This window comes from Camellia sinensis, chromosome 11, assembly GCF_055761805.1.
Source record: "Camellia sinensis isolate YWXY chromosome 11, ASM5576180v1, whole genome shotgun sequence".
NCBI classification, from domain to species: domain Eukaryota; kingdom Viridiplantae; phylum Streptophyta; class Magnoliopsida; order Ericales; family Theaceae; genus Camellia; species Camellia sinensis.
In genome coordinates this window covers 39,196,233-39,268,321 of record NC_138971.1, presented here as the reverse complement: position 1 = coordinate 39,268,321, position 72,089 = coordinate 39,196,233, and the positions used below count along the sequence as shown (strand labels likewise).

The 72,089-nt window shown below is 38.2% G+C and overlaps 2 protein-coding genes across 7 annotated transcripts; both read right to left on the bottom strand.

Annotated features, from left to right (window-relative positions):
- Positions 1 to 30,999: 30,999 nt before the first annotated feature.
- LOC145802279 (uncharacterized) lies at positions 31,000 to 31,611 on the bottom strand. The gene is made up of 2 exons (XM_082894964.1): positions 31,381 to 31,611; positions 31,000 to 31,266 (listed from the first exon to the last, which is right to left on the bottom strand). Exons 1-2 carry the CDS (start codon positions 31,609 to 31,611, stop codon positions 31,000 to 31,002), a joined length of 498 nt encoding a protein of 165 aa, XP_082751090.1.
- Positions 31,612 to 60,306: 28,695 nt separating this feature from the next.
- LOC114256139 (histidine kinase CRE1) lies at positions 60,307 to 70,756 on the bottom strand. Of its 6 annotated transcripts, none has more exons than XM_028195740.2 (12): positions 70,213 to 70,756; positions 69,150 to 69,531; positions 68,465 to 68,698; positions 68,166 to 68,335; positions 66,291 to 66,509; positions 65,946 to 66,132; positions 65,778 to 65,829; positions 65,460 to 65,689; positions 65,204 to 65,302; positions 63,983 to 64,662; positions 62,103 to 62,606; positions 60,307 to 60,979 (listed from the first exon to the last, which is right to left on the bottom strand). In XM_028195740.2, the coding sequence occupies exons 2-12, from the start codon at positions 69,477 to 69,479 to the stop codon at positions 60,718 to 60,720; spliced, it is 2,967 nt and encodes a 988-aa protein (XP_028051541.2). In that variant the 5' UTR covers positions 69,480 to 69,531; positions 70,213 to 70,756; the 3' UTR covers positions 60,307 to 60,717. The 6 variants fall into 6 exon arrangements, with proteins under 6 accessions (XP_028051541.2, XP_028051543.2, XP_028051540.2 ...); XM_028195742.2 differs by having other exon boundaries at positions 70,329 to 70,648; XM_028195739.2 differs by having other exon boundaries at positions 69,150 to 69,536; positions 70,213 to 70,646.
- Between the last annotated feature and the right edge of the window lie 1,333 nt (positions 70,757 to 72,089).

The window sequence follows — 72,089 nt, the reverse complement described above, 5'->3', positions numbered from 1 at the left end:
GGACACAAGACTTTGCCCTCTTTTATGGAAATGGAAACCAGTCAACTGTTGAACACATTGCCAGGTTTACAGGACAATGTGGTGAATTTACTATGGGAGCCGAATTAACTTGGATCAATAGAGACGAATGGACCAGTCCGGTCCAGAACATAAGCTCTATTCAGCATTGATCCTAATCAATTAAAGAGCCGAATAAAATGGCCAGCATTCCAACTAGTAGAACAAAGGCTGAGTAGAAGTACATGTAAAGGATCAGGGGTGGGCCAGGCCTTAAGGCCCAAAGATAATACTATAAATACAAGATCTTCAGTCAGAGAAAGGTATGTGAGAACCGTTACGCTTAACGTAAAATACAAGTAATTCAGAGAGTAGAGACTGACTTGCCCGTCGGAGTGCTAATTCTGGCACCCCCAACTGGAGTGTTTATTCTTTTTCAGGTGACTAGCTAAAGATCACAAGCGTCCCCCAGGATCAGAAGAGTATTACCAAACCACTTCCCCACAATTGGCGCCGTTTGTGAGAATACTCAAGCACATCCATGGCGGGCGTGACAGAACTCCAGCAGTCACTATCGACCGTACACCGCAAGATGAAACCACTCCAAGCAATATGCTTGGGCCAGAGAATATTACCACAAGAAGGGCCTTGAACTTCGGTTCACCCTCGACATCAGCACAAGAGGCAATGCAAGCGATTATGGAGCAAGCAAAGCAAAACGAACAGAGGTTGGAGAACATGATCGCTGAGAACGAACGTCTCTGTCAGGATTTGGCCTTGGAAGTAGCGAAGTCCAAACAAGCTATACGCCAAGATCCGGAACAACCTCTGAGGGCGGGTGGTCGACAACCTCGAGCCCGACAACAGGACACTGACAGTGACTCTGACTCATTATTCCCGGAGCCCAAAAAGAAGGGTCGACTCGAAGCTACCAGTTCTTCTGAAGAGAGTGTACGTATAAGGCATAAGCGAAGAAGAAATAGTTTAGACGAAGAAAACCAACATGATCCCTTTGTACGACGGATCACCATGGCAGTCCTGCCCAAAAAGTTCAAAGCTTCGTCGTTCACTCTCTATGATGGAAAATCAGACCCCACCGATCACATCCGTCACTACAAGCAAGCCATGACATTGCATGCAGACAACGAGGCCCTCATGTGCTGAATATTTCTCAGCAGTTTAGGACTATTGGTTGTCAGGTGGTATTATAAACTGGAGCCGACTTCAATCAAGAGCTTCCATCAATTACAGAAATCCTTCAGGGCCAGATTCATCACCAACGAGGTCCAGTTGAAACAGGCCGACTCTTTCTAGGCAATGCAGATCCAGCCAGAAGAAACACTAAGAGCATATTCGGCACGCTACTGGGAGTGCTTTAATCTTGTTGATGACGCTTGCAACGACTCCATGGCCATCACTGCCTTCAAAATGGGTTTGCACCCTGACAGTGCTCTCCGCAGCTCCTTGACTAGAAGACCCCCCAAAACAGTATGGTCGTTGATGAAGAAAGTTGGGGAATACTGCAAAGTGGAGGATGACGTCTTACGAGTTAACGCCGAAAACGTGGCCAACAAGACGGCCCCATCTGAAATTGCTCAGTCGATAAGTTCCGTACCACCTCAGAGCCTCGAACCGCGGCATCAGGCTAAACGGGACAAAAGACGGGATTCTCGCCGATCAAGCGACCAATGCCCCCACCGAGCAAATGAACAACTGCAAGTTGATGGTAGGCACACAAGGCGCACCGACAAGAAATACACAGAGTTGTCAGAGCCGATCAGTGCGGTTATGTCCAAAGTACAACACCTTCCGTTCTTCAAATGGCCGTCCAAAATGGTGGGACCTCCCGAAACGAAAAGACGAGATAGGCGGTGCGAGTATCACAAGGATCACGACCATGATACTGAGAGTTGTTACGCATTGAAGGATCACCTGGAGGAATTGGTACAAGATGGTCGGCTACAACAATACATCTGAAAAGGCAACTCAACCAAAGCAATAGCCTTAAGACAAGATTCCCTGCCACTCAGCGTGATCCACATGATATACAGCCTGCTAATGTCATCTGTAGTGCATACGATTCAGTCGAATCTCGACCCTCAAAGTCAACTCACTCCGGCTAAACGGCCCCATGAAGCTGCGAGCATTACTTTTGATGATTCAAATTTGGCCGAAGTGACACTTTCCCACAGCGATCCCTTGGTGATCGAGTTACGCGTAAACCGATTCACTATTCGACTTCTCTGGATAAGGAGCTGAGTTACGCGTACTCATTGATCCGGGGAGCACATCGGAAGTTATGTATTACAAGACATTCACCAAACTCGGCTTCTCTGAATCAAATCTGTCTTCAGCTCCTTATCCACTATTCGACTTCAACGCCAATCCAAAATACCCGTTGGGGAAAATCACACTACCCGTCCGAGCGGGCTCCCGAACAGTGGATATGGAGTTCTTGGTCGTCAAGCTGCCATCGCCGTATAATCTTGTCATGGGTCGAACTTGGTTACATACTATGCAGGCCGTGCCAAGCACCTATCATCAGCTGCTACGCTTCCCGACAGAGCGCGGCATTGAGCAAATTCGTGGCTCTCAAAAAGCGGCACAAGCATGTTATCTCCTTGCTGAAAAGATGCCAAAAGAGTTGCAAGTGAATTCAATTGAAGTGCCCGATTGAGAGAGCCTTGACGATGTTGGGCAGCTCCCAAGTGAAAAGGCCACGAAAGCCCTAGATCGAGTTGAGATTGATGGCAACCCAGACAGGTTCTTCATGGTCGGCGCCTCCCTAAATCAAGCCGACAGGCAGTAGCTATTTTTTTTCCTTCTCGGCAACCTTGATGTATTTGCGTGGACACCATATGAGATGCCGGGTGTAGATCCGTCAGTTTCGCAACACCGTTTGAATGTTGACCCTAAATGCAAGCCGATCATTCAGAAAAGCCAGCGGTCAGTCGCAGAGCACACTGCCGCCGTTGTTGAAGAGGTTGACAGGTTGCTTGAGGCCGGGGCAATTAGGGAAGTAACCTACCCTACATGGCTCTCTAATACTGTGGTGGTGAAGAATAAAAACGGGTCCTGGTGAGTGTGCGTTGATTTCACGGACCCAAACAAAGCCTGCCCCAAGGATTGTTTTCCTCTACCCAGAATTGACCAACCTGTAGATGCGACGGCACGCCATCAGCGTATAAGCTTCCTCGATGTTTACAGAGGCTACCATCAAACCGCCATGCATCCAGAGGACCAAGACAAAACTGCATTCCTTACCCCAAGAGGAACCTACTGCTATAAGGTTATGCCTTTTGGGCTGAAGAATGCAGGGGCAACTTATCAAAGACTAGTCACTTCCATGTTCAAGGAGTAACTCGGCCACACTATGGAAGTATACATTGATGACATGGTGGTCAAGTCCAAGGAAAAGCAGAATCATATAGCCGATCTGGAAGAGACATTCGGCATTCTACGTAAATATAGAATGAAGCTGAACACTTCCAAATGTGCATTTGGGATTGGCTTTGGCAAATTCTTGGGTTACATTGTCAACCACCGAGGAATCGAAGCCAACCCAAGAAAAATCACATCAATCCTAGAACTCGGCTCCCCTCGATCAGTCAAGGAAGTTCAAAAGTTAATGGGGATGACTGTCGTACTCAACAGGTTCATCAGTTGTTCCACGGACCGCTGCTGACAATTCTTTCATACACTACGGCAGGGCAAGGCTTTTGAATGGTTCGCCAAGTGCGAAGCTACTTTCAACGGCCTCAAGACCTACCTCCGATCAGTTCCACTCTTGACAACACCTTTGGCCGATAATCCGTTCATTTTGTATCTGGCAGTTTCCGACCGGGCCGTCAGTGCCGTACTGATAAAGGAAGAACTAGGGGAGCAGCGGCCAGTGTATTATGTGAGCAAGGCAATGGTTGACATCGAAACACGCTACCTTCCATTGGAAAAACTCATTCTGGCCCTTGTCATGGCAGCAAGAAAACTGATGCATTACTTCCAGGGACATAACATCGGGGTGCTAACAAATTACCCCCTCCGATCAGTACTACGAAGTGCAGAAGCATCAGGACGCATTTCAAAGTAGCTCTTGAACTCGGCCAGTATGATATTCAGTTTCTACCTAGAACCTCAATCAAGGGACAAGTGCTTGCCGACTTTGTTGCCGAATTCACAGGGGGTTTTACCGACTTCAAGACTGATGAAATTCGACCTAAGTCGAACTGGAGAATTTATGTTGGGCACATTTGGCAGTTGTACTGTGATGGATTATCCAATTAATGGGGTAATGGAGCCGGAGTAGTAATCATGGCTCCCGATGGCGCAATAATTGAGCAAGGCGTCATGCTCGGCTTCGAAGCATCAAATAACGAAACCGAATACGAAGCCCTTCTAACCGGTTTGCGTAATGCACATCTTCTAGGTGCTTGGCGTTTGCTTATATTTTGCGATTCAAAACTGGTGATCAATCAACTAAAGAGGGAGTACGCGGCAAGAAATGACCGTATGGCGGCTTACATGAAAACCGCTAACTCCTTGCTGGTAAAATTTGACCATCATGAATTGAATCAGATAACACGTGATCAGAACACACATGCAGATGCCCTAGCTTGCTTAGCATCCGCCATTAACTTAGAAATTAAACAGACCATCGAAGTAGGTTTCATCCCGGAGCCGAGCATTGACCCTTCAGAGAAAGTCCAGGTCAATGTTATAGAGTTTGGACCGAGTTGGATGGATCTCATTGCTACATTCCTGTCTTTCGAACAGCTCCCAGAGGACAGGAAAGAAGCGCACAAGCTATGAAACAAAGCCCTGCGATACTACTTGGATCAGCAAGGAAAGCTTTACAAAAAATTCCTTTCTGGTCCATACTTGGAATGCGCGCATCCGGACAAAGTCGAAGAGCTTCTGACTGAAATACATGAAGGCAGTTGTGGCGCCTATTCTGGTGGGCGCTCTTTGGCTCATCGAGCCGTGACACAGGGGTATTACTGGCCGGCAATGAGAGCCGATGCCGAATGTTACGTAAAAAATTGTGAACAGTGCCAGAAGTTCTCTCCTTTGACCCACCTGTCTGCTGAAGAGTTAAGCTCCATAACCAGTCCTTGGCCGTTCGCCCAATGGGGACTTGACATCGTCGGACCACTGCCTCATGCCCCGGGAAACAAGTGATTTTTGATTGTCGCAACAGATTATTTTACAAAATAGGTAGAAGTGAAAGCACTGACGCACATCCAAGATACCGACGTGAAGCGTTTCATTTGGAGAAATATCATAACACGATTCGGCATTCCAAGAGCACTCATTTCAGACAACGGCACCCAGTTTGATTATGGCGTCTACCGAGAGTTGTGCAGCAAGTATGGTATCCGGCCTTACTTTTCCACGATGGCTTATCCACAAAGCAATGGTCAAGCTGAGCCTTTAACAAATCCATCTTAGACGGCATCAAGAAAAGGCTAGAGAAAGCAAAAGGCAAATAGATCGAAGAATTGCCGAATGTGTTGTGGGCTCATCGAACTACGCCGAGGCGATCTACTGGGGAAACGCCGTTTGCTCTATGCTTTGGAACCCAGGCAATCATACCCTTGGAGATCGGCCTCCCAACCTTGAAATCAAAAGTTTTTTATATGGGCCAAAACGACATGATGCTGGCCTTGGATTTGATTCTGATTGAAGAACGAAGAGACCATGCCCTTGCATCCATGGCGCGGTATTAGCAGCAGCTTGCTAAGTCATATAATCAACGTGTTCAGCTGCGCCGCTACACACCAGGAGAGTTGGTTCTGAAGAAAGTACTCCCAGCTGCCAGGAAATTGGCTGATAGAAAATTGGGTCCTAACTGGGACGGCCCCTATCAGGTCGATTCGATCACGGGAGTAGGGGCATACTAGCTCAAAGACATGTCTGCAAGGAGTCTGCCACGGCCTTGGAATTCAACGCACTTGTGTAAATTCTATCATTAAACCCGACCTGTAGGGAATGATACTAGTTTTGAATGGCTCACCATGTACACATTCCAGTTTTGTAATGTAAAGATTCCTGTTTACTCACTATGAATTCCAATTCAAAAGTGTTCCGATTAAAGACTCCGGATTCGGAGCGCCCTTCGTGGATATCACGATTGGCCAAATGAAGTCTCCGGATTCGGAGCCCCATTGGCGCATGACGCCTTTGGGCCGATAAAGCCTCCGGATTCGGAGCACCCTTCGTGGATATCACGATTGGCCAGATGAAGTCTTCAGATTCGGAGACCCGTCAGCGCATGACGCCTTTGGGGCTATAAAGCCTTCGGATTCGGAGCGCCCTTCGTGGATATCACAATTGGTCATATGAAGTCTCCGGATTTGAAGCCCTATCGGCGCATGACGCCTTTGGGCCGATAAAGCCTCCAGATTCGAAACGCCTTTCGTGGATATCACGATTGGCCAGATGAAGCCTCCGGATTCGAAGCCCCATCGGCGCATGACGCCTTTGGGCCGATAAAGCCTCTGGATTCGGAGCACCCTTCGTAGATACCATGATTGGTCAGATGAAGTCACTGGATTCGGAGCCCCATCGGTGCATGACGCCTTTAGGCCGATAAAGCCTCCGGGGGCCGATTAAGCCTCCAGATTCGGAGCGCCCTTCGTGGGGCACCCTTCGATAAAGCCGAATAAGACTCCGAATTCTGAGCACCATCGAGCATGACGCCTTTCGGCCGGTTAAGCCTCCGGATTCGGAGCCCCATCGGTGCATGACACTCATGGGCCAAATAATATTCCGAATTCAGAGCGCCCTTCACGACGAAGGTTAAAACATACACAACAAAACATTTACACATCAAAGTGGGACGCTCCGTTAAGTTGAGCTGGCGAAAACCACTTACATATCAAAGCATATAAACATTCAAAATGAAATGCTAAGTTAACTTGGGCTGGTCCAAATGCATGAACAAAACAAAACATGACAACATTCAAAATGAGATGCCTAATTAAACATGTAAAAATTCAGAATGAAATACAAACATTTAAAATAAAACATTTTATTCAATTAGACAATAATTACATAATCTTGCACGCAATCTGTGTTTGAGCATTACAATGTCTATTTTTGTCTGGCGTCTCCCTCGTCGTCACTCTTCTCGACTTCGAAGGCGGAAAAGGGGAAGTGATCACGTTGGTATAACGGCAACGCCGAATCAACGCCTGCTACTCGGAGAGCTTCCTCAGCTTGAAGTGCCTTGATCCAACCATGCTTAAATCCATAATTTTCACATCGGCAAACTTCCTCAGCGAGCTTTTCCCTGGTCTTCTGTATCCCTACTTTTCGACCTTCATGGAAGCCTTTTTCATAGGCCCTTCCCTTCGCGGACTCTATTGCAAACATGTTCGCTGTATCACGATCGACAAGTGCAGTACTGATAAGCCGCTGGGTCACCCTTTCTTCCACGATTGGGTTAGCCTATCCGGCTGGTTATGTCTGAGCCACCTTGACCTTCTTTAGCTCGCGCTCAGCCGCTTCCACGCGAGCTTTCAAGCTTCGAAGGCATTCATCCTTCTTCTCTATTTCTCGGTGCACAGCACGAAGGCGCATACCGATTTAATAGGCAGTGTACAGCCCTTTTACCGCCCCGTGAACGCCCTCTCGAAACACCTCGAAGTCAGGTCGACCAACCATCGACTGCTGTACTTCTAGCAAAAAATCTGTTGTGCAAATTCGACCGGCACGTTCAGGTCCCAGATGATGGAATCCGCCTTTGTCGTCGGTTTGTTCCTAACGAAAATAGAAAAGCTCAATGGACATGGTGGTCCACTGGCCTCAATTCGCGAACGAGGGGAGCTCCCCCGCTGGCGCTTCTCCTTCCTTGGTGACCTGCTTCGTCAACGCGGAGAGTGGCACCTCTCGTGCTCTGCAAATGCCCTACCGCTCGTATAGAAAGGCTTGTCACCTCGATTCATTGATGAGTCCAACTCCATCAAAGTCCTGCCTTCCCCCTTACTATTAAAGAAAAGTCTGGTTGACATTTACACTTTTTTAGCCATGCAAGACGAGCAGAATCGAGTCGCTTTATAAACCAGATGGAATCTCTCAACCCCTTTTTAATCACTCAAAAGTACACCCCACTCCCGAGGCGACATCATCAATGCGCGCACTCCAGCAACTACCAATATTCAACATTATTGATTCATTCCGATCTAGAAGTGCTATTCGGCTTTTAAAGTTCATACATTGGCTGGGGCAAGGGCAGATTTATTAATCTGATCGGCCAAATACGTAAGCCCCATGAACTAACGATATTCGGTTTTTGGAGTTCATACATTGGCTGGGGCAAGGGCAGATTTATTAATCTGATCGGCCAAATATCTAAGCCTGATGCCGACCGATTTGTGCTGCAGCCTCTCCATGAACTAACGATATTCGGCTTTTGGAGTTCATACATCGGCTGGAGCAAGGGCAGATTTATTAATCTGATCGGCCAAATACCTAAGCCTAATGCTGACCGATTTATGCCATAGCCACTCCATGAACTAACAATATTCAAGTTTTGGAGTTCATACATTGGCTGGGGTAAGGGCAGATTTATTAATCTGATCGGCCAAATACCTAAGCCTAATGCCAACCGATTTGTGCCGCAGCCACTCCATAAACTAACGATATTCGGCTTTTGGAGTTCATACACTGGCTAGGGCAAGGGCAAATTTATTAATCTGATCGGCCAAATACCTAAGCCTAATGCCGACCGATTTGTGCTGCAGCCACTCCATGAACTAACGATATTCGTCTTTTGGAGTTCATATATTGGCTGGGGCAAGGGCAGATTTATTAATCTGATCGGCCAAATATCTAAGCCCAGATTTATTAATCTGATCGGTAAAATACGTAAGCCCCATGAACTAACAATGTTCGGCATTTGGAGTTTATACATTGGCTGGGACAAGGGCAGATTTATTAATCTGATCGGCCAAATACCTAAGCCTAATGCCGACCGATTTGTGCCGCAGCCGCACCATGAACTAACGATATTCGGTTTTTGGAGTTCATACATTGGCTGGGGCAAGAGCAGATTTATTAATCTGATCGGCCAAATACCTAAGCCTAATGCTGACCGATTTGTGCTACAGCCACTCCATGAACTAACGATATTCGGCTTTTGGAGTTCATACATTGGCTGGGGCAAAGGCAGATTTATTAATCTGATCAGCCAAATACCTAAGCCTAATGCCGACCGATTTGTGCCGCAGCCACTCCATGAACTAATGATATTCGGCTTTTGGAGTTCATACATTGGCTGGGGCAATGGCAGATTTATTAATCTGATCGGCCAAATACCTAAGCCTAATGCCGACCGATTTGTGCCGCAGCCACTCCATGAACTAATGATATTTGGCTTTTGGAGTTCATACATGGCTGGGACAAAGGCAAATTCATTAATCTGATCGCATTTATTAACCCTTAGTTATCTAATCGGCAAGTGAATACGAACGTTTGTCTACCGCGCGACAAATAGCAATAGTTTTACCCAAAATACCAAAAACAAAACAGTAATCTTCATTGATAACCACAATTAAATACAGGAAATAATGCAAGGTAAGGGAAATATTCATTCATAAATTGAATACAGCATAGTCATCATTTTATACATGAAGATTACCCCAAGCAAATAGCTGTCTACTAAGAAACTAAGAAAACAAAACATGTTTACAAAAACATACATTGAAATTTAAAACACCTAACAAAAGTAAAATATCTCCCAAATCAAGCCTCGAGATCAGACTCGAGTGGCTCAACTTCCACTTGCTCGTATGGAATTGGCATGGCCAATGTAACTCCAGCGGCAGCAAAGGCTTTGAGCCAGCCGTGTTTGAATCCCCGATTCTCGAATTTGAGGACTTCTTCCACATAGTCTTCAAGGGCGGTGCTCTTCCCAGCCTCGAACGCCACGGAAGCCTCGGAGTCGGCTTTTTCCTTAGCCTTCTTCAACTCTTCCAATTTGGCCTCCTGCTTGGCAAGCGCCTCTTTGGCTAACTTGAGCGATTCCTCGCTCGCGTTTGCCCTCTCCTCGGCGTCAGATCTGAGCTGGTCAGCAGTCCAAGCCCTCTCCTTTTTAGCTTTGGCTCATGCACTTTCCATTGTAGCTCTCACCACCTCAAACTCGGCCTTGCTCCTTTCACCTTCGACTTCTAACTTCAAGCGGCCAATTCTTTCAATGGCATGATGCTGGCGGCGGCCTAGTTTGGCTATCCTTCCAACCGTCTGCAAAACAAGTTTGGTTCGTCACATACCAAGAAATGCCATATGCAAACCAAACCAAATAAGGAGTTAAGATTAAGTCACATACCAAAAGGGCCGACTGGGCAACTAATGCTATTGCTACCAAATCCAGCTCGACACGAAAGGTTGCCTTGTCAGCCGGTAAGGAGACCAAGGCAGCCAAGCTCAGCGCACAGCTGGATTTTTCAAAACTGATGCTTCAGAGGAGATCAGCATGTTTTTTATCTCTGGTTCAACAACAAAATGAGCAACCACACCCGACTCCTCTAAGCGTAGCCGTTTATCAACAGGGCCCTCCTCGGAGCCGACCTCGCTCTCGGCGCTACGTTTTTCTCCCCGATCTTCTGAAATCGGCCGTTCTTCGGTAATCGGACGCTTGGCATCATTCTCCGTCTCGGCCACATGAACTTGAGCCGTTTCTCCTACAATAATGGGTTCGAAAGATTCACTCGGGGCAGGTCCAGAACGGGTGGCCTCGGCTTTCCGTCGAACGGCCATTCGTTCGGTATTTTTCATTCGCACCAACTGCGTAAGACTTTTCCCAGCCATACCCTCAGAATCAGTGTCGGGAAGGTCTCCCAAATTTGTAAAAATATCTTCGAAGGCGTCCCCTCGGCCTGATGTGGGCGGAGGGTTAGACGAGCTCAGTCCGACTTCCTCAAAGGCCGAGTTAATAGCTTCGTCAACTTCCGCTGCTAGCTGGTCCGAGTCCTCGGCGATTGGTTCAGCCGCTTGTTCTTCTACGTGTTCAGAATCGGATGTTTCTAAACCAATCGGTCTCAAGTTTTTGAAGCTGGAGAAGATGAGGGCTGTAAGATGGTTGTGACCTCGCGCGATCGGAATGTTGTCTGCCGCCGAGAATGTCGTGTAAGTCGACTCGTACCAGAGGAGAATGTGGGTCGTCCTCCCTTATTTTTGAAGGTTTGGACGGCCGATGAACTGTAGCGCGGTTTTAATTTCTGCAATAACAACGTCGTCGTCTGAAACTAACACTCTCTTCAAGTCGTTGCCTGCATAAACAAAACGATTAGATGTATATAGTGCCGAATACAAATATGGAAATAACAGAAACAAAAGTGATCTAATCGGCCACCTGGTTCGCCTTTTCACCTTGGCACAAGGTCTAGGCGATCTTCACCCTCGCCGAATTCCCAATTACCGCGAACAACAACCATCACATCATCGACACGCTTGCCAAAGCTGGCAAGCACAGTCACTAAGTGATGATCAGTATCCTTGGCTCTAAGAAAGTAGCGTCCTAGCCGGCCAGTAGATTTGGCTAGGACATAATAGTGCCGAGTGGCGGGTATTCCTAAATTAGTCCTAAGATGCCGATTTAGCTCTACAATTCCCATTATGATGTGAAAGAAATTCACGTTGGGCTGGGAAGGGATTAGACCCCAGTTTCGAAGAACGGCCCTCAAAAATGGGTGAAGGGGAAAACAGACTCCGCCCCCAGCAATTGATACGAGAGGAAAGACGATTGTGCTCTCATCATCCCTCTCTATATCAGTGGTGCTGTCTGCCAAAAGTGATAGATAGACGTCATTGGGGATGGAGAAATGACGTCGAAAGCCGGAGATTCGATCCGCTGAAAGGAGCTCCTTTAGATGTTTTTCTATTTTGGCCAACCCAAGGATTATGGAAAACTAAAAGCAAACAAGGAAGCAGGATCAAAAATGAAGGAGAAGAAAACTTACAGGAGACGAAGGAAAAAACGAGAAACAAGGAGTTGCAGAGGCCGCGAAGTGAAGGAGTTGCACTAGAAAGTGAACCAGATATCTTTGGGTATTCAGAACATACATTCGAAGAGTTTTCAAACCACATTAAATGGAGACAATGTACGAAGAGGCGGGAAATCGTTACAATGACCAAAAAGCGTATACACGTTCTGACACGCATTGAAAAGAGGATTAACCGTCGAATTTTTTACTTCTTAGGCTAGAAGCCAAACACGCCGACTAACTGATACTAGTGGGGTGTTTAGGGGGCAATTGTGGGAGCCGAATTAACTTGGATCAATAGAGATGAATAGACCAGTCCGATCCAGAACATCATCTCTATTCGACATTGATCCTAGTCAATTGAAGAGCCGAATAAAATGGCCGGCATTTCGACCAGTAGAACAAAGGCCGAGTAGAAGTACATGTAAAGGATCAGGGGTGGGCCAGGCCTTAAGGCCCAAAGATAATACTATAAATACAGGATCTTCAGTCAGAGAAAGGTATGTGAGAACCATTACGCTTAACTTAAAATACAAGTAATTCAGAGAGTAGAGACTGACTTACCCGTCGAAGTGCTAATTACGGCCCCCCGGACCGGAGTGTTTATTCCTTTTCAGGTGACTTGCTGAAGATCACGAGCGTCCCCCAGGATCAGAAGAGTATTTCCAAACCACTTCCCCACATTTACCAACAATGATTACATGAAATTAATACTCTTTCCAAACTCTTTAACTGGGGCAGCTTTCGTGTAGTATACAAACCTTACACCTAGTTTTATCCAGACTGGCAACAAATGAAAGAAGTGTTTCATTCCCAGTTTTTCCAAACAAAGCCTGAAGTGTCTATGATAGACTTGGCAAGGTAGAGCCACAGGTCGTACTACCTGAACCTGAATTTGTAAGATTGGCCCAAAATGGGCTAGAGTTTAGGCTTCGAAAGAAGTTTGACTCAACAGAGTTTCGAGACCTAGTAGAATTGACTTATAAAGTTACAAGATATGAGACTCTCCTTGAAGAAGAACAGAATTGAAGTAATGCATCTTATAGGACCTATTATAGGGACCCTAATTTTGAATTTGATGCAGCAAGGTTATAGGATAAGAACCTATGATCTGTGAAGCATTAATTTAGCAAGGTTATAGGATAAGAACTTATGATCTGTGAAGCATTAATTTAGAAGGATACCATTATCGATCAACAGTTTAAAAAGAAAGATCTTCACAGAAAATATTCTTTCGATATATCAAAAGCATATGGCATATTTGATCATTTGTTAACAACACATTTTTTAAAATTGCCTATAAGAGTTAAGATCCCAACTTCAGAAGAAATAAAAAGCAAAATGTACTGTAAATGGCATAATTCTTGGTCTCATTCAACTAAAAACTATATTGTTTTTCGAGACAGGATTCAAGAGCAGATTCAGAATGGAAGATTGAAATTCCCAGCCAAGACAAAGAAGGTAATGGGAATTGATATTGACCCTTTTCCAGAAATCAAAAAAGCTGCAGCCAATGTTGGCACACCAGACTTCTTTGTCCAAAAAGTGGAAAAGAACCTTTCTTTGAAGGAATTGGATAAGGTCAATATGCAGATGCATATGGTTGGCCAAAATGCCTTTAAAAAGAATGCACAGTTATCACCAGCAAGTGGACAGAGTTTTGTAGGCCAAAAGGATGATCCCAGTGAAGAACTTATAGATGATGACTCACTCGAAGCAGCTGTTATGCAACGGATGTGTCCCAAATGCAAGTTGAGTTACAAATAGCTGAAGGGGTTTCCAATTGATGGGAAGCAGTATCACAAACATGTGCAGAAAGATCGTAGGCAAATCAATACCCACAACAAGAGGACATATCCAAGGGGTCTTAACCAGCAACCACCCTTAGATGGGCCACTAGATGCCAGGAATCTGTCGAAAGACAAGAGACCTTTGTATGAAACCAGGCCATCGAACTACTATAGAATGGCTAGTAAGCTTGTCAATAAGCCTGAGCTTGGCTCAAAACAGGGAACCAAGGCCAATGAATGGCCTTCGAAGACAAAAGCAGCAAGCCCAACGGCTAGCACAGTGGGTTCATGGGTGCCAGGAGTACTAGATTGGTTTGTCATGAAGAATAAACCAAAAATGATGCCAACCCAGGGAAAGGCCTTCATGGGCAAAGGCAGAATGATAAAACCACCTTTGGTGGCCTCCAATAATTGGGTCCTACTTAAAAATCCAAAGACAAAGGAACTAGACATAGTTCCTGTGATCTCTAGATCTCATAGGAGAAAAATCCAGTGAAGGTTTTCTCAATATCAGAGAGATCTTAAAAGGGTTTGTAAGGGCACCTCTTTGTTGGAATCAAGAGGTCAAGTGGGAGAAGGTGAAAATTCGAAGCCTAGTCCCAAGATTAATAGAAGTGCTAGCAAAAAGGAGTTGGCCAAGGTCCATATTGAACTAAAAACCAAATAGAAATCAATTTTGGTAGGCCTAGAAAAGGCCTTAATGGAAAGTGATGATGACAATGAAACTGACGAGGAAACTGAACCAGGCCAGGAACAGGTATTGATCAAAGAAGATATATTTGAAGCCTTCGTGGCTGAACAGTTAATGTCTGTGTCCACGATAGATCAAAAATAGACTGTTGTTAAGGAGCCTACTAACTCAGAAGTTCCAGAATATAGTATGGAAGATGCACCCCAGACATCTAGCCAGGCCAACATTGAAGGGGAGCAGATACAGTTAGTGGTGTAGTTTGGTTCATTCCTCCCAATGCCAATCAATATGGTGTATGTACTGCCTTAGGAATTTCAAACAGAAGTAGAAAATCAGAAGGGGCAAGAGGATGAGCCCATTGAAGTTTCCAGCAAAGACTCACAAGCCAGCATAGTTTAGGATGAGTTTGAAGTAGACAAGTTTATGAAGATTGATGAAGAAATGGAAGAGGTAAGCATAGTTAACCTAGCATACCCCTTTCATATCCCACATCATCAATGACTCAATATGTTAAATCTTTGTACATTAAGGCATACTTTGATGGAATAGAAATGAACATGGTACAAGTGGATAATGGGGTAGCAGTAAATCTGCTTCCTCATTTCTTTGAAAAAGTTAGGCAAAAGGAACCCAGATTGATCCCAACAAGCATGACCATTGCTGGTTTTACTGGGGACAAACAGATGGCCCAAGGCATATTGCCCATTAATTTGAGTGTCGAAACAAGGAATTGTATAATTGCTTTCTTTGTCATAGACAGCAATGCCAAGTATAATGCTTTGCTTGGTAGAGATTGGATCCACACCAACAAATGTGTACCCTTCTCTTTACATCAAAAGCTGATGATAGCTTTGAGCAATGGGGAGACAGAGGAGACAGAGGAGATAAATGCAAACCCACAGCCCTTCATTGCTTGTATAAATTTTACAGAAGCAAAGTTGTATACTGAAGGAGTGGTTCCGCTAAGCATACTAAGGAAGCCTGATGGAACAGCCGAAGTAACAACTAATGAGGAGTTAGCACACCTGAAACATTTGGTACACTAGAGTGCTGATGATGAATATGACTACACTATCACAGATACCAACAATGCTTGGTTGTAGGCAGGAGGATCAAGAAGCCAAACCTTTGGCTTTGGTAAAGTTCTTCACACTAGACATCAAAGCAATGCTCCAGAAGGAAGAAAGAGAAGCCATGATGATTGGCTGCAAACATGAGCAACAAGAGGCCAAACCATTGGCTCTAAGCAAGTTTTGTGCATTGGACATTGAGACTAAAGTCCAAGAAATACAAGAAAAAAATGCTCTATAGACAAATTTTGTCTATAAAGAAGAGAACAAAGAGGCTGAACCAGAAAAGGTCATGATAGATCAGGATGAGAAGTTTGTTTCGAAGCCAAGAGAAGCTGAAAAGGGGGCATTAGTAAGCACTCAGATGCAAGATCCTTTAGGGGAGATCAATTTAAGGAATGCATCAGTCAACAACCTACATATATTAGTGTCTGGTTGGATCCTATAGCCATGAACCAGTTATTAGCCCTTCTGAAAGAATATAAAGATTGTTTTGCTTGGTCCTATAATGATCTACCTGGATTAGAGAGGTCATTAGTGGAACATAGACTTCCAGTAAATCCAAATTTTAAGCCATACAAGCAAAAGCCTAGACGAATGAGTCATGAGGTGATTCAAAAGGTGCAGGAGGAGATTGTTAGGCTTTGCAGGGCAAGTTTTATTAGAACAGCCAGGTATGTTGAATGGCTATCCAACATCATTCCTGTGATTAAGAAGAATGGCAAATTGAGGATATGTATTGACTTTAGAAATCTGAACTTGGCAACTCTAAAAGATGAGTACCCCATGCCTGTAGTAGATCTGCTGGTGGATAGTTCAGCAAGGCACGGGATCTTGTCAATAATGGATGAGCATTCTGGTTACAACCAAATAGGCATAACAAAGGAGGATGTTCACAAGACAGCTTTCAGGTGTCCTAAGAACATTGGGACCTTCGAATGGGTTAAGATGTCATTTGGATTGAAGAATGCTAGAGCAACATATCAAAGAGCAATGAACACCATCTTCCATGATCTCATTAGAGGATACTTGGAGTGTTACATTGATGATATTGTGGTAAAATCTCAATCTATAGAAGAGCATCTCGTCCACTTGACAGCAGCCTTTGAAAGAATGAGGAAATTCAAGTTAAAACTCAATCCACTCAAATGTGCTTTTGGTATGTCAGCTAGAAACTTCTTAGGGTATATAGTACATAAGAGTAGAATACAGATTGATCAGAACAAAGCCAAAGCCATCATTGAGGCCAAGCCTCCATCAAGTAAGAAAGACTTGCAAAAATTCCTTAGTCAAGTTAATTTTCTTCGAAGGTTTATTTATAACACTGCTTGGAAAACTAAGGTTTTTTCTTCTCTTTTGAAGTTAAAAAACTGAAGAAGACTTTAGGTGGACAACAAAGCATCAACCTGCTTTCGAGGGAATAAAAGTCAATTTGGCCAAACCTCTAGTGCTGATGCCACCAAGAAATGACAGACCTTTGAAGTTATACATTATTGTAGCTGAAGAATCTTTAGGAGTCTTTCTGGCTCAGGACAATGAAGAAGGCAAAGAGTAAGCAGTATATTACCTTAGTAGGTTTTTGAACTCTTGTGAATGTAAATACTCAGCTATTAAAAAGCTGTGTTTAGCCTTGTACTTTGCAGCAATAAAATTAAGATATTATCTTTTGTCGACTGTTGTCTTGGTAATTGTAACCAGAGATTTGGTTAAACACATGTTATCTAGACCTATATTAAGAGGAAGAATAGGCAAATGAATTTTGGCCTTGTCAAAGTTCCATTTGGAATATGTTCCTCAAAAGGCAGTGAAAGGACAGGTATTGGCCAATTTCTTAGCTAATCATCCATGCCAATCAGAGTGTCAAGAAACAATAAAACTTGATACAACAGATTTGGAGCCATGGCAGATGTGGTTTGATGGATCAAAGGCTAATGGTCTTGTGAGAATTGGTGTTGTGATTAAATCACCCCGAGGAGCAGAAACCACACATGGTTTCAAAATTGAAGAAATTACTTGTTCCAATAATTAAGCTGAATACGAGGCCTTGATTATAGGACTTGAGATACGTATTGGTTTACAGGCTCATGCAGTTGATATATTTGGAGATTCTCAATTGGTAGTCAATCAAGTAAAAGGGATCTTTAAATGTCAAAGTGCAAGCATGTTATCATACTATGTTGCTACTATACATTTGTTTTCCCATTTTCAAGTGGCAGATGTAACTTATATCCCAAGATTCATGAATCATAAGGCTAATAATGTGGCCCAGAGAGCTTCGAATTTAGAAGAAATGATAATAATATGCAAATAGGTATGGGCCAAGCAACATATCAGAAGGTTATACTACCTTTAGCCAAATGGGGTTTATTGGTAGAAGCCAATCAGAATAACTTGGAAGAGCAGGATTAGAGACATCTAATCATTCAGTATTTGACTAGTCCATCGTCGAAGGCCAGCAGAAAGCTTAAGCTACAATCCATGCAATTTATAGTGTACGGGAATGCTCTTTACAAAAGAGGGACAGATGGTCTCTTATTAGAGTGTTTGGGACCAAAGAAAGCATTAACTGTCATGGCTGATATGCATAAAGGCATTTGTGGTGCTCACTAGCTTAGAGTTAAGATGAGATGGCTACTTCAAAGGCACTCTTATTATTTGCCAACCATCCTTAAGGATTGCATAGAGTATGCAAAAAGTTGCCAGCCATGCCAAAAACATGGTATGATAAGACATGTTCCAATAGCTAATCTACATGCAGTGGTGAAGCCTTGGCCATTTAGAGGATGGACAATGGATATGATAGGGAAAATTTACCCACCTTCTTCAAAACAGCACTATTTCATTCTAGTAGTGACAGACTACTTTGCTAAGTGGGTTGAAGCTAAGCCATATAAAACTGTTGATCAAACAAAAGTAATTGATTTCATCAAGGAATTGATCCACAAGTTTGGTACTCCATAGACCATAACTATGGATAATGGGACTGTGTTTGATGGAAAGCTAGTAAAGGCTTTCATAGTAGAATTTGGAATTAGTCTTATTAATTCCACCCCCTATTATGCACAAGCAAATGGCCAAGCAGAGTCATCGAACAAATCCTTGAAAAAAAGAATACAGAGGGTTGTTGAGGACAATACTAGAGATTGGCATAACTTACTATTAGATGTGTTATGGGCTTATAAGACTTCCCAAAGATCAAGCACAGGAACTACCCCTTACGCCTTGGTAAATGGGCATGATGCAGTATTACCTATTGAGATCAATATAAAGTCTTTAAGGGTCAAATGCCAAGATCACCTAAGTACTGATCAGCATCATCAAAGCATGCATTTGGAGTTAGAAGATGTGGATGAGGCTAGAATTTTGGCACTAAACAACATCCTTATACAAAAGAGAAAAGCAACCAAAAGCTATAATAAAAGGGTCCAGCACATTAGCTTTGATGAAGGAGACTTGGTTTGGAAAACAATACTTCCAGTAGGAATTAAAAGTCACAAGTTTGGCAAGTGGTCACCTAATTGAGAGGGGCCATACCAAGTCCATGGGGTCCTGCCTGGGGGGCCTACCATTTGAAAAATCTAAATGGATATGTGCATCCCAGAAAAATTAATGGTAGATATATGAAGCATTATTATCCAACTGTGTGGGAAACACAAAGAGCATAAGATCATCATGAGAAATATCAATAAGAATTAAGAAACATTTGTGTAAATAAAAGTGTTTCATTTCATAATAAATCAAGTACATTTTGCCACAATTTGGCCTAAAATTCATTATAATGTCTCAATTGTTTCCTTACAATGAGTTCTCTACTTCTAAGGGCTGGGAACAGTTGAATGGTAGTGTTTATCTCCTATCTGCGGTTTGATAACCCCTGATGAGAAGATGTAGCTTCTTGGCATTCTGTTCCAAGGCCAGCTTAACTGCTGCTAGTTCCTTTTCTAATTCTGCCTTCCTATGTAGCAATTGAGCTTGAAGCTGTGTGGCAGAGGAGTATTGTCCTTTCAGCATTGAAACTTCAGAGTGGCTATAAGAGACAAACTCCCTGTATGCCTAAATCCACTTGAGGAAGAGGAATTGTGGATTCAGCAGCAAAAGAGCCTCCAATTATCTCCAAAAAAAATCAACTAAATTCAAGGGCTCAGCCTCACTGCCAGATGGAAGTACTGGTGTAGGTATGCCAAATAAGGAGGAATCGCAGTGGAGTCGTCGAATTCAACAAATTTGTGATAAATTTGCTCCCTTGTTTGGGATTGGGTTGGTGTTGGCCAAGCATTCCAACCAGTAGTTCTAGTAAAGGAGAAGGCAACTTTATCCCACGCAGAGGGTTTTGGAGTAGATGAAGAACTTCCAAGATCCATTTGGGCAAGTTTTTGGTCTAAAGGCTCATATTCTACGAAAGCCTCCATAACTTGTATAAATGGAGGAGAATAAATATGGCTAATAAATGCATAGAAGTTCTTTCGAGATTGATTATCATTGTCCAAAACCTTTTCGTATGCTTAATCAATGAAAGAGAGGGTTTGATTAGCCATTAGAGATGTATCAGTCTTTTCGTTTACACAGATAGTAGAGGTAGGGTTCAAGCACAATAGAGAATTTAATGAAGTTCAGTGTTTTAAACATTGCTTAGAGACAATTACACTTCTAGGATAGATAAATTCCATGCACGTCCAAGAATGTGGGCAAAACGCATTGATCCACTAATATTACCAAGTATTGGTTATATTAGTGCGGGGGGTAATGTTGGCTATATATTTTGTATAGACCTATCGCAGCTTGACACGTGGATCATAAGAGCAATCTGGAGAATAAGTAACGGTCTCCAATCATCAACAGACACGTGGCAACTTATAGTAGTGGCAATGGATCCGCGACACATGGGAATAGTCAGGATACCCAGAGTGACGTGGCCAAACGATTGCTTACAGTTTAAATTCAAATTCAAGAGGAAAGCACAACTATGAGAGTAGAATAGTGGAAGCAAACTGTTTAGGGCCCCACTCAGTGATCATGGAGATCATTTCGACAGTTATCACCTAATTCGTTGGTTACAGTCACTTCGGTGGTTATCTTTAGAGCCTATAAATAAAGAAGAGTGCTGATAATGCAAGGACCTAGAACTAGATCTAGAAACCAATTTATTTACTTTATATTTTCCAGTCTTTACATTCCTATACTGCACTTCAAATTCCTAGGAGTAGTTCTAAAGTAGTTCGTTGATGTAATCACCTTCAAAGATGTGGAAATGTGAATGTACTTTTGTAAAATCTGGTTCACTTAATAAAATTTGATTTCTGTCACTGTATTTCCTCTTTCTTTTACTTTGATTAAATCTTCTTAATTTTCTCCTAAAAACTAAGCCACCAGTAAAGTCCTCTTCATTGAGACTAAAAGAATTTCGAAACAATCATCTGACTAATTGGTTGATATTTATTAATTTTTGTAAGAACTTATTGATCCTTACTAGCACGCTCAAATTACATTTCAAACCTTTGATAACCAAAAAAAAACCAACAAATTTAAAATTAAAATAAAACAAAGTAATTTTGGGGCGTAAAGTTTTGAAATAATTTGTTGCCATTTTGTTTTGGTTTTATAATTTGAGCCGCTAGATTAAACTATTTCCCAACATATCTTCGTATAGTAAAAGCCATGACTGGTGAGATTTTTGGCGCCGAGCACACACTAAATTATTTTTTTTTCCTTTAATTTATTGTATATAATTTTATTTTTTTTTTTGTCATATGTGTAGAAAATTATATTGAAAGAGATCTGGATGACTCTTCTAGCTATACATCTTTAGGCCAAAGTCAAAAAATGACCGACCATAAAAAAGGTGAAGTGTAATTTACCTAAATTTTGTGTTATGCTTCTATTACCCCTATTAAATTTGGTATCAGACTAAAGGTGAGTCTTGGATACTATGCAAACCCCTAGAATTTTTTAAGTCTCCAAAAATTTCCTGTGATCCGAAATTGAAGATAAAATTTGGTAGCTAACAAGTGCAAGCCAAGGTTTGAAGAAGCAAAAGAGGGAAAGGCAAAAAAACAAATCAAGAGGAAAGCTAGGCCACCAAAAAAAAAAACTAAAAAAATAAAAAGAATTGAGGCGAGTATTTGCCATGCAAAAGTAAAAGAGTAAAGGAGTAAAAGTAAAAGAAAAGCATTTATCCGTCATGAAAAAATGATTGGTCATTATCAAAAGATGACAATAGCTGCATGAAATGATCGGTCATCACTAAAATTTGACAGAAGTTCACTGAAAAAGTTATCAAAACAAGTATATATATATATATATATATATATTATCAATAAATGTTAATTATTAGTTGTTAGATTAGTATCTGTAGGAAAAAAAATTTCTTAATCTTGAGAATTGAACTCGTGACCTTCCTAAAACTAAGCTTTAAGGAAGGTATGGTGACCAATTAAGTTAAGTCTTGTTGGTGATCAAATAGGTATATAAGATACCCGAAAAAGGATTGGTTAACCCCAAAAAGATGATCGAAGTAGAAAATTCAACAACAACTGGAAAATGTAAGTGAATTTGTCAAACAACACCTGACAGTTGAAACAAAGAATAAGACTAACCATCCATCGAATGAATAGAGAAGCAAACCTTCAGAAGAAATTTAGAACATGCAAATAGAGGCACACAAGTTTCGAAAAATGGAAGCTAGCCTAATTGCGACAATGAAGAAGTATGGATGAATTGCTCAAAGAAAAGCTTGGAAAGCTCGGAAAGCTTGGAAATTGACCGCAACAAATAGAATAAAAATAAAAATTTTGGGCATGTTTTAAAAAGGAGTGTTGAAAATAGTAATTCACAATTTTTTAGGTTATATTTATGTTGGGGGTACATTTATTTATAAGAAAATACATTAATATATTTAGTAGATTTACATACAAATATGAAATAGTTATCTACAAGTGTGTGATACATGTAACCAAAATTTTCTAAATATTCTTTTATGAAACACATAGTAAGGTGATTTACATAACCCAACCAAAAAAGAAGAAAATTATAAATACACTGGCATATTTGAGTGAAATTGTATAGATCATATTGTTGGAAAAACTATTCAGTGTGTTTGGTTTGAGTTTTTTGAATTAAGTTTTTGAAAATTGAGTTTTTTTGTTTTCATGTTCTTTTGTTTTTAGTGAATATTTTTAAAATTTTAAATTTTTTTTTTACTTTTTTAAATTCACCTTACTTAGATGTATCTAAAAAGTAAAAAATTTATGAAAAAATATTTTAAAAAATTAATAAATACATAAAAATATAAAAAATATACTGAATTCTCGTATTTTTTTTTATATTTTTGATATTTAGTGAATTTTTAAAATATTTTTTTCACAAATTTTTTACTTTTTAGATATATTTATATTAGATATGTCTAAAAAGTAAAAAAAAAAATTGCTAAAAATTTTTTAAAAATTCAGTAAAAATAAAAAAGTACGAAAAATAAGAAAATAAAATTTTCTGAAAAGTACTTTTTAAAAACAGGAACCAAATAAAGTGATTATTTTCCAACACATGTTAAAGGAGTTATACGGCACCATACATAGACACACCCATTAGTACAACTTCTGCTTATGCTGCCTCTGATAATAATGTCATGGCAAGCAAATTATGACGAAAACCCTTTTACTCATAAAATGAGTCCAGCTTAGATCTCTCATGCAAAATGGATGAATGTAAAACAATTTTCATTGTTTCATATATGGTATGTAGCTACAAGAAAATAAAAGAATTGAAAGAAATGTTACAAGAAAATAAAAAATACTAACAAAATAAAATAATATATAGTTTTTTCCCTTACTATCCAATTTTTAGTAACACCCAGCATGGAGAAATGTTAATATTACCAAATAATAAAACTGACCCAAGGTTCAATTTTAAAATTTTGTATAGCCAATAAACAAAATAATTTTTTTATAAAGTCATCGTTTGGCATAATGGGTTGGGGTGGGTTGGGGCTAAAATAATCATAAAAAGACAAAATATATTGTTTAACACAATAAGATAAAATGTCATATTCAAATCATAATCATTTCATTTTTTCTCTCACAAAAATTTAAAAAAAAAAAATCAAAGAATCCATCTCAAATAAGACTTTTTAGTTCCAAGCTAAAAAAACTAAAAAATCAACCCACATCCCAAACCAACCTAAAATATATAAATCACAAGATCCAAGTTTAATATGATGTGTGTGGGGGCCGGCCCAACCTTGACCTCTGGCCTAAATTGGCTTGTCTAAGCTTGCGTTCAAGTTTATCTCAAAGAATTTATACTAGACTCAAGTTGCTGAAATTCAACATAAAATATTTAGATTTAGTTGTTCTAGATTAATGTATTATAAATTTAAAAAAATGTTTGAAGTGTGTACCAAGTGTAGAATTTTAATAGAATCTTCTTTTTTTTTTTTTTAGTCAGGCCTCATATGGCAACAGGCCGGTTTAGTTAAAAAGTCAAAAAATTACTAAAAAAGTCAAAAAGTCAACAACCCATACCAAAAAGTCAAAGGTTCTTTTTTCTCTCTACTTTTTGCACATCTTTTCATAAAAAACTAAAAAGTCATCATAAACATACTAATTTTTTTTTAATTCATATTTTAACTAAATAATTAAAAAATTACTAAATTAACCTATTTTCACTCGAGGCCTCAATATTTTAATAGAAGTTCAAGTCCAAAGATTTCAACTCACATCATAAGAAGAAAACAATAATAAATGGATCCGTCCTTGACGTCATTGATAGAGATAATTCATGCAGACCTTTTGGTCCTTGACGTCACTGTTATTTCCTCTTATACATCAATGGGAAACGTTTGAGATGAAAGTTAAGATTTGGAGTAGGAACCTTAACCATATATGTATTATATATATATATATATATGTTCATCATAAATAAATAAAATTACAAATGGATTTATAATTGATTTATACATATAATTTAGCCCCTACTTACTTTAGTGTACATAGTTTGACCAAAATATGTACTCTCATGGAGACATGCTGTAACGCTCAGAAATAAATATAATAAACTACTTATAACGATAAGTAAATAACAATATAAATCAAAGTATAATATCCTTCCATTACATAAGACTCACTTGTACAAAAAGGTGACACATGCGAATATACATTCATAATTCCTAACCCTGAATCTATAGCATGTGTCAACAACAAAGATATGAAATAAAAGTTAAATAGATAATTGAAATGTCCTAAAGGCTACAACTTTCTTAGACTGTACTTGATTATATCAAAATGGATTTAAATTCAATACAGATAAGCCCTAGACTTACAAAAAATAATTACAACAGGTAAACAAAATGAAGCTCTTTCCTAATCTTCCCAAGCTACTGCCTTGACGGAGGCATCTCACCAACACCTAGAAATTGTTTTTTTCATATAGGTTGAGTCAAAACCCAATAGAAATAATCTAACACAATATATGAATCTTAACAAAAATACAATGCTCATGACCAAAACATCTCATTTCTCTTTCCAAAACCATGCAAAGTCCGGTTTATATCACAGTTCATCATTCATTTCCTTTACATTAGAAAATAGGGCCATGAACCATAACTTTGAAAATCTCAAAGTACAACATTTCACGGATATTTTGTCTCCAGAAAACCATAAGCGACACCCATGTAAACATAGGTTATACAAATAATACTATTACCATTTTATGGATATTTTGTCCGCGGGAATTGGCACCCATGTGTACGTGCGATTTTCGGCCCTGGACACATAGGCCAACTTAATTTAATGGAATACATCCCCTTTCCAAATTCGTCCATTTTTCTCAAAGACGTAATACATGTACAATATATCAAGATGTAACAATGTTCAATGCAAATAGATAAGAAATTAGTTTGAATTTACATAATCCTCATGCAATTTCTACAACAATCATGGCTATCCTCCACCGATAGCCCAAAACAGATATTTCTAAACAGATATAAAATCTCCAACACAGATAAACTTTTCAAATATCAAGATGTGAGTGATAATACATATTCAACTCTACCATCCATACCAATGTCTATCCAATTTCACATTTCTAACGCCGATTCCATTTATTTATACAAAATGGACATCTGAGATATTTAGGGCAAAACCCGTTTTTCATCCAAAATCTATTCCAATTATCAAAATCAATAATTTTATCGCAAACCAACCTCATTTTCACTCCTACAACCATTTTCAATACATCCATTTGAAAACCCCTCTTATGATTTCAAATCAAAACCGTTGGTTTGTTCAAAATCCTCCAAAATCACAAGATTGTTTTATAAAAACAAATAGCTAAGTTAAAAATCATAAAAGAGTGTAGAGGATCCCTACCTCAAAGCTAGAAGATGAGATAAACAAGGATAAAACTCGGATGAAGTCAAAACCCAACTCTATTCGGATGAAAACGGAGCTCTAGATGAGCTCTACCTTTTTAACAAATGGAGTAGAGTAGAGAAATCAATGGATCTAAATGATTTAGAAAAGAGAAGGTGAGTTTTAGAGAGAGAGGATCTCAACTTAGGGTTTTGAAATGTTTTAGAGAGAGAGAGAGATGAAAAAGTGATGTAAAAAGTGATATTTATGAACTAATATACAAGCAGTTCGCTCGAGCGCAAGAAGTTGACGCTCAAGCATGAAACACAAACTCATAGAAGACCAATGCTCGAGCACAATAAGGGCCACTCGAGCCAAGACCGCTCGAGTGCAAGAAGCTCCGCTTGAGCGTAGAATACCACTCCCCAACACTTTTGCAGACCTACAAAAGTACTAAGAGTTCACAAAACTCGCTCGAGCACAAGAAGTGACGCTTGAGCACAAGACGCAAATAATACGATCACTCGAGCTCAATAAGTGATGCTTGAGCGTTAGAGCAAATTTCTGGGCAACAAAATTTTGAAAACCAAGCTACCAGCCTATTCCAAACGCAACCAATACAACTCAATAGCCAAACTCAAAGAGGTATAAAGGAAATAAGACATAAATAACTATATAAGGCAATGAAACCCATATCCAAAATATCAAATGGTTCGGGTCTAAACCAGAATCGCTATAATCTCTCCCTTTAAAGAATTTTTTCCCCGAAATTATAAATCAAACTTTAAAATTATGATTAAACCAATTACAACAATGATAATCAACCAATTCCAATACCATGACCTATTCATCGGTCATTCATTCTCATCAATATGATAAACAAGTTCTCAATACCGAATATACCATTCTCATTTCCAAAACATATACAATGTTTTTATTAAATCATAACAAAAGTTTCAATACATGCTCAAACATAAACAAATAGGTCCGGATACTTCTCATTGACTTCTAACTCACGTTCCCAAGTTGGTTTCTCAACTCCGTGATGTCGTCACAATACTTTAACCAAGGGAATTGTCTTGACTCGCAAGACTTGGTCTTGAGTATCTAAAACTCTTACCGGTCTCTCCTTATACGAGGCATCCTTATCTACCTCTAAGCCGATCTAATCCAACACATCGTGAACTCCGAAAAACTGTAGCGGCAAGACCAAACAATAAGTTACCTCTCCAATACGCTCAAAGATCTCAAAAGGCCCAATAAATCTAGAAGACAACTTTCCACTCTTCCCAAACCTCATTAAACCCAGCCTAGGTGATATCTTCAAGAAGACATGATCTCTTGCATCAAAAGACAAAGGTCTCCTCCTACGGTCGGCATAGCTTTTCTGGTGACTCTGGGCAGTAGTGTTCCTCTTATGAATAAGAACGACTTTCTCAATCATTTTCTGAACCAACTCAAGGCCTATCAAGGGTGCATCACCTACCTCGGCTCAGCACATAAAAGATCTACACGGTCGGCCACATAAGGCATCAAACGGTGTCATGCCAATACTCGACTGAAGCTATTATTATAAGCAAACTCCACTAAGGGCAAGTGTCCCTCCCACGATCCTTTAAAGTCAAAAACATAACCTCGAAGATATCCTCTAAAATCTGAATGGTGTGCTCTGACTGCTTGTCAGTCTAAGGATGATGGACGATACTAAAAGTCAACCTAGTGCCCAAGGCATTCTGTAGGCTCTACCACAACCGGACCGTAAAATGCAGATCTCTATCCGAAACGATAGTCACAGGGACACCATAAAGTCAAACAGTGTCCCTAATGTAAAGATATGCTAGAAAATCTACTGAGTCATTCATGCGCATAGGTACAAAGTGCGCTGACTTGGTCAATCTATCATATCACAACCCAAACCCACCCCTATAAGTTTAGCATCGTAACCAGCCAGTAATCCTTGGATTACCAAAGGCCTCTGATCTGAATATCATAAAATGTAAGGGGTTGCGGAAGTAAATATATAAAATATAATGTCCATAGAGCTGTGTAGACATATATGAGACAAAAAATTTAAAACTTATATATTATATATGATGTCAAACTTCCATACATCAAGAATTACCAAAAAGATAGCATCATAAGGGACTTAGCCCTATGTACATATATCCAAAAACAAATAAAGCCCAAAACATCCTTAACATAAGGCAAAAAACTTGACTTATTCCAACAGGAACCTCTTCGGAAGACACAAAAGGCTAGCTCACAAAACTCAACTCTAGGCCGTCAACTCAAGACTTGGTCACGTGCCTAATCACCAACATACATAATATAAATAGTAAGCGAAAGCCCAGTGAATAATAACAGAGTAAAGGGGGTTAAATGAATGATGTCCCATATCAGATTCAGAAAACAAACTTCATAACAAAACCAGATTTATAATCATATTCTTATCCAAATCTTAAACAGAAATCAGAGTTCATGCTTAATCATACATGGTACATCCATTAGCACTGACAGATCAAATATATAGCATAAAGGGTCATGCTTGCCAGTTCCAATAAGGAACCTCCGGTACTGAGAACTTGTAACATACTTAAGCCACGGTATTGTTACCCCCAGGCGAGAGCCATGAGACCGCGGTATTATTACCTCTGGGCAAGGGCCATGAAACCACGGTATTATTACCTCTGGGCAAGGGCCTTGTGCTTATAAACCACAGTATTGTTACCCCTAGGCAAGGGCCATGTGCTAAGGATGCCACGAATAATTTTCAATATATAGACAATCATTCATTGATACAGAACATAGCATTTTAGAAAACAACTCATTTCTTATTATATCATATAGGAAAATACTTAAACATGAACATAGCTTTACAGAGTTATTACTCACAGATGGCTTCAAAGCAGACAGATAAAGTACACAAATCAGATAACTTGCGGCGCGTGACCTACACAGATACAAAACGAATACCTACTGAATTTCACACCTGGAATTATTAACTTAACATAAGCCACAAAACTTGACTTCTTCCAACAGGAACCCCTTCGGGAGGCACAAAAGGCTAGCTCTCAAAACTCAACTCTAGGCCGTCAACTCAGGGCCTGGTCACATGCCTGATCACCTACATATATAATATAAATAATTAGTGGAAGCCCAGTGAATAATAACATAGTGAAGGGGGTTAAATGAATGATGTCCCATATCAGATTCAAAAAATAAACTTCATAACAGAAACAGATTCATAATCATATTCTTATCCAAATCTTATTCAGAAATCAGAGTTCATGTTTAATCATACATGGTACATCCATTAGCGCTGACAGATCAAATATAAAGCATAAAGGTTCATGCTTGCCAATTCCAATAAGGAACCTCCGATACCGAAAACTTGTAACATGCTTGAGCCACTATATTGTTTCCTCCAGACAAGGGCCATGAGACCACGGTATTATTACCCTTGGGCAAGGGCCATGAAACAGCGGTATTATTACCCCCGGGCAAGGGCCTTGTGCTCATAGACTACAGTATTGTTACCCCCGGGCAAGGGCCATGTGCTAAGAATGCCATGAATACTTTTCAATACATGGACAATCATTCATTGATACAAAACATAGCATTTTAGAAAACAGATCATTTCTTGTCATATCATATAGGAAAATACTTAAACGTGAACATAGCCTTACAAAGTTATTACTCACAGATGGCTCCAAAGCAAACAGATAGAGTAGAAAAATCAGATAACTTGCGGCACATAACCTACACAGATACAGAATAAATACGTACGGAATTTTACACTCGAAATTGTTAACTTAGTTCTTTCTTATCTTGTTGTTTTTATACTTCGTATCTTCATTATTATGTCTTAACCATGGTCTAGGAATGCCTAGGATGCAATGTGGATACTAAAACACACATTGAAACACTTAACAAAATTTGCTGAAAAAAAGGCCTTCGTTCGAGCGGAGGCTCAAAAATGTGAGTGGTCACTCGAGCGCAACTTCTTTCGCTCGAGTGGTTTACAAAAATTATAAACTTCTGGGAGCATATGGGCCCCAAAACTTTTGGTCGCTCAAGCGGGAGTACCAAAGAAAGACTGGTCACTAGAGAGTAGGTTATATCACTTGAGCGGAGAGCAGAATTCTGGAATTTCCAGATTGCTCTCCCAGGTTCAAAACTCGAATTCAAAGCTTTAAAATGCAGCCTTTGGGCCCCAAAACTTAAGCAAACATGTCTAAACTTTTAAAACATTAAGAATTCAAGATCATTTCATGAAATCAAGGACCAAAAGCATGTTATTTGCTCAAAATCAAACTTGAATTGTATATATGTAGAACACGCATGAGTTGTTATGAATTCAACCTTCCAAAACATGATCAAGCAAGATAAAATGGCATAAAACTTGATGAATTCTCAAAACAAAGGTAAGATGGGCACATGCATGAGAGAATTCTTGAAATTAAACTCAAATTGTGATGAAATTGGACATGCATGCATGGTATGATCTATACTCCTTCATTCTAGCTCAATTTCAACTTAATTCTCTTGTATTCATGAACTCACCAACTCAAAAGCAAGACCAAAGGCTTGAATTCTTACCTTATACCTTGATTCACAAGTGTAGAGGCTTAAACTTCTGAACTCTCTTCAATTCTCTAACAATTCCTAACAATTCTCCTATTCTCCCTTGTTGAACTCACTTTCACTCTTGGTCTCTCTCTCTCTCTCTCTCTCTCTCTCTCTCTCACATTTGTAGCTCAAGAAGGATGAAATGAGAGTGTAAAATGTATACAATGGTCCACTAGTTCCTTATTTAGGCTTAGATTTTGGAATTCATTAATTAGGCTTAATTGAACATTAATTATTCTAATTATTCGTTCCGAATTGAATTTCAATTAAACCTATCATGACGTTCTAAAAATTCCAACTAACACATAATTCAAGTCAATTTCGTGATTGAATGCCGATGAGGCCTTCAATTTGCAGAACAAAACAGAAACACAAATAGATATTCCTACAGCAAACAGATATAAACATAAATAATGCAATGCACATGTAATTGACTCAAGATTTCATCTTAATTACTTATTAGGCATACTTAATCATGGCTTAATCAGAGTTTAACAGTTATTCATGTGTCGGGGTTGTTACAGTCTTCTGCATGTCAAGAGTATGGTCCTCCAAACTTGAATTACCTTCATTTTGAAAGAGTATCGGATCCAAAGGAAACAAATCAGGGTATCTCCTCATCATATCTTCCTCCATCTCCCAGGTTGCATAGGTCCCTCCGTGGTTTTTCCAATCAACTTTTACCAACGGCATTTCTTTGTTCCTTAATCGTTTGATTCTGCAATTCACAATCTGAATTGGCCTCTCTTTGTGCGTATAGTCATCCTTCAGAAGCACATGGGTCGACTCAATCACACAGGTTGGATCTCATAAATATTCCTAAAGCATTGAAACATGAAAAACATTATGTATATGTTCCATAACTGAATGTAAAGCTACCCGATACGTCACTGGATTAATCTTCTCAAAGATTTCATAGGGCCCAACATATCTCGGTGCCAATTTGCCTTTCACTCCAAACCGCGTTTGCTCTTTCATAGGAGTTACTTTGATGAACACATGGTCCCCGACTTCATATTCTCGATCTCTTCTTTGGAGATCTGTATAACTCTTTTGGTGGCTTTGTGCAGTTTTCAATCTTTGTTGAATCAATTTCACGTTTTTAGTCATTTCTTGCACAAGTTCCAGTCCCAACAAAGGTCTGTCACCTACCTCGGCCCAACATATTGGAGAATGGCATTTCCTACCATACAAAGCTTCATAAGGAGCCATACCGATACTCGAATGGTAGCTATTGTTATACACAAACTCGACCAATGGTAAGTAGGTCTCCCAATTGCCTTAGAAATCTAGGGCACACATTCTGAGCATATCCTCTAAAGTCTGTATTGTTCTTTCTGATTGGTCGTCTGTTTGTGGATGATAAGCACTACTTAGTCTCAGTTCGGTCCCCAAAGCCTATTGTACTCTGCCAAAATCTCGAAGTAAACTTGGGATCTCTATCAGATACAATAGATACTGGCACACCATGTAATCTCACAATCTCATTAACATATACGTTAGCCAACTTATCCGCATTTGACAGGCAAAAAGTAGGTTGATTTAGTTAAACAATCAACGATGACCCAAATAGAATCCATACCTCCGGAATAGCGAGGCAATCCCACAATGAAGTCCATGGTAATATGCTTCCATTTCCATTCTGGTATTGGAAATGGTTGAAGTAGTCTAGCAGGTCGTTGATGTTCAAGTTTAACTTGTTAGGAATGTAAACATCTGGCTACAAAATCAGCAATGCTTTTCTTCATGCCAGGCCACCAAAAATTCTATTTTAGATCCTTGTACATATTTGTGTTACCTGGATGCATAGTAAATTTCAAAATGTGAGCCTCAGTCATGATACGTTTCCTCAAGTCAGCACAATCCGATACACAAAGTCCGTTTTGAAATCTCAACACATGATCATCATACACAAATCCCGGCCTCGATTTTGAGTCAAGCTCATCAACAATCTTCTTCAAAAACTCATCGTCAAGTTGTTTCTCTTTAATTTCTTCAATGATTGCAGGTTGAGCGAAAATGGCGGCTAAGATCCCACTTTGTTCACGCAATACAATTTCAATCTCATTCTTTTCTAAGTCACATAACAACTCTTTCTGACCGGTGAGTAAACATGACAAATTCCCGATTGATTTTCTGCTCAATATATCCGCAACGGTATTGGCTTTCCCCGAATGATACAGAATCTGTAAATCATAATCCTTTATCAATTCCAGTCATTTTCTCTGTCTCATGTTCAGTTTCTTTTGGGTAAAGAAATATTTCAAGCTTTTGTGATCAGTGTACACCTCACAAGTCATTCTATACAGGTAATGGCGCCAGATTTTCAGAGCAAAAACCACAGCTACAAGTTCAAGATCGTGGGTTGGATAGTTCTTTTCATGTGGTCGAAGTTTTCGAGAAACATAACCAATCACCGTCCCATTTTGCATTAGTACACACCCCAAACCTTTGTACGAAGCGTCACTATAAATTTGAAATTCGTCAGTACCATTAGGCAAAGTCAAAATTTGTGATGTTACTAACTTGGTCTTCAACTCTTGGAAGGAAGACTCTCTTTGATCATTCCAATCAAATAATACATTTTTCTGTGTTAACTATGTCAATGGCATGGCAAGTTTAGAGAAGTCTTTTACAAATCTGCGATAGTAGCCAGCAAATCCCAGAAAGCTTCTGATTTCTGTCACATTGGTTGGTCTTGGCCAGTCTACAATGGCCTCAATTTTCTATGGATCCACTGATATGCCGTCTTTGTTGATTACATGTCCTAGAAATGCTACACTGTCAAGCCAAAACTCACATTTGAAAAATTTTGCATATAACTTCTTCTCTCTTAGAATCTATAAGGCAGTTCTCAAATGACTTTCATGTTCTTCCCTGCTTTTGGAGTAAATCAATATATCATCAATAAATACAACAATAAATTGATCAAGAAATTGTTTAAAAACCTGATTCATTAGGTCCATAAATGCTGCAGGTGCATTTGTTACCCCAAATGGCATTACTAAAAACTTGTAGTGCCCATATCTAGTTCTGAATACGGTTTTCTCTATGTCTTATGCCTTAACTTTTAACTGGTGATACCTGGATCTAAGGTCTATCTTAGAGAACACTCGTGCTCGCTGCAGTTGGTCAAATAGGTCATCTATTCGAGGTAGTGGGTATTTATTCTTGACAGTCACTTTGTTCAACTCCCGATAGTCTATACACAACCTCAAAGATCCATCTTTCTTTTTGACGAACAAAACTAGAGCACCCCATGGTGAAGTGCTCGGGTGAATAAACTTCTTGTCTAACAGTTCCTGAAGTTGAGTTTTCAATTCTTTAGCTCAGAAGTCGACATTCTATATGGGGTTTTGGAAATCGGTTGTGTTCCAGGTACAACATCAATAGTAAACTCGATTTCCCTATCAATTAAGTCTCCAGAAAAATCATTTGGGATACATTAGGAAATTCATTTACTACAAAGATGTTCTCTATAGTAGGATTATCAGAGGTCACAGTCAGAACACAACACATATACCCTCTACATCCCTTCTTAAGCAGTTTAACAGCTTTCATGGCAGAAATCAAGTATGGGGAAGGAACTACCCCATTCCCAATAAACACAAACTCAGGTAATCCAGTGGACGGAATATAACAGACTTATTCACACAATCAATAGTTGCACAGTACTTCGTTAACTAATCCATACCCAATATGCAGTCAAAATGATCCATTCCCAAAGGCAATAAATCAACATACAACGTCACATTACCAATCACAATATCACATGCAGGATAAATGTATGCACATACCATAGAACCCCCAGATGGCGTAGATATATACAACAAATAATTCATAGGTTCTATTAGTCTAGTTAATTTCTGGGAAAAAGCATGCGATATAAAGGAATGCGTGGAACCAAAGTCTATCAACACATAGGCATTCTGAGCACAAATAGAAATTATACCTGACACCACTGATTCCGTATTCTGCACATCGCCAAGCACGAGTGTAAATACTCGACCTTGCCTCGGAGTTTCTCTCCCAGTATTGGCTCTCACATTTGTCCTTAGTGCAGGGATGGATCCAGCTAAACTTACCGTAGGATGGGTAGCATTGTCAAATCTCATCAGACAATCTCTAATCATGTGGCCAATCTTTGTCTTAGCGAAAACAAACACCAGATGCACGGTGACACGTGTCTTTATGCTTCCTTCCACATTCTAAGCAAAATGGCATAGACCCACTGCTTTGGCTTGAACTGCTTGAGGATCCAGTATTTTACTTTTTGTTAGTAAAGAATGAACGGCCTTTCCAAAAATTAGTTCCAGGTCTTTTATTTCTCCATTCTGTTGTTGGCACTTTGACTTGTTTCATTGCTGCCAAGGTGGCCTCTGCCATCAACACTCTATCTAGTACCTCCACATATGTAGGCATTTTTCAGGACGCCTACTCGATCAAATATATCCAAATCTAAGCCCCTTTCAAATTTTTGAGCCTTTTTGTAATCTGTGTCAACCATATGAGGAGCAAATTTGGCCAACTCAGTAAACTTAGCCTCATACTCGGCTACGGACATCTTGCATTGCTTAAGTTCTTGAAATTCTGACACCTTTCAGTCCCAGAAGTATTGAGGAAAGTGCTTGTCGTAGAAGATCTCATTGAATTGAGTCCATGTCATGTTCCCATGATTAGTTCAAATTAATAACCACCATCTTCGAGCTTCATCTTTTAGGGTATAAGTGGCCAATAGAACTATCTGAGTCTCGCAGTCGGGAAACACTTCAAATAATTTCTTCATTTCCAGTAACTATGTCTCTGCCTTTAAGGGTTCAATACCACCCAAGAAAGTCGGCGGTTTCATCTTCATGAATTTATGAGTTAAATTTATAATATCATTGTTATCCAACTCAACTTAGACCGGCAGAGGCGAAGGAGACGAAGGTTGTTGTCTTTGCTGTTGTATCATTGTTTCAGTTAGGGCTGCGAGCATTTGTTCTATTTGGCTCATCCGAGCCTCAGAAGATTCAACTATTCCATCACTTCTTTTATTTTCCATTCCTATAGGTAAATAGGACAATAATAAACATAGGCATAATAGTCTTGTTCTCAGTGTTCAATTCCAAATCAATTTACTTCACATTAATTTAGTTTAGTTTGTGTATGTTCTCATAGTTCACACACCCACACATGTAGATGGAATGCCCCTAGTTCTTTTCTAGGACATCCTATAGCTCATATGAATTCATGTGTGCGGTACAACACGTGCCCTGATACCACTCTATCATAACCCAAACCCGCCCCTATAGGTTTAGCATCGTAACCAACCAGTAATCCTTGGATTACCAAAGGTCTCTGATCTGAATATCATAAAATGTAAGGGGCTGAGGAAACAAATATACAAAATACAAAGTCCATAGAGCTATGTAGACATACATAGGACAGAAAATTTAAAACTTATATATTATATATGATGTCAAACTTCCATACGTCAAGTATCACCATACTAATAGCATCATAAAGGACTTAACCGTATATACATATATCCAAAAACAAATAAAGACCAAAACATCCTTAACATAAGCCACAAAACTTGACTTCTTTCAACATGAACCTCCTTAAGAGGCACAAAAGGCTGGTTCACAAAACTCAACTCTAAGCCGTCAACTCAGGGCCTGGTCACGTGCCTGATCACCTGCATACATAATATAAATAGTGAGCAGAAGCCCAGTGAATAATAACAAAGTAAAGGGGGTTAAATGAATGATATCCCATATCAGATTCAAAAAACAAACTTCATAATAGAAACAGATTCATAATCATATTCTTATCCAAATCTTATACAGAAATTAGAGTTCATGCTTAATTATACATGGTACATCCATTAGTGCTAAAAGATCAAATATAGAGCATAAAGGGTCATGCTTGCCAGTTCTAATAAGGAACATCTAGTACTGGGAACTTGTAACATGCTTGAGCCACAGTATTATTACCCCCGGGCAAGGGCAATGAAACCACGGTATTATTAACCCCAGGCAAGGGCCTTGTGCTCATAGACCACGGTAGTGCTACCCCCGGGCAAGAGCCATGTGCTAAAGATGCCACGAATACTTTTCAATATATGGACAATCATTCATTGATACAGAATATAGTATTTCAAAAAACAGATCATTTCATGTCATATCATATAGAAAAATACCTAAACGTGAACATAGATTTACAAAGTTATTACTCATAGATGGCTCCAAAGCAAATAGATAGAGCAAACAAACCAGATAACTTACGGCGCATGACCTACACAGATATAGAACGAATACGTACTGAATTTCACACCCGGAATTGTTAACTTAGTTCTTTCTTATCTTGATGTGTTTCTACTTCTTATCCTCATTATTATGTCTTAACCATGGTCTAGGAATGCCTAGGATGCAATGTGGATGCCAAAATGCACGTTGAAACACTTACCAAAATTTGTTAAAAACAGGGCCTTAGCTCGAGCGCAACTTCCTTCGCTCGAGCAAAGGCTAAAAAATGTGAGTGGTCGCTCGAGCATAACTTCCTTCGCTCAAGCAGTCTGTAAACTCTGCAAAAGTACTGGTTGTGTGAATTTTTCGCTCTACGGTCGCTCAAGAGTGAGACTAAGGTCTTCACTTGAGCGCAACTCTTGTCGCTCGAGCTTACGCTGAGCAGTCTGCAAAAATTGTAAACTTCTGGGAGCATGCGTTTTATGCTCGAGCCAATTTTTGGTCACTCGAGCGGGAGTGCCAAAGAAAGAGTGGTCGCTCAAGTGCAAGTTCTGTCGCTGAAGAGCAGAATTCTAGAATTTTCAGATTGCTCTCCCAGGTTCAAAACTCGAATTCAATGCTTTAAAATGCAACCTTTGGGCCCCAAAACTTAAGCAAACATGTCTAAACTTTGAAAACATTAAGATTTCAAGATCATTTCATGAAATCAAGGCCCAAAAGCATGTCATTTGTTCAAAATCAAACTTGAATTGTATGTGTGTAGAACATGCATGAGTTATTATGAATTTAACCTTCCAAAACATGATCAAGCAAGTTAAAATGGCATAAAACTTGATGAATTCTCAAAACAAAGGTAAGATGGATACATGCATGAGAGACTTCTTAAAATAACACTCAAATTGTGATGAAATTGGACATGCATGCATAGTATGATCTATACTCCTTCATTCTAATAATTTCAACTTAATTCTCTTGTATTCATAAACTCACCAACTCAAAAGCAAGACCAAAGGCTTGAATTCTTACCTTATACCTTGATTCATAAGTGTAGAGGCTTAAACTTCTAAACTCTCTTCAATTCTCTAACAATTCCCAGTAATTCTCTCCTTCTCCCTTGTTGGACTCACTTTCATTCTTGGTCTCTCTCTCTCTCTCTCTCACACGTTTGTAACTCAAGAAAGATGAAATGAGAGTGTAAAATGTATACAAGGGTCCACTAGTGCCTTATTTAGGCTTGGATTAAGGAATTCATTAATTAGGCTTAATTGAGCATTAATTATTCTAATTATTTCATTCCTAATTGAATTTCAATTAAACCTATCATAATATTCTAAAAATTCCAACTAACACATAATTCTAGTCAATTTCGTGATTGGATGCCAATGAGGCCTTCAATTCGCAGAACAAAACAGAAACATAAATAGATATTCCTACAACAGACAAATATAAACACAAATAATGCAATACACATGTAATTGACTCAGGATTTCATTTTAATTACTTATTAGGCATACTTAATCATGGTTTAATAGTTAATCATGGATCGAGGTTGTTACAGATCAACTACCACCCATATGGCGTCATTACCCACAACAAAATCCATCGTCACGTACTCCCACTTCCACTCAGCTATAGGCAAGGGTTGTAACAAATCTGCTAGTCTCTGGTGTTCGGCCTTCACTTGTTGACAAGTAAGGCACTTCGACACAAATACGGCTACATTCTTTTTCATACCTCTCCACCAAAACTGACAACTAAGATCGTGATACATCTTTGTGCCTCCCAGATGCATCGCAAGGCGTGAATGGTGAAATTCTCAGAGCACATCCTCTCGGCAAGACTCCGGCACGAAAAGAAGGTCAAGGTATCTAACACTCATGTCAGTATATACGTTTAATCCCTTTTCTACCTTTCCACTAGAGATTTTCTCCCAGAGGGATTCTACTTCAAGATCACCCCTCTGTACTTGTATCACTCGGCTCACAAGTGTAGGTTGTGCAACTACTGAAAACAATACTACAGACATAATGGACTCGCCAAGATGCAAGTCAAACCCACTATTAGCACCCAACATCTCCCATTCCCGAATAACGATACTAGCTACACTGCTGATGGGTTTCCTACTTAAGGCATCGTCCATAACATTGGCCTTCCCTAGATGATAATGCAACTCAAAGTCATAACCTTCTATAAACTCTATCCACCTTCTTTGCCTCATATTCAAGTCTTTCTATGTAAATAGATATTTCAGACTCTTGTGATCAGAAAATACTTCAAACTTCTCACCATACAAATAATGCCTCTAAATTTTCAAGGCAAAAATCACCGTTGCTAACTCTAGGTAATGAGTAGGGTAGTTCTACTCATGTGTTTTCAATTGCCATGAGTCATAAGCTACTACTTTCCCCTTTTACATCAATATACAACCCAAACTTTCCTGTGAAGCATCACAATACACCGAATATCCCAAACCCCTCTCCAGAATAATCAATACTGGATCAGTGATAAGTCTAACCTTAAGCTCTTGAAATGACTTCTCACAGGTCTCACTCCACACAAACTTAATTCCCTTCCTCATCAGTCTAGTCAATGGTGAAACTAAGCTAGAGAAATCTTTCACAAACCGATGGTAATACCCGGCCAACCCCAAGAAACTACGGATCTCAAAGGCATTCTTAGGTTGTTTCCAATCTTGCACGGCTTCTATCTTGGATGAATTTACCATCACTCCTTTCCCAGATACCACATGGCCTAAGAACTTAACCTCTTTTAACCAGAATTTATATTTTCCAAACTCAGCATACAATTTGTGGGCTCTAAGCAACTCGAGTATAACTCGCAGGTGTTCCTCATGTTCCTCCTCGAAAGGCGAGTAAATCAAGATGTCGTCCACAAAGACAACTACAAAATGGTCTAGAAACTCACGGAAGATCCGGTTCATCAAATTCATGAACATGGAAGGTGCATTGATTAGCCCAAAAGGCATCACTAAGAACTCATAATGGCCATACCACATACGGAATGTCGATTTTTGGATATCCTCCTCCTTTACTATTAACTAGTGATAGCCCGATCTCAGATCTATCTTAGAAAAACAACAAGACCCCTATAACTGATCAAATAAATCATCTATACGAGGCATTGGGTACTTGTTCTTAATAGTCACTCGACTTAGCTTCCAGTAATCAATACACAATCACAAAGTCCCATCTTTCTTTTTAGCAAAGAGAGTCGGTGCTCCTCAAGGAGAAGTACTAAAGCGGATAAAATCCTTATCTAATAATTCTTAGAGTTAAATCTTCAACTCACTCAGCTCAGTAGGTGCAAACCTATACGGTGCCATAGAAGTCAGTGTCATGTCAGACACTAAATTAATAGAAAACTCAATTTCTCAGTGAGGTAGTAAACTATCAAGATCCTCGGGAAAAACGTCCTGGCATTCACAAACTACCCTCGATAACTCAACTTGGATTTCATCACACTCACTATCCAAGAAGATGGCAAGAAGACAAGTAAGCTCACTTCGCCCACGCGGATCATATGCCGATGATAAGACTCTATCGGCTCTATCCCCCATGAAATAAAAACAATCACCGGTCAAGGTATATATAGTAACCCTCTGACGGTAACAGTCTATGACAGCCCGATATGATGACAACCAATCTATACCCAAAATGGCATCAAAACTTGACATGTAAATCAACACAAATGCAAAAAAGAAGTCGGCAATCGGCAACCTCTATGTCACAACCCCGACACCCCTGTTCCAAAACAATCTCACCACTACTAGGTGACTCTACACTCAATGGAGATGCTAACCAAGCCAATTATAACCCAAAGCCGATGCAAATGAAAATGAGATAAATGAATGAGATGCACCCGTATAATCAACACATTAGTAATAGAATTGCATAACAAGAAAATGCATCTCACTACCAAAGGCGCTGGTACTAGGTCTGGGGGGGTAACAGCATACACACGCCCTGTAGGTCTCTGCTCCACCTACTTACCCATCGGAGCATACGCCTGATGCAGTGACTGAGTCAAAGAGGCTCCCTGATTAGCCCTTGAGGCCTATGCTGACTGTGCAAGCTGGTGACTCTGTGTCTGCCTTAAACTAGACGCACCAGGTGTGCCACCTGACTGAGGGAAAAACCTTTTCAAGTGCCTTGCCTGCCCACACTGATAACAAGTAGGGGGTTGCCCTCTCCCCTAACTCTGGCTCTATGAACGAGCCGAAGATAATGTAGACTGCTACCCTCTTCCCCTCTACAAGTAAGTTAGAGATTTGTGGTCCAACTAACCACACTTAAAGAAAGTGAAATCCCCCTGACCACCTCTTCCAGAACCTGAACTCGGTACTGGAAAAGTGGATCTCAACTGACCTCTCTGGGACTATTGTGCGTTGGAACCCCTCTATCTCTTACTGTCCCCCTGAACATCCTAACTCCTCTTAGAGCCCCTCATCCGCTCCTCCTATATTTGCATCACAGTCTCAAGATAAGCCGCCGACTCTACAAGTTGCCCTTAATCTTTAATCATCGAACCGGCTACCTTGAAAAGAAGCCCGGTCCTTATCCTTTTCTCAAACTCCACACAATGGTGCTTCTCTGTCACCACTAACTCTGGTGCAAACCTAGATAAACTAGTAAATATGGTCTCAAACTCGGCCACCAGTGTGTTTAACTGCTTGATCTGCGAGAACTACTCCCACAACTTCTCCCTACTAATAGGAAATAAGAACTTGTCCTGGAAAGCGTCGACGAAAGCCTCCCAAGTTACTCCAATGCGCCCACGTGCATACTTCCACCATTGACCCGCATCTCCCTTCAGCTAGAAGGATGCCAAGGTCACTCTCAAACCTTCGCCTTCAATGCTGATCATCTCAAACGTCTTCACCATTTGTGTAAGCCATTCATCCGCTTTCAAAGGCTCTTTAGGATCACACAAAAACTCGTCCAAGTGCAACCGGAAAAACTCTCGCTTTAGAAAAGACGGCCCCGTCTCAACCATATGGGCCTGGACTTGATTCTTAGCTCTGAGAATGTCCATGGATTCTTGCAATACTCCACCCATCTTACGGGCTAAGACACCTATGGCCTACTGACCTGTCGGTTCGGCCATATTGGCCTGACCAACTCCCTCCTCTTGCGCCAGAATATCACCCGGTATCGGCACCTTCTGCCGTCTAGGCCTCTCACGCCCACCATTGCGACCACGTCCTGACATCCTAATTAAGGTAACAAAAGAGATTAGCACATTTACAAATGTGTCGAAGCGAACTCACTCACTTCCTAATGCGGTGGATAACAATAATTCATTCCTGTAGACACCCCATTTTTGACTGACCTTAAGACTCAGACGTCACCGATTGAGCACTCGGTAATGTTGCATATTGTGCTCGTTCAGAGGTCGCGAAGTCTCAGCCGTGAGCCTTGCCTCCGGACTTCCGGACTCTTTTGTGCTTTGCCTCGGTTTGCGAACCAGGTCTCGTTTTCTCCGTCTTCTCTTCCCAAAGGGAGGGAGAGGTCTCGTAGATCATCTCTCAGTGGCCGTAGGCTACGTTTCGTGGTCGTAGGCCATTTTTCCCATTTCGGAGCCCGGTTCCCGGTTTTCGGAACCGTCGGCCGTGTGCCTCGGTTCGGGACCGCTTAACCGCCTCCGTTTGCTCCGATTTTTGGTATACACCCCACCACCATCCATTCCAATGACTTGGAGCTATTTTTTAGAGCTTAGGAGCACCATTTCTCAGACCAAGAGCTGCTGGTCCATTGGTGTTCAAGGGTAAGCTTCTTTTCCTCTTTTTTGTTCCTATCTTGCTCTATATCTAAGCCTTTCTTGCAAGCATTTTTGGGCTCCAAACCAAACTGTAAATAGTCATATTTTGAGATCCTTTTCATGTTTAATTCAGGACCTTTTGCTGTTTGAGGTCTCCTACTATCACTTGCCTCTTTAACTCTCTTTTAGGCCTATTTTTGCATGGTATTTTAGGCTTATTTGTGAGCTGTTTCGTGGCTTGATTATAAACTGCAAAGTAGCTTATTTTGAGCCTTTCTTCAACATTTTTGAAGAGCTCTTCACTGTTTGAGGCTTCCTTTTGTCACTTGCCTCTTTATCCCTCTTTTGGCCTTATTTTTGCATGTTTTGTTAGCCCCTTGTGATTGTATTTTTGGACTCTGACCCAAGCTGAAAATAGTCATATTTTGACCCCCTCTTCATGTTTGATCAAGGGTCTTTTGCTGTTTGAGTCTCGCTTTTTACACTTTGTGTTTAAACCTTCTTTTAGGCCTATTTCTTGTATAGTATTTTAAGCTTACTTGTGCACTGTTTTGGGCTCGTCCATAAACTGTAAAATACCTTTTTTTGAGCCCCTCTTCAACTTTGTTGTAGGGCTCTTCATTGTTTGGGGCCAGAAGCTGCTACTTGCTTCTTTATCTCTCTTTTGGGGCCATTTTTGCATGTTAACTTAGCCCTATTTGTGTTCACTTTTTGGCCTTTCTTAAAACTGGAAATATGCATGTTTTGGGAATGCCTTGATTCTGTCTTTATGCTTCATATTCAAATAATGCATGCTTTGTATAGCTATAAGTCATTCCATGCGCCTAGTTTCGAGTTTCGGGTCTCATTTCATGCATCGGGTACCATGTTTCCATGTTTCGGGGCTGTTTTGCATCATATTTTGGTACTGAAATTTGCATGTTTGCATATCATGTTTCATACCTTGCCATGCTTTGTTAGAGTAGTATTTGTGCCTTAGGTTCGGTCCTCGGTTTGCGTGCACGTGTGCACGCATCTCGAGTGTCTCATTTTCATCTAATGGCTACCGATGTGAGTGTGGCTGAGGTCCACTCATGTTGGTGTAAGTCCATTGTGCATTGTGTATGTCATTTCAATTCATAGCGTTGCGTATGCTAGGTTGTATGTTAGAGCATCGTGTATGCCATGTTACATCGTGCATTGTGTATGCCATTTCATAGCATTGTGCATGCTAGGTTGTATATTAGTTGCATTCATGCATGTCATGCATATTGCATTGTGCTTGGGATAGGAATTAGCCCAAGCACGGGAAACGAGGTACGTTTCATACTCCGAGTGACGAAACGTATCTCAATTCCTGGTCGCCGACGCTCCGGATTATCTATGATGGAGTCTAGGCCTTGTTGTGTCCATATGTGCATTCATTTCATATTGAGTCGTGCAAATTGACTCCTTGGCCATCATGCATCGAGATGAGTGATTGGTGGCACGAGGATCGAGGACTACACTCCCTGAAGAGTAGTCATGCATACATATGTGAAAATACTTTGCCATGCCCCTATGTTGTTCTCTGTTGCAGCAAATCAGAAATCAGCAGCCTTCCGGAGCTTGGCACACATTCCAAGAACAATTGCAAACAGAGGCAAACTGTAACAACCCTCATACTGTTTACCGATTAATGACTGATTGATTACCAATAACCATCGATTACCGTTGAACTGAATTGATTATGACTGATGATTGAACTGATTAAAAGTACTGAACCGACTGACTGAAATTGAAACTGAATTAGCCAAGTATAACTATTGTGTTGCACATTCTATCTGTTTGATTGATTAATTATCTATTCATGTCTTTGTGTTTAAACTGCTAATTGAAGGCCTTATCGGCGGCCGAATCCGGAATTGATTGAAGTGTTATGATCGTCATAATTAATGTGATTTTATAGTAAAGTTATCTGAAAAATGATTAGGTATGATTAAATTAGATTAAAACGAGTTAATTGCGAAGTTGCCGTAATTACCAACTTGCCACCCTTAGTGGCCCACTCAATATATATATTTGAGCCTCATTACACCTTGAATCAAAACACATTTTGCTCAGCCCTTCTCCTTGCTCAACCGACCAAGATAGAGAGTGAGAGAGAATTGAGTTGATCTTGAGTTCTACTTTGTGAATTGCTTGGAGAGATTGAAGAATTGATGTATAGACTCCGTGATTGAACCTCAAGACTAGTAATTAAGGACCTTAGGTATGAATTCCACCTTCTCATTCTTGTGTTTGAACTAATTCTTGCATGGTCTATGTTTAATTGTAGAGCTAAGTCATGTTTTAGTTCATACATGTTGATGTAGAGCATAATTCATGCTTGCATGTGTTCTTGGTTGAATTTGGAGTCGAGTTCATGGCAAAATGGTGCATGCATGTCCATAATTTTGTAATGGTCCATGTTTTCAACTTGTTCTTGGATCAATTGGCTCCTTAGAGCATCAAATTGGAGCTTCAAAATGGTTTGAATTCATGCATGTTTGCATGTTCATCTTATGCTTGAAAAATGGTTTAAATTGAGTTTGAATTAAACACCCTTGGGCTTTGATTTCTTAAAATTGAGCTTTGAAACATGTTATTATATGTGTTTATAAATGTTTTCCAGAAAATGGACCCAAGAGGATCGGTTTTGATGCATTTGAATGTGAGTTTGAGCTTGGAGGTGCAATCTGGAATTCCCAGATTCTGCACTTCCGCTCGAGCGGGGGAAGTGCCGCTCGAGCGTGGAATCCGAGCATCCAGTATCTCTGCACTGTTTTACAGTCCGCTCGAGCGGAGGATTGGGCGCTCGAGCGGAGTCATGTCTCAAGCTCGAGCGGGCGTCAAGCGGAGATTTCACCCATCCAGTACTTTTACAGTACGCTCGAGCGGGAAAGTTTACGCTCGAGCATGTACCTTTGTTGCATGTCCGCTCGAGCGGGGAAACGTGCGCTCGAGCGAGACTCTGTTTTTCTGAAAACTCCGAGACTATTTTCTGATCACATCTTTGCGTCCTCATCCCATTCTAGGCATTCTTAGACCTAGTTTAAGGCATCTTATTGAGGATATAGATGTAGAACACACCGAGGCAAATTAGGGTTTAAGTTGTTATCTTTCCCAACTGTGTAGCTTAGTGTGTGTTCAACCTGTGAACTGTGTAAGGTTGGCGACTGGGGAGGCACGCTCTAGCATACTGTAGCCCAAACTCTGTGAGTAACAACTGTGTAAAGATATGTTCAAAATGATTATTTTCTGAACAATGGAACTGTACTGCTCTCTGAACTGTTACTGTTAATTGAATGAATGTATGTCCTCTATTCTGAACTGTATTGTGGCATCTTTAGCAACTACTGTTACTGACTGTTACTGTTACAGAGATCTCTGTCGGTTCCCTCGTGGAACCACTACTGTTTATTGATTGATGGCCATCAATACTGTTCGGTCTTTAAGACCTACTGTTTACTGCTATGCTAATGGATGTACCACATATGATTGAATAACTGTTCTGACTGAAATACTGATTTAATGAACTGTTTTCATTACTGTAAGGACATTTCATTCATAACCCCTTTACGTATTATGTTATTCACTGGGCTTTAGCTCACTGTTTATATATATATGTAGGTGCTCAGCCACCAGATCGGAGCTAGGAGCGTGGGTTAGACTCCAGTTTTGTCAAGCCAGCCTTTGTGCCTCACTGCGAGGTTCCGAGTTGCCATGCTATGGCTTTGGGGTGTCTTGTTGTTCCCCCTTCTGTACTGTCTACTGTTCTGTATAGACTGAATGTTTACTGTACTGTTATCAAGGGATTAGGTCCCTATACTGTGTGACTGTAAATTTTGTATAGACTGTACTGTTTGTATATGTGGTTTGTATATGTGAATGCATGAAAAATCTTTTTGGCATACAGACTGACACAGCTCAATGGACATTATTCATTTACTGTATTGGCTTCCGCCAGGCCCTGTACTCTGTTTTACTGTACTACTGTTCTGCAGGCCTTTGGTAATCTCAGATTACTGGCCGGTTACGGTGCTAAACCCATAGGGCCGGGTTTGGGTCGTGACACAAACCGAGGCATCGCAAGGGATTCTCCGCACAAGGCAACCCGAGCATGCATCATTTATCATCCGGAGCAGATTTGAGGCAGTCCCTGGCTTGCATGCCAATTTATTGTGTTCCTAATTTAATTTGCTAATTAATTAGGGTTTTGTACATATTTGGACTGTAATTATTTGGGACTGTATATTATTTATTCGGACCCTCTACGCGAGGGCACAACTGTAATAAGTGTGCGTGTGTGTGATGTATGTCTTCCAACCCCACGTCTTTCTCCCTTTTATTTACCAGCTTATAATGGTTAGATTAGGGCATATTTCAATTAGCATACAGTATGATAGCATGTTTGCATTCATTCATCTGTTTTGCATACACCGGGCTCGGCGCATCATACTAACTGCATTGTATTTTCAATTTCAAGTTGAATACATGTTAACTGTAGCATTTCATATGCCATGTTTAGAATAGCCGAGCCTGCTATAGTTGTATTTTTGCATGTGTTGCATTAGACATTTCTGTATAGTTAGGATCATGCATGGATTTCTAACCTAACTTCTGTTTTGGCTTGGAGTACTCGGTAAGTTTTACGCTTTAGCATCTTTGCATGCGTGTGAGTGAATGCCATGATAGCATGCTTACCATGAGGCTATGTGCTTATGTGATATAAACTGCCTGAATGCCTGTGGGTGAAGGTTGGGTTATTTGAATTGGAACAATTCATTAATTGTGAGTTTTAAGCCCACTAGATAGTGGCAAAATCATGTTTTCTAAGCCCACCTGAGGGTGGCAAATCCACGTCTTAACCTACTTGCGAGTAGCACCATCAAACCATTTTCAAACAAACAAACATGAAATGTTTTGTTCCAATTCAGGCGATCCAGTCTATACTTGTATACTGTGCGCATCACATAGTAAATCTAGGCTAATAACCGGAATAAGAACGCATAAAGTTTTCAAAACTAGATATCATGATTAGTAGAGGCCGATCTTTGTTCGGGCGAGCGGGGGTGCTCACGAAGTGACCTTCCCCAATCGTACCCAAGTTCCCGAGCTGAGGCAACTTTGGTGATGACGGACACTTGGCCTTAGGCAAACGAGTCAGGGTTCCCTAAATTTTCCCAAAATAAAACATTTAGGTGGCGGCTCTGTATCTGGCAAAGCAGTCCATGTTTGGCACTTCTTTCAAAAATCTGTTTTCTCAAAACGATTTGCCGGATTTGGACTCTTTGGTTCAGATTTAGAACCATGACAATTTTAGAGTCCTGAACTGTAGTGAGCCTAATATCGAACGGAACGGGGGACTCGTTCCTCCCGGGGCGTTCGGGGACGTCTACAATTCCACATAAGTACATAGTTACATAAACACATACGAATATCCTTCCTGGATAATGACCATCCCGCGACGTTGCCAGGGTTCCAATTAAAAGCAACAGTAATCAAGTGCTCTTCTAATAGGACTTCTAGAAAATCGTAGACTCAATCAATATCTTAGGAATTAAATCTCATACCCATATAATCACATAAACATGTTATCACATAGTGTACCATATATACAAATGTCTCTATTAAGCGAAACAAACCCATTGTGGTAATAACCACTTCACACATACCCAAAGCATTCAAACCGGGTACGCTCTGATACCAAATTGTAACACTCTGAAATAAATACAATAAACCATCCATGACGATAAGTAAATAACAATATAAATCAGAGTATAATATCATTCCATTACATAAGACTCAGTTGTACAAAAAGGTGACACATGCGAATATAAATTCATAAGTCCTAACTCTGAATCTATAGCATGTGTCACCAACAAAGATATAAATAGAAATTAAACAAATAATTGAAATGCCTGAAGGCTACAACTTTCCAAGATTGTATTTGGTTATATCAAAATGGATTTAAATCCAATACAGATAAAACCCTCGACTTGTACAAAACAATTACAACAAGTAAACAAAATGAAGCTCTTGCCCCAATCCTCCCAAGCTACTGCCTTGGCGGAGGCATCTCACCAACACCTGAAAATAGTTTTTCCTATATAAGGTGAGCCAAAGCCCAGTAAAAATAATCCAACACAATATATGAATCGTAACAAAGATATAAGGGTGAAATGCATGTGCAATGCTCATGACCAAAACGTTTCATTTCTCTTTCCAAAACCATGCAAAGTCCGATTTATATCACAGTTCATCATTCATTTCCTTTACATTAGAAAATAGGGCCATGAACCATAACTCTGAGAATCTCAAAGTACAACCTTTCAAGGATATTTCGTCCGCGGGAAACCGTAATCGGCACCCATGTTTCACTCGCGGGAATCAACACCCATGTATACGTGCAGTTTTTAAGACTTTCACACTGGACACACAAGCCAACTTAATTTAATGGAATACATCCCCTTCCCAGATTTGCCCCTTTTCTCAAAAACTTGATACAAGTACAATATATCAAGATGTGATAATGTTCAATACAAATGGATAAGAAATTAGTTTCTATTCACCTAATCCTCAATTTCTACAACAATCATGGTTATCTTTCACTGATAGCCTAAAACAGATATTTCTAAACAAATATAAAATCTCCAATACAGATAAAATTTTCAAATGTCAATATGTGAGTGATAATACATATCCAATTCCACCATCCATACCAATATCCATCTAATTTTATATTTCTAATGCCAATTCCATATCTTAATACAAAATAAACATTTGAGAAATTTAGGGCAAAATCCCCTTTTTCATCCAAAATCCATTCTAAGTATCAAAATCAATAATTTTATCACAAACCAACCACATTTCCACTTTCACAACCATTTTCAATACATCCATTTGAAAACCCCTCTTATGATTTCAAACCAAAACCCTAAGTTTGTTCAACATACTCCAAAATCACAAAATTATTTTATAAAAACAAATAGCTAAGTTAAAAATCATAAAAGAGTGTAGAGGATCCCTACCTCAAAGCTAGAAGACAAGATAAACACGGATGAAGCCGAAACCCAACTCTATTCGAATAAAAACGAAGCTCTAGGTAAGCTCTACCTTTTTAACAAAGGGAGTAGGGTAGAGAAATCAACGGATCTAGATGATTTAGAAGAGAGAATGTGGGTTTTAAAGAGAGAGGGTCTCAACTATGGGTTTTGAAATATTTTAGAGAGAGAGAGAGATGAAAAAGTGATGTAAAAAGTGACTTTTACAGACTGATATACGTACAGTCCGCTGGAGCGCAAGAAGTGACGCTCAAGCATAATACACAAAAGATATGACCACTCGAGCGCAAGAAGTTAACGCTCCAGCATGAAATACAAACTCCCAATAGTTTTACAAACAGAAGACCAATGCTCAAGCACAATAAGTGTCGCTCGAGCCAAGACCGTTCGAGCGTAAGAAGCTCTGCTTGAGAGTAGAATACCACTTCCCAGCACTTTTTCAGACCTGCAAAAATACTAAGAGTTCACAAAATAAATAATGCGACCACTCAAGCTCAATAAATGACGCCTGAGCATTTGAGCAAAATTCTGGGCAACAAAAAGTTCCTGACGCAACCAATACAACTCAGTAGCCAAACTCAAAGAGGTATAAGGGAAATAAGGCATAAAATGACTATACAAAATAATGAAACTTGGATCCAAAACATCAAATGATTCGGCTCTAAACCAGAATCGTTATACATGCACATGACGCGATCATTAACTAAGTAGTAGAATATGAAAGAGTTTAAAAAACAAAAAATAGAATATGAATATTACACTACCGTGTGGTTTAATCCAGTTGTAGGGAAATAATAAGTATTTTATATATAAATTTTATGTTTATTGTATACTATTAACATATATTAACAAAACAAAACAAAAAAAATAGGATTGCTCGAGTTGTGAGAGGATGCCATGCCCAAATTTAATTACAAATTTTAGCTAGGTCCTAACCAAATTAAAATTATACTCGTTAAGTCCTGAAATTCTGTAAGTTGGACTCGATTTTCATTTCCAAAGTTGGAGACTTAACAAATTGGTTCAACCAAGAGAATTAACATTGTAACAAATTGGCCATCTTTATACACATCTATTTGAAAGTTAATTCTTGTTAATCAAAGATTGATAATTTATTCATGTCATGGAATCATTTGTCTGTTGGGTTATCCCCATTGTAGGAGAAGTTATTTCACGGTTGAGGATACGGTCACATTGTGTTTTAGGAGTATTTTGATTTGTAGAGAGGTGAGGCTTACTGTACGGGGAGGAAATAATTCTCCTCGTATAATCCTGTTGACCAAGTCCATGCTCCTCCGTACGACGTCGCTTTGTCACCTGAAAACACAAACGTGAGCTAGCCGGCGGGTGTGTGCCGGAAACCTCTCCGATGCCTAAGTCAGAAAACTTGACAAATAGACAAAGCTCTAAGTTCTCAGAAAGATTGTGTTCAATTACCTCCTCCAAGGTGATGCTTGTGAGCTTTTATAAGTTTCATATGGCACAATCCTAGTAGGACTTGTATTTCTCCATGCAGAGTCCTCCTAGGATTCATACTCTTAAGGATAATGCTTATCCTTTCACACCCTCCCCCACTGCTTAAACCAAGTGGGATGGTTCTCTTTATGGCCGAACTTCCATTTGACCGAAAAAATGGCTATGCCGAGCCACAAAGTAGGCCGTACTAACAGTTGTTCGGTTCTTCTTCATGCTATCATATCTCGGTTCTCTCATACATGAACCGTGGTATGTTCGGACCGAACCAACGACTCGACCGGCATAACTCTCAAACCAGTATACCTCTAAGGCCGGTCTAACTTCAAGTTGTTCCCCAAACCGAAGTACTTTACAATCCTCTAACCGAAGTAACTCTGTTACTTCGTAAGCCGAAGTAATTCCACCTCCTTGGGCCGGAGTAACTCTGTCTCTCCTAGGCCGGAGTAACCTTGCTCTCCTGGGCCGGAGTAACCATTACGGCCATTTTTACTTAGTCCTTCGCGTTTTTGGGCCTTAAAGCCCAACTCGTAGCTCGGCCCAATTTTTTCCAAAAATTACCCTCTCAATACGATTTGCGTTGGGTCATAGCAGAACAATAAGGAGCATGGTAGAAATGGAGCCAATAAAAGCCTGGGAAGGCAAGCGACCCCCTCATTTTTTGAAAATTATAATAGTACCCATAAATACTAAGACTATCTCTAATATATCCCTTGTAAAATTATATTAGTCCCTCTCCTAAATTATTTTAAGTTACTTAATATTTTTAATTTTTCAAAACCAACCCCTATATGATGTTTTAAGAAAAGGGTAATAATATACAAACAAAATATTTGTACAAAAATTTTATATAGAATGAGTTGGGATCTTGTAATTCCTTCATTTTCAATCAAAATATCTACCATTATCTTTGTAATTTTGCAAATGCCATTGATACATTTTTGATGAATTTCTTTATATAAATTTTAACCAAGGTATTTGGCCTACAGAACAACATAAAAATGGCCAAAACGACGTCGTTTTGGCCATTTGAGCCACTTTTGAGCCACAAAATTTGAGCTACAAGACATTTTCCATATTTTTTGTAGTGTGAGGTCTAGGATTTAATTCCTATAGAGAGTAATTTGATATCATTCGTAGTGGTTGGTGTATTTCTCCCCTATTATTTTAGTAAAGTGTCCCTAAACCATTGAATAATTTTTCCTTATTTGTGGAGTTTATTGTTGAACTTATACATTGATAAATAATAATTAAAAAAAAAATCAACATTGTATTTAATTATTTCCCAATAATTTTAGTCGTCACATGATTCACTGATTCGAGCCAACAATATTTTATCAAAATAGGCCCCATGGAAGCTCACACTTACCCACAGCAGTAACACCTGTGTATCTGTTAGTGTAATCACCAGCATACAAAATCAAGACCAAATTTTAATATTTCAGCATATTTTCTTCTTCACAAAGTATAAGAATGCAAGAATGTGCTATAGTTCAGTCATGTTTGGTTCCATGTTTGAAATCACATGCTTGAAAACTTTATTCACTAAAAGGCTTTGTTCTAGGAAGCACAATCATTACACGGACAGGGTGAGATGATAATTTTTAAATAGGGATATACTACAATATGTGCATCTTTAAAATGGTACATATAGTATGTTTTTTATAATTTTTTTATAAAATTTTAAAAAATCTCATAACAAAACTACAAAATGTTGTAACTTTTATCATTACAAAAATTAAAACTTTTTCACTACAAATTATTATAACAAAAACCACAAATTCATAACAAGAATCACAAAATAACATAATATTATCATTTTTAATTTTTAGGTGCACATCATAAATTTACTAATCGTAACTTTATCACAAAATGTGATAACATATATTACAAAAACGGTTGCGATTCGTAACTCGAAAGCCATAAGGCTTGAATGGCCCCATTTTTTTTTATACACTTCCATTTCTTTTTACAGCCCATCTCAATTTTTTTGACCCACACATTTCATTTGAAAAGAAAAAACAGAGTAGAGAGAGAAGAGAGAAAAGAGGAGAGAGAGAGTAATTAGGGCAAGCAAGAAGGAGAGGTCAGGATTGCTCACGAGTAAACCCAAACCCTTATCCCATCTTTTCAAAATCCTCTCATAAAATTTTCATTTCACTTTTCTATCTCTAAAAGCTCTTCATGGTTTCAATCTCTCCTTTCATTTGTTCTCTCATCATCCTCTTCTCTGCTTATACTTCTCTCTCTCTCTCTCTCTCTCTCTCTCTCTCTCTCCAACTTCATAAACCATTATCTTCATCTTCATTATCATTGGTGTTAGGTTTTATTCTTGACAACCCCGTTTGACAAAACTCCTTTCAGTTGTATTTGTTTTCGCACCTTTTATTTCAGTGAGGCTATGAGTGTTTAGATGCGAATCCAACCCGAATCGTGCCTTTGTCAATTTCCATGGATCAAAACCAAGGTTGTAACAGGATCTAGTTTTCCAGATTTTCCAATTTTGGTCGTCCCGCTTGAGCGGGGACAGTGACGCTCGAGCGGGGATTGCAAGCTCACAGCATCTCTGCTTCGCCTGAAAAAGTACTAGATGGTGTGATTATCTGCTCGAGCGTGGAAACTTCGCTCGAGCGTGAAGCCTATATGAATCACACAATTTTGAAGCCTCCGCTCGAGCGGGAATTACCACGCTCGAGCGGACCGCGCGAACACAGATTCTTGGATTTCTATAAGGAATTGGTTTTCTTCCAAAACTAGGATTACTTTGGTTTTTTATAAGTAGTTGGGTTTCTCCCAAAACTTAGACAAGTCCTCCAGATCTTCTTTTTGGATTCTAAGGTTTATATTTGGGGATATTTTGCTAGTTTTCTTTGATTTTTTTTATTGAGTATTCAAGTAATTGTTTAAGAAGCATACATCAAAGGTTTGTTTGTTTAATTCTATACAAAAGAGAGTTGTTCTTCAGTGGATTCTGAAGAATTCGAGCCTGAAGCTTTGGTGGATTCCGGAGTAACTCATCGTCAAGACAATTTCAAAATGAAGACGGGGTTGGAAGAGGCACATAGAGGTTGGTTCAATTCGGGCGTGGATTCGCTAGGTAATTGAGAGTATACTTGTGTAATTCCTTTATATCTTCTTAGTGGATTGTTTTGTGGCTGTTGTCCGTGGTTTTTTATCACAATTGGAGGTGTCCAATTGTGATTTTTTCACGTAAAATCGTTGTGTCGATTTGTCTTGATTGTTTGATTGGGATTGTTATACACTGTTTAAAATTGATACATAATCACAAATCAACATCTAGGGGATTTCTAAATTTTTCAATTGGATTCACTGAATTTATTTGTAATCTTACTATTATTAATTAGTAATTATATCTTAAATGGGTTTTTGAATTTGCCTCCAAAGAATCCTCATTCATAGCAAAAAGAAAAGGAAAAACAAAAAAGAGAAAGAAATAAGAAAAAAAAAAAGAGAGAGAAATGGCTCCAAAGTCAACAAAGCTAAGGCAGAGAAAAAGAAGAAAGAAGAGAGAGGTTCATCCTCTGTCATGGTTCGTTCTCTTCTGTCGTTCTTAGTCCATCGTTATCCTCTATCAGTCGTGTGATTCTCCGTTGTTTTCCTCTATCATAGAGATAAGAGGGATGAGAGAGAGAGAGAGTGTGTATTTCGTTTTTCGCTTATAGACAAAGATAGGGAGAAGAGAGAAAATATTACTTTTCGGGCCATTTTCGAGCCACCCTTTCGAGCTACGGAGCAATAATCTTACAAAAAAATCATAACTTGCATCATAAAAATCATAACTTTCTCTATTTTTAAAAAGTATAGAACACGTTAGGAATACACACAAAATATATAATTTTATATATCACATATATATACACAATTATGTTATTCAAAGATAATCATAAAATATAACATTAACACTAATTTTTTTATAAATCTACATTATTTTCTTTTATTTTTGTATCTGTAAATTATTTTCTTCAAACTTATTGTTGATTTTATTTGTCCAAGTGATGAACATGTATGTCTTCTATATGTCTTAAGAGTGTACGTATCTAAAAAATATTAAAAAATAATAAGATACATTTTGATGAATGTCTGACATGTGAAAAGAAATATTTGATGAGTGTCGATATCCAACACAGACAAGATATGGACACACTGCCTTTTAAAGGTGCCCATCCTTCATAAGCTCCGTATGTTATGTTTTCTACATTTTGTAACATTCAATACAACCAGGTCCAATACAACCGGGGCCAATTTTGAGGGAAAGCCGAGTAAGCGGCTTTGGGCCCCAGGAAAAAATGGTTGAGAAAAAAGCCCCCAAAAAATGTCAACTATTATAAATAAAATAAATAAATAAAAAACACAACAAGAAACCAAAAACTTGATTGAATTGCCGTTTGGCAATAGTTTTTTTTTATTTTTTTTATTTTTTTTTTTTTTGACTAGCTTGAGAATAAAAGTTTGTTTGGTTTGAATTTTTTGATTTTTGTGAGAGAGAGTAAAATAATTATAATTTGAATGTGACATTTTTTCTTATTGATTTTTTGACTTATTTTGTCTTTTTATAACTATTTAGCCAAAGACTCATTGCCAAAAAAAGAGTTGGTGAATTATTTGATGGATAGTTGTTTATCAAACGTATAAAGGTTTATTGCACTTTCTTTCTCTAAATTATTGTCAAATTATCTATTTGGTCCCTAAATTATCAATTAAATCTGTTTAGTTTCTAAAGTATATAAATCAAAGTTTATTTAGTCCCTGAACTATCGATTGTGTCTACTAGATCCCTAACATATATAAATTAAAGTCTATTTAGTCCCTAAAAAGATTACAAAAATAAAATATATGCTCATACGAATTATAAATTAGTAAAAGACCCTCCCCAATTAAAATTTTATGACAGAAAAATCTTTTAAATTTTTATTTGTCTTCAAAAGGTATTTTTTTCGTTATATGTTTTAAATTAATATTAGAGTTTGATTTTTCAGTCTTGCCAATAAATTATATGAATATTAGATAAATTGAAGAAGTAGAATTAGAATTAGATAATTTAAATAATAACACTTCTCTACAAATAGTAATAGAACAAAATAATGCATTAATTACGTAACAAAAAGAATCTAGCAAAAAACTTAAAAACAATCAATAGAAAATATAAACGAAATCCAACATATAATACTAGATAAAAGCAAGCACGTATCCATTATAGAAAACGGCACTGCTACGTAGCTCGAAAATCAAATGGCTCGAGTGGCTCGAAATTCCAAAACGACATCGTTTTAAGGTGTTTTTTTATTCTCTTACCGGTAAGATAATATTTTCGAGCCATTCGAGCTCTACACATTCGAGCTCTCACGCATTTTCTTATAGAAAATGAATAATAAAATACTGTAAAGAATTACCTTTATCCTTATAAAGGAAATTCAATATATGGATTGACGCTACTTTTACTAATTTATAATATTTATAGCCTTATATTTTATTTTTGTAATCATTTTAGAAATTAAATAAATTTAAATTAAATACTTTAAGGATGAGCATGTTTGGTATGATGGAATGAAATCAAGTGGGAATGGCACGAGAGTAAGAATGGAATACAAGGTTGAATGGAATATAATGTCCATTCTCATTCTATTGTTTGGTTGCCAACATGAAATGACATAGGAATATGATGATAATTCTCATTCTCATGTATGGTTATACCTATTACACGCATGGAATGAAATAAATTTTTATTATTTATTTATTTTTTTAACAAACTAGTAACGAATAAATTAAAATTTTATATAAATCGTGATAATATTAATAGTTGTGAAAGTAATAGTGTGAGTCATAATAGTGGTGGTGGCGGCAACGGTGATGGTGGCGACGGTGATGGCATCAATGGTGGGGCAATGATAGTAGGATGGTGGTAGTAAATTGTTGTGGCCTTAGTGGTGGTGATAAGGTGACGATAACGACAGTTGTGGCGGCCGACAATAGTGACGGTGGCAATAGTGGCGACATCGGTAGTATAGTGGTGATAGTATGGTGGTGTGGTGGCGACCGTCGTGGTGGTGGTGGTGGCAATAGGGTGGCGATTGGCGGTGGCGATACAATTGTAGAAGAACAAAATGGTGGTAGTGATTAAATAATAAATTTTTTTTAAGTGTCAGCAAAAAAAAATAATAATAAATTTTTATAATAATTCCATGATGAAATGAAATGACCATTCCTTGGGTTAGAAGAAGGAATAGGCTTTTTCACATTTTGTTGGAATAGCCATTCTAACGGAATGACTATTCCCACTTAAATAAGACACACCAAACAAGGAAAAGAGAATGTAAAGCTAGAATAAGCATTTCATTTCAACCCATTCCATCGTACCAAACATACTCTTAGGCCATGTTTGTTTGGGTAGACATGAGCTTGGGATTGGACTAATAGTCCAATAAAATTATTAATCTGATGTTTGGTTAAACAATTAAAGTATGGACTAATTATTTTAAACTTGACTATTAGTTAAGATAGGATACATAATCCAATGGATTCGTAATCCTAGGACTATTAGTCATGGGAATGCTAATCCAGTCCGCCCAAACAAACATGGCCTTAGGGTGTGTTTGATTGGGTGGATAAAGGGGGGATTATTTAAATCCAATCCGATATTTGTTTTTTTTTTAGTCCGCCGGACATGGAGTCCGGCCGGACTGCTTATCTCCCATATGGGGGATTATATTATCCTAGGGGGGGTGTGGGATAATTTTGGGGGGATTATTTACTGTTGGGATTAGGTGATGAAATAACCATTTTGACCCTCTATTATTTAATTATGTATTATATTTAATAAAATTCAATAAAATTTAAATGTCTCAATTTAAAAATAAAATAATTTTATTTAACATTTTATTGATGTTTTATTTATTTATTTTTAAATAATTTTTTATAGATATTTTATTGATGTTTTATTTTAAAATTTTGTTTATATTTTATTTAATTTCATTATTTAAATGTTAATAGATGTTTTATTTAATTTCATTGTTTAATTATTATTATTTTTAAAAACAAATTTATTTAAAATTTTAATTAAAAAAATAATATAAATTGTTATTGATATTTTATTTATTTATTTATTTATTTTTAAAAAAATAAATTTATTTAATTGTGTAAAAAATAAAATAAAATAAATTTTTATTTAATCTAGCTAAAAATAATTAAAATATTAAAGATATGTTTAATATTGCTATTACTTAGTAAACAATTGAAAAAGGGTAAAATAGTCTTTTGTTCATTTATCCTATCCAATCCGTCCAACCAAACGTTGAATTTACTAAAAATAGTCCTTTCCGGACATCTAATCTCATGAAAAAACAAACACAGGATACATATCCAATCCAACCAAATAGTCTAGGGGATTCACAGTCCCAGGACTCAAGTCCGATGGATTCTAATCCCCTTATCCAGTCCGTCCAATCAAACACACCCTTGGGGAGATAAGGGGAGGACTATTTACTGTGCGGATTGTAATCCGGAGGAAGCATCCAATCCGCCGGACATAGAGTCCGGCCGGATTCCTTATTCCCCATATGGGGGACTATTGTGTCATGGAGGGTGTGAGACAATTTTGGGGGGACAATCCACTGTTGGGATTAGGTGGTAAAAGGACCATTTTGATCCTCTACTATTTAATTATGTATTATATTTAGTAAAATTCAATAAAATTTAAATGTCTCAATTTAAAAATAAAATAATTTTATTTAACTTTTTATTGATGTTTTATTTATTTAATTTTTTTTTAAATAATTTTTTATAGATATTTTGTTGATGTTTTATTTTAAAATTTTGTTTATATTTTATTTAATTTCATTATTTAAATTTAATAGATGTTTTATTTAATTTCATTGTTTAATTATTATTATTTTTTAAAAAAATTATTTAAAATTTTAATTAAAAAATAACATATATTTTTATTGATATTTTATTTATTTAATTTAAAAAAAATAAATTTATTTAATTGTGTAAAAAATAAAAAAAATAAATTTTTATTTAATCTAGATAAAAATAATTAAAATATTAAAGATATGTTTAATATTGCTATTATTTAATAAACTATTAAAAAAGGGTAAAATAATCTTTTGGTCATTTATCATATCCAGTCCGTCTAACCAAACGTTGGATTCACTAAAAATAGTCCTTTCCAGACATCTAATCCCATGAAAAAACAAACACAGGATACATATCCAATCCAACCAAATAGTCCGGGGATTCACAATCCTAGAACTCAAATCCGATGGATTCTAATCCCCCTTATCCAATCCGTCCAATCAAACACACCCTTAATGGATTCAATCGATAGTTTAAGCACTAAATAGACTTTGATTTATATACTCTAGAGACCTAATAGATACAATCAATAATTCATGAATTAAATAGATAATTTAACAATAATTTATGGGTATAAAGTATAATTGCATATAAAATATTATTGACTATAATTATTACAATTGCTTTTGGAAAAAGAAGTTTTTTTAAAGTTGAAATTGATTAAAATCTCACACTTGGTCAACTATGTCACAAGAAAAATTAAATAAATTTTGTTGATAAGTTTAATTAGGTAAGCTTGATTAGTAAACTTACAATCAAAAATGCAAGAATATTAATGTTTAAATAATACTTTGTTATAGTTTGTAAAGAAAAATAGAATATTTATTTATTTATTTTATGAAATAACATGGTTAAAAAATCATAGCATATTACAAGCTTCGGGAATTTTTTATTTTTTTAATTTTTTTTTTCTATGTATAATAAAGGCATCATATTAGAAAGCTGCTTTGAGCCCTCAAAAAATCAAAGTCAACCCTGAACGCAACACAAGAAATATCTGTACTTCATAAGCTCTGTATGATATATTTTCTACAATTTCTAACATTCAATACAAAATATTCGTACTTCATAAGCTCCTTATGTAATATTTTCTACATTTTCTAACATTCAATACAACAAAAGTAGAATCAAAAAAATACAACAAAAGGCAAGTCAACTGAAAACCTCCACCACCCCACCACCATCACCGCTGCAGCCAACTCCACCCTGCCACTGCCACCACAACTTTCATTCCATCACCACCCCTGCATTGCCGCCACCACCATCACTTAAACCACCCACCCTCACCCCTACCCCAACCACACCCACTTTGTGTAAAGGTTCTCTCATGCACAAGCTAGCATAAATGCAATGCAATGCAATGCAAAGTCTGCGGAGCACAATTATACAAATCAAGGAATTGGTGGGTAACTTCTGAACTAGAGCTTGTCAAGGACACCATACAAGAATATCAGATTATACAATTTTTTCTAACCCCCTCACCCTCTAAAGATCTATACATATCAGTTGGGTGGCGGGGGGGGGGGGGGGGGGGGGGGATTCACAGTAGTATACAACATGTTCTCGATAAGCTAATCAAGTTAAATCCAGGTTAGTTAGAATTAACTGTCCAAACCTCTATATTCATGCTGGTTCACAAAGGTAAAAATTCAAGAAAATTCAAGAAACCAATCGGCTTCGTTCTCCGGCGTGCTCTGTGAAAGCACCAGCAGAATTTGGAAAATTTGCTGGCAATATGCTCAACCAACCAGAACTTCTTGAATTAGACGTGCCCAATTCTCTTGTAATTGGCAATCGTGTTAAGGATCAGAAACGTGTTTGGAATCAAAGAATTTCGCAACAGCCTGGTAGAGATTCTCTTCCTCAAATGGCTTTGACACGTAACCGTCCATCCCACACTTCAAGCATTCGTCGTGTGTGGCATGAATCACATCTGCCGTCATAGCTAATATTGGCAAATGCCACTCAGGCTTTCTAACTTCAGTGGTGGATCCTCCATTCATCTGCTGCGGCTCATTTGCCTCCTTCTCCATCTTCCGAATGTGACGCGTCGCCTGAAAACTGCAAAAAGAACGGATTAAAAATCACATTTTTCTCCACGTTTAAGTCCATTGCTGTTACCATTCAAATGTCATTGGAATAAACAAAATCACATTGTTAAATAGAAACTCAAGGGTACAAATTTGAATTTGCAGAATTTGGTAGAATTTTGTATAAAACAACTCAAAAAAATTATCTAAAGAAAAAATTAAATTAAATTCCACCAAAAAAATGAAACAATTAATAAAACAAAACAAGCACTCAATATACTATCTAAAGCAAAATAAAATGCTGAAGTATTTACATGACATGCAGATTAACAGACAGCTCAAAAATAGTTAGTTACAATTATTAAAGGTCTAATTTTTTATTTGTACAACAATGTATATCATGAAAAGAGGGCAGATGTCAAGAAACTATCTTCTGTTAGCCAATGTCGTAAACCAGAACTTCCAAGATTTTGTTCGATTTTTACGAGTATCAAGGAAAGGGTTTGTATCAATAAATTACAGGCAGTGCAATCTGAAAACCAGGAAAAATTAAAAATAAAAAGCAAGAAAGAGAAAAACTATAGCAAGAGAAAATTGATTGTTTCAAGTTCTTCAATAGAAGCATAATGATTCTCCGAAAGAAAGAAAGAAAGAAAGAAAGAAACAAGCAAACAAAGTTCAATTGCATATCACGAATCATTAAAAATGTGGTCAAGTAAATATGACACTCGTAGTCCCCCATAATTTGTTCTTGTATCAATTTGACACCCAATTCTAATTGCATCAATTTACCCCTGTATTTTTCACGTTTTGTCAATTTTGGTCAATTGATAACACCTATTAAGAAATTGGGCAGAAATCAAGGCCAAAATTGTCCTTTCAAAAGGAATAGACCATTTCAATTGAACGCCAACTCTACAATCACTTTGCAAAGACTGTTTCAAATTGAATGCCAACCCCTCAATCACTTTCAAGAGAGTGAATGGATCAATTAGACAATTAAATGGAAAATTAACATATCAATTAGACAAAATTGACACAATGTGAAAAATTAAATAGAAAATTTGACAAAATTAAAACTAAAAAGACCAAATTGAGAAAAGAGACATTACAGGAATCACAGACAACTCCTTAAAAATAAAATCAGTACATACCCATCCATTTCAGGCATCTGAATATCCATGAAGCAAGCATCGAAATTATGCGGTAACTCCAGCAACGCAAGAGCAGCTTTGCCGCTCTCGGCACACTCGACATCAGCTCCAAACTTCTTGAGTGCACCAGCAGCAACTCTACGGTTTACCCTATTGTCGTCAACAACCAAAATTTTCTTGCCACAAAGCAAGCTTTTAAGGAAGACAGATCCATTAACTGTGTCTTTCCCTTGTGTCTTCTTCCCCGTTCCTAACACCTGTTGAAGGCACGCTGCCACCATACTCGCTCTCAAAGGTTTCATGATCACTGTATCTGCAAAACCCACTTGCTTTGCTTTTTCAAACTCAGCGCCGGTAATACTTGTTGCAAGTAGGATCATCTTAGGCAATTTAAATGTGTGGCCATTCTGTTTCCAGTCCAACAACCATAAATTTACACTAATATCCTCGGATGACATCCATAAGTCCTTCTCAACTAGTATCATATCGGGTAGCTTTTCTTGTCTGACATGATGAAAGTAGTTGAATTCAAGAACTTGAATGATGTTCACTTAAAGAGATTATAGATCTTAATTATATCAATAGATAACAAAATTTTTAGATCTTATGTTCTCAAATGGTGTTCTTATAGTGATTTACAGAGATACTTTTGAACACACTTATTGGAACTGTATTTGAAAGAATACAGTAATAGAATATGCAAAAACTATGGGTGTGTTTAGTTTGTGTTTGTAGAGTAGTTTTTAAGATAAAAAAGTAAAAAAATTTGTTTGGTTTGCCTTTTTCTAAATATTCTCTCTAAAATAACTTTGGTTTTTTTTGTAGAGTAATTTTTGAGATAAAAAGTACAAAAACTTGTTTGGTTTGTCTTTTTTCAAATATTCTCTCTAAAATAACTTTGATTTTTTTTGTAGAGTAGTTTGTGAGATAAAAAAGTAGAAAAACTTGTTTGGTTTGCCTTTTTGTAGAGTAATTTTTGAGATAAAAAGTATAACAATTTGTTTGGCTTGCCTTTTTGTAGAGTAGTTTTTGAGATAAAAATATAAAAACTTGTTTGATTTGTCTTTTTTACAAACATGTTTCAAAAAGTAATCCTGGAAATTGGATAACCAAATACATTTCTGAGAGTTTTTTTGGAAAAATCTGTTTGGTTTGATTGCTCTTAAAAAAGTGTTTGTAGAGTATATTTCTAAAAAATTTCTCTCAAAATCAAACCAAACAAGGCCTATGATTTGTGTGACCTTTTCTCAATCTATTTTTAGTACCTCAAAAGTGTATTTGTGTTGTAGGATGGCCAAGGAAAAACAAAATAGGGAGGAAAATAAAACGGAAAACCCAAATAAATTAGTTCACAAATTTCTGAAGGGTCCTATCCCAGAACAACCAAGACTCTACCATTTTGGTGAAAAAAAAAAAAAAAACACTACTCAACATATTCTGTGAAGTCCAAAACCAAACCATACGAAATAAACAAATTCTAATATTACAAAAGCAATAAAAGTCATTACCCTAGTACATATCATTGTAGGAAACAGAGATCAATGGATTTTTTAGTAAAGAACAGTGAAAAAAAAAAACCAAAGAAAAACCCAAAATCAAGGACTAATTCAAGAAAGGGGAAAGGGACGGAATTAGGTACGTATTGAGCACATATCATTAAGGACAACATACAAAAATCCAAAACAAATAGTAAAGAAAGTGTTTATACTTTATTGGAAGTGTTCCAAGTTATGCTGTTTGAATCCTAGGCCAATAAGATGGCAGTCATTGCCCAGTATTTAAATAAACTAAAATTGGAATTTTCAAAGCTACCATGAATAACAAAAATTTCTATCCAAGTAACACTAAAATAAATAAAGGACACCAAAACAAATACTTACTTGGATCCATATTTGCAAGACATAGCAGCTGCCATCCTTACACAACTTACGACTTCAACCAGGATACCGAGTCTCTTCAGATGGTATCTTGTCACAGCTGCTCTAACCGGTTTCTCATCAACTATAATTGCTTTCAATCCTTGAAACCCATTAGGGACATCACCGGCAACGGGTTTTTTTGGATCACCAAAGGTGTTTTTCTCACATCTTCTGAAGGCTGCAGTGAATGAAAACGTGCTTCCAACCTGAGGACGGCTTATGAAATTTATCTGACCACCCATTAGCTCAACCAAACACTTACTAATACTCAACCCAATACCAGTTCCTCCATAATTTCTAGAGGTTGAACTGTCCGCTTGCATGAAGGGCGTGAAAACTTGCTCCTGGGCACGTAAAGGAATGCCAATCCCAGTATCTTCTACACATACCAACAAAGTGACGTTCTGAGAAGTCTCGTCATTGGTCATATTGAATTCTTCGTCACTAATTAAATGCTTAAAGGCATCCCAACTGTTGCGGTCATCAGCGGCTTCACAACCGCTTAAGGTTTTAAATTGACTGCCACTAGACAGAACCACACCGGACCCTCCATTCGAGCATGTTTCCGCTTTTGCACCCATCAAAGCTTTTGCATGTTCAGCTATATGGACTTGAACAAATATATGGCCTTGGTTGGTGAACTGACAAAAACTAGATCTAATGAGCATAAACTATATTAAGGTGGGGTTGGGCAACCCTTTTTTAGTAGCTTTTTACTTTTTTAGAAATTAAAAATGCTGATGTGTTGGGTAATTACTAAAGAAGTTTTTCTTGGATCATTTCAAAATTTATTTTTGGTGAGAAATTATCATATTACCCTTATAGTATTGTGAAACCCTTGTAGGGACACTATGGAATTTCTGAAAGTATTAAAAGGTAATATCATCTTTTCATAAATCTCATAAAAAAAAAGGTTTAGCCTTTCCCCAAACAAGCTTTTGGCTTTTTTAACCAAGGAGATCCCAACCTGAGCCCTTGATGAGCAAGAACAATCAATACCTTCGGACTACAAGTCAAGTTGACAAAATATTTTTATTTCCTTAGGCTGAGAATGAAATGGACAATAGTTGAGTTTAAATTGCAGGGCTCCACTGACATAGTGGATCATGGAAAATCATAATTAACAATAATTAAAGATATCTTATGAAATAGCAATCAAAGTACCGAGGCTCGAATGCTTACTTTGACTGAGTTGCCCACGAGATTTGTGACAACCTGTCGAAATCTTCCTGGATCCCCCAAAACAATTTGAGGAACTTTATCAGAAACGAACACAGCCAACTTCACTCAAAAAGAGGAAAACAAAAAACAAAAAAAAGAAGATGCAATGAGCCGTGAAGAACAAACAAATATTTTAGGTTCCCTAAAGGCAAAAATTTATGGAAAATAATTATGAATGGACATAATAATTGATCCTGTTGCAGTCAGTAGAAGTTACCTCAACACCCTTGTGCCTAGACTTCTCAGAGAATAAAGAGAGAACATCATCTAGAATGGAGCGAAGGTCAAATGGTACTGCCTCCAACTCTAACTTGCCGGCTTCAATTTTTGCCCGGTCAAGCACTTCATTTATTAATGTTATCAGTGCCTTTCCACAAGCTTGAGCAGTTTGAGCATAGTCCCTTTGCGGTGAACTCAAATCTGTATCTAGTAATAGGGCAAGCATTCCTGCAAGTGCATACAGAGGCGACAGCAATGTTGACAATGGACTCTATTGAAGAACAAAAAGAAAATCAAGAAGGGATCTTTGACATACCGAGGATGCCATTCATAGGTGTCCTAATTTCATGCGAAACAGTAGCTAGAAACTGGCATTAATGACAAGAAAAGTCAAAAAAATAATAATAAATTAGGTAAAAGGGTTATTAGATTTGTTTGACAACAGGAAATAAACCATGCTCTTAAAACAGGTTTGGTGTGGGACCTGGGATTTGGCAACATCAGCCGCTTCTGCCCGGACTTTCAATTTCTGCATTTCTTGGAAATCGTTCTCGACATCAACAATGTGAATTGCTGCACCGTATATCATCAAACTGATTAAAAAGATAATCATGAAAGCTAGGAACACAGTGGTGATTGCTGACCACGACATGGGTGCCTTCTGAAGGTACCTGCTCAGGATTCCAAACAATAACATCAAAAGACAAAACCTTAGAACTTCTACACTTATTAATTTATATTTGGTAAAAAAACAAATTGGTTGGTTTTCCTCACAGAATGTTTCAAGACTTTGCATTTCAAATAAGAATTAGGGGCAACGTGCACTTACCTACACACCATTTCGTGCTTTCTAAATGGATCTCCAAAATCAAGCATGCTGACATGCTTAAGAGACATGTCACCATCTTGATATTGGTGTCCATACATGATTAAGCGATCGGAAGAGTTAGTAACATCATAAACATTCACCACAATTGCCTGGTTCCCAGCAAGTTGCCCAAGTAAGTTCTCAACAAGTGACTCGACATCAAAGGCCCCACCAAGATATCTGTTTGCAATAAGAACATCATTTTGGTCACACGCAAAACTTTGCATGAAAACAAGATGGCAAGAGAGAAAGTAGTCTGTTGATATCTACTGCCTACATAATATCCTACACATATCAAAAGAAGGCAAGAAAATTATCCCCATCACATGTAAACCAACTAAAAAACTAAACAAAGTCTTGTGTGTCGGGTACATAAATCTTTTGCTGTCATTCCACTCTGATATTTGAATTCGTGTTATAAGGGATCCAACGGGAATTTTTACATGATGACTGTTAGGCTACCTAACCTTATCACATGCAACCCTCAACAAATTATCAACATGCAAAAAATGATATGCAGCCAAAAATAGTTGTGAAAGTCAACTAAAATTGTTGGTATAAATTGCCAATATGATTTAGATTCGAAGTAAATTTTGGCACAAGAATGGTCTGCAACGCCACCTAACCTTGGTGGAACAACTTGCAAGCACAATGCGGATTAAATGTTTAAATTTGGGTAGACAAGATTTGCTAGAACAAAAGAAAGGAATTGTTTCCATTCTAAAACAGCATTTAGCTCACACAACTGTGCATCATACCAGTTTCCAAGAAAAGGATATTATCTAACACCAGTCCACTAATGCAAGGGATAAAAAGAGGTGGTGGATGTAGACCTAACACATGCCACCATTTGATTTCTCTTGAAACTCAAACCCAACATAACAGTCTTCAAGGTTTTACTAATGTACCGATCAACAGACCCAATACCAATCTCCATGAAGAACAAATATTGAAAGAAGAAAAATGGGCTGTCTATGGAAATCAAGAGTTTCTGTACTAAACTAGTCAGTGAACACTTTAGGAGGCTATAATAAAATTACATATTAATAGATTCAATTCAAATTTAATTTAGAAACTACTTCAATGAGTGCCCAACGTTAATCTGAAATGTCAAGACTTTTGGACTTGATATTCGGACTCTCAATCTTAGGTGAAAATTATTTTACAAATATTGTTCATGATCAAATAGATTAATGGAGAAGTCACTTTCTATACTTAATTTGGGTTATTAAACAGACCCAAAGACCACACTAGTCACTAAGTAGTGTGCTACAATCAAAGAAGAAGAAAAAAACTATAATCTTTTTAAAATCCATATATAATTTGATTGTTAAGATTAAAATTCCTAGGGTTTTCATCCTCAGAAGTACTATGGTTTGAATCCTAATCTGAAGTGACCAGCTATATATATAGGGTAAGAAACGTATATATGTATACATATGAAAATAGTTCTAATTAAATGGCTGGAGGATTGCAGTTAGTATTTTAGTACCAGAGGAAAGACAGGATTTAAGGAGAATATATGATTAAGCATCACAATATGATATCTGAAATGTGCTACCTGCTTAAATTACAACCACTATGCGTCTGACTTCGTCAGCAGAAGCCAAATGAAGTTATTTAACTTTCCTGATTAAAATTTTTATTAAACATAAGACAAGTTGAAGCAACAAGTCAGCTGCAGTGTGTCAAGTTCCCATCTTCTTTGGGATTCTTCAATATTTTTTTAATGGGTCTCTTAGCTGACCTAAAAATACAATTCTACCTAAGGTCCAGATCTATTGCAACATGTTATAAAAAAAAAGTGCAATGAAAAATACAAAAACTAGGGCATACCCCGCAGTTGCTTGAATGCGTTCAACCGACGATGGGTTTGGAGGGAGCTTCGATTTGTACACAGGGAATGTCAACACAACCCCAAGATGATGAGAACCCAACAACCGGAAAGGGCTTGTAAGAACTGCTTTCCCAGTAGCCCTAGCCCTCAAAATGTTTTCCCGGTCCTCCTGCATCAATCAGAAGACATATAAAGGCCAAAATCAAACATCTAATCTATCTAGAACACGTAAATCGCAAAAAATTTCAAAGAAAACAATCAAATTCAAGATCATACTGTTGTAAAATCAAGAATTTACCTCCCCTGACATCATATCAAGTGATTCAATATAGGAAACTGTTTCTTGGGAAAATATCACTGGTGCATACTCGTTCCGGATAGGTGAAGGCTCCTTCTCCATTGTCCTTATAGTCCAACCATGTTCTCTCTCAAATTCTTCCCTCTCTGAATGAAGCACACTCTGCGCATAAGCTACCCCACTCAGCAGTGGCCGCTCGAAGGCTGTGCAGGCCGTGTACTGAGCAAAAGTTTCCTGCATTGCTTGCAATAAACCATACCCAAATCACATAAACACATTATTTTCAATGAACGTAACATTTTAATACCAAAAATCAAAACCCATTATTGACATAAACATGCACAGACCTAATCTGTTGCTAATGGGTTCTCGTAAATCATCAAAATACCCAAAATACAAGCACAAACCTAATCAATTGCTGATGGGTTCCTGTAAATCATCAAAAATATCTAAATACCCAAAAATCAAAACCCAAATGTGACATAGACAAGCACAAACCTAATCCATTGCAAATGGGTTCATGCAAATCACCAAAACAACATCTAAATACCCCAAAATCAAAACCCAAATGTAACACAGGGCAGCACAAACCTGATCAATTGCAGATGGATTCTTGTAAATCATCAAAAGAACATCTAAATACCCAAAAATCGAAACCCGATACATAACATAAACAAGCACAAACCTGATCAATTGCTGATGGGTTCTTGAAATAATGGAAAGTTGAGACAAGGATAGCCAAGGCATGGACATGGTTAACACTGACACTGAATTGATCTTGCAACATCCTGGCTCGCTGATCGCACATGCTCACAAGCACTTCTTTCCTTCTCTCCTTGTTATCAGCATCCATTCCCCTGTATTTGATTCCGCTAGCAATGGCCATAATGAAGATCCAAATCACTAGAATTCTCCCAGCCCAAACTTTGTTGATGAATGTGTACTTCCTTTTTGTACCTAATTGCTCATTCAACCTCACAGCCACCAAATGGCGGCCTTGCATTTTCAGACCCATCAGTACAAAACTTCCTCTTCTTCTTCTTCCTCCTCACTTTCCCACTTCATTTCTGAGCTAAAACACAAGAACCCAGAATTTATATGTATACATACATACATCATACATACATGCAAGTTTTTCCAAACCAACAGACAGTTTTTTTTCAGAATCACTTTTTATGCAATACAAAAGAGAAAGGTACTCTCTCTACTACTTAAAGCATTGTTTTGCGTGATCCATTACCAGACCCCCAAAACCCCCAACCCAAAAATAATGATGAACACTCCTCTCTCTCTCTCTCTCTCTCTCTACATTTCCACAAAGTGGGGAGAGAAACCAAAAAAAAAAAAAAAGGGTTTCTGAAGAACTATGGAACAAGCATGGCTTGTTTCAACCCTCAAAAGATGGACAACGTTCAAGTTCCGAAGACCTACCCTCTCTCTCTCTCTCTCTGATGTGGTTTTGAGTATTTGAATGGAATAAAAAAATAGGAAGAACTACTCTAATCATGTCTTCTCTCTCTAAGCAAGCGTGAGGTTTGGTTGAGGAGTCGAGACAAAGCAGAGCACGTTCACTGCTCGCTCTCTCTCTCTCTCTCTCTGTTTTTATATATAAACTAAGATCAAACAAGTTAGCAGATTGACCACCTCAAATATATATAAAAATCAATTGGTTAGGCTTGAATAACAGCAAAGCACAAGCACATACACATTCAACCGCCGAAAAAACAAAGAGAGAAAATCAGACCAACCTGTTTTGGATACATTGAACAGTACATGGGTTTTGCTTTGTGGGTTTCAATCTCTCAACTCTCCTTTCATTGAGTATATTTTATTATTAGAGAGAGAAATATATAATCTTCTTTACCTTACTTTTTTAAGGAACTGAATCGAATTTCAGGATTTTTGCAGATACGCTCTTGTCCCCCCTTAAACAATAAACAAATGCCAACTCTTCCTCTCTCTCTAACTTTCTCTCTCCGTCTCTCTCTCTCTCTCTCTCTCTCCACAACTTAACTCCCTCTCTCTCCTCTGTTTCGTTCTTCACTTACCCTCTTCTTTCTTATGAGTATATGCTCTTGTTGTTTTCAAGCTCTATTCTTGCAAGATTTTACTGGGTTTTTGAGTTGAAATTGGGAGAGGGTTTTGTTGGTTTTGTTCAATGATTGTTAGTCATTCAAATTATATAGCAGTAAGTTATAAAGTAGCACATAAAGTAGAGATTTGAGCCCACAGTTTTTACATTAGATACGATTTTTCTAAATTTGAAAATTTTGTCTTACCAATTATATTTATGATTACCCAAATAGCTAACTTTGGAGATAATAACACTTGAGACGTAAAGATTTATGCCCAAAGTCATACTAAGGCCAAGTTTGGGAAGATAAAAAAGTGCACTTTTTGTCTTTTTAGACTAAAAAATTGAGGTTGAAAATATGGATGTTTGGGTTAACTTTTTGACTTTTTATTGAAAAATGTGTAATAAAAAATTGTAAAAATTGATTTGTAGAGAAAAATTTGAATTGGGAGTTGTGCAGCCGTAATTGTTGACTTTTGGTGAATAGTGTTAACTTTTTAACTTTTTGAGTAACTTTTTGACTTTTTAGCTTATTTGGGACTTCCCAAACTTAGCCTAAAATGCCCCTACTTTTAGATTTTGTGGGTATAAAAATCCTCACATTTTTTTGTAAATTTGAGAAAGGCCTGTGTTAGGCTTTATTTAACATTATTTAAAGAAGTCAAAAAGTTAAAAAGTCACTATTTTATTTAAGTTATATCATCTTATTTAAGTCACATTATTTTTCTAACACATCATTTTAAACTCAACCCATACCTAACTTATATTTCATAAAAAGTCAAAAAATATACTTATTTAGATCATCTCAAACCATCCCTTATATTATCAAAATATCTTACCATTCGTTTTAAATTAAAAATTATACCTTAAAAATTTACGCTAATTATTTAATATAAATTCCGCTTAAATCATAACTAACAGAGCACTATTTTGAAAAGTGAGTAAAAAGACATTCTCTAACTTTTAACGTATTTTCTTCTCTCAAAAAAACAATTAAAAAAATCAAAAAATAATTTTTAACAGCTTTTAAAACACCCCCACAATGAAAAGGAAAATCAAACCCAACCCCCTCCGAATCAACTGGCCGTGCACAGGAGTGTTTTGTGCGTATTTTGATTGGGAATGAATGGGATAAGTATGTGTTGTGTGAAATTGGGTTTGGCCTCTGATGATGATCAGCAAGAGCAGAGTGGGTGTGAAATCATGGGCATTTTGATGATCAGAGCAGAGATCAGGTGGAGCTCAGAGTAGAACAGGCCATGACGAGATGGGGTGCTTTCCCCGTCTCTCACTCTCTCTCTCTCTCTCTCTCACCTCACCTGTCTGTTGCTCTTTTTTTTCTTGTAAACAATTACTATTAATTTTGTTTGAAAATAAATTATTTTAATAATTTTTTTATTTTTTATCAAAAAATATATAAAAAATAAAAATAAATAACGTGACATTTATAATATTTTTTAATTTTTTTACTCAAACATATAATTGTCAAACGAGACCTTAAGTTGATCTAAGACATCATTTGTCAACTATGTGGTGTTTTGAAAAGTTAGT

Coding starts and splice junctions, on each gene's coding strand:
- LOC145802279 (XM_082894964.1), bottom strand. CDS start 31,611: ATGACTAAAAACGTGAAATTGATTCAACAAAGATTGAAAACTGCACAA. Junction 31,267..31,380: donor TTAATCCAGTGACGTATCGG/GTAGCTTTACAT, acceptor GTGCTTCTGAAG/GATGACTATACGCACAAAGA.
- LOC114256139 (XM_028195740.2), bottom strand. CDS start 69,479: ATGGGTCTGAAAATGCAAGGCCGCCATTTGGTGGCTGTGAGGTTGAAT. Junction 66,133..66,290: donor AAGCACGAAATGGTGTGTAG/GTAAGTGCACGT, acceptor AATCCTGAGCAG/GTACCTTCAGAAGGCACCCA. Junction 65,830..65,945: donor CTGATGTTGCCAAATCCCAG/GTCCCACACCAA, acceptor CATTAATGCCAG/TTTCTAGCTACTGTTTCGCA.